Source organism: Siphateles boraxobius, unplaced genomic scaffold (genome assembly GCF_051911475.1).
Source record: "Siphateles boraxobius isolate OS27281-9 unplaced genomic scaffold, OSU_SipBor_1 8, whole genome shotgun sequence".
Lineage (NCBI taxonomy): Eukaryota > Metazoa > Chordata > Actinopteri > Cypriniformes > Leuciscidae > Siphateles > Siphateles boraxobius.
In genome coordinates this window covers 26459250-26531338 of record NW_027509208.1, presented here as the reverse complement: position 1 = coordinate 26531338, position 72089 = coordinate 26459250, and positions in this window count along the sequence as shown.

The window sequence follows — 72089 nt, the reverse complement described above, 5'->3', positions numbered from 1 at the left end:
AGAGCTTGCAGGAGACCACGACGTCCCTGTCGACCGAGACATTGGTTTTCACCTGCAGTCTTCGAGACACCAAGACAGACTCTATCTGCTCTGGATCACATCCTGCCCAGGGTGTCGACACTTCCTGGCTTTGGCTGTGGCACTACCAGCAGCTGGAACAAGCCATCATAACAGGATTCTCAGACTTAGAGTCTGAATGCAGACTGGGTGCTGTCCCAGACACCAAGCAGGGCAGACCTAAAAGTCCCTGTGCTGCTGCCACAGACTCAGACGAGCTACCTCGGAGCGTGCAACGAACCTGTGACGGAGGAAGACAACAGCTTCAAGAACCTTTTCCTCCGAAACCTAGTCACCATTTAGGCAGTACAGCCTGCCCCCACGCAGTGCCCACTCAACGACGGTGTGACCTGATGCAGAAGGCCTTTAACACACAAGGCCTCCTCAGAAAGGGTTCCTAAGACCCTATTGACTCTGAACTTCAAAACCCAGAAGACATATGGCATGACCACAATGCAAGACTCTGCTACAAAGTTCCTAGTCAGCATAGGACATAAAACTTAACATCTAAAAGTAGATGAAAATGTGTGCTCAAAAGGAAGCAAGAGTTTGCATTAGTAAAATTTAAATTTTGCTAATTTAAAGAACATCTTGAATGCATGTGTAAGCCTCACATGCCCACAGACTTTGCACTGCTTTTTGAAACAAACAGACATTTGCCACCTGGTGGTTTAATTGGCACTGCTGCACATTAGTTTCCATGACAATGACTTGTTACACGAAACACTAACTCCAAATAGGGCAATTCACCCTGACGCCAGATAGTAAGCAAACCACCCGAGCTGGGTAAACTAACATGACCTAGCGCCCCTTCTTAACCTAAAAGTGTGCATTTGATCATTCCCATCCAAATGGGATATGACAGGTGATACGTATTTTGATCACTAGTTGCTGGCTTGTTTAAATGCAGATAAAACGATAGTTGGAATTGACATCTCTACTGTAGGTGAAAGAGTCTTAGATTTTCAAATGGTATCAGTAATCTCAGCATTAAAGCATAAGTCTGTTTGACAAAGCCATCTCATCTCAGCGGCATGTAAACTGTACCGGTACCTATTATTCTGCTTGGGTTGTAGAAATCCAAATTGCAGTATTGCCTAATCTGTTTCTGACGAAGAAATCTCAGTACAGTGTTATATATATATATATATATATATATATATATATATATATATATATATATGTAGACTCGGGTGACCCCCCCCCCCCCCCTTTCTACAATGTTAAGGCCTTACAAATTATTGTTAGATTGATGAAATTCATCTAAATTTTTGCTGCATCTACAAGTAGAGCTACCTAGCAATCAAAACTGTGTTTCACTCATTGAAAGGTCAGTATTTATGCACGAGATGGACGTAGCTCTGCTTGGACAAGCGTTGACTTACAGCAAATCTATTTCCTTACCTTTTAAACAAGTAGAAGAAGTTGTTTAAAACTGTCACCATCCCATATACGGGACACCTAACTTTACTTTGCGATATAACTATTAAATCCTAATCTAATTATAACAAACTATATATCGTTGGAAAGGTCTAAGACTCCTAAATAGATATTTGACTGCTGTTTTTTGCTACAATTATGTAGGAAGAGTAACCAATGAATTTTTGACAAGAGCGCACCTCAAAAAAATTTGCATCATAACAGGAGTTATGACCTTTGTCACAAAAAATCGATGGATCGACTCTTAATCATAGCAACTTCTGTTTTTATGCTAAAAATTCATAATAAAACATATATTCTAGTATTTGTCCATAAAAATTTACAAAATTATATTATAAAAATAGAGAATTTCCATCTATATTCATAGTTCATGTATATTGTCTTGAATGAGACTAATATTTGTATATATATATTTATAATAATTAGTATAATTATAATGTTCATTTTGTAATATAATATTTGTTGGATTGTGTGGATTTGCTATTATATACTAGTTGCTATATTCTTCTGTATATTCTATACTCTTCTAGTCTTCTGACCAGCAACAGCCAACCTTCACACTGTTATGTCCAATAACAGCAAGCCAAGACAGTCTCAGTAGCCAAACAGAGCTGTCATAGCTATTACTGAGGCTCATTTGATTTGAAAGCAACAGGTTATCCAATAGAAACTTAGTTTAGGTCTAATTGCAAGCAAGTGCCAATCACAATCAACCTCCTGTTTGTAAATGCTGCTGAACGTTTATAAACGTGCAGAGCAGAAAGCAGGAGCACACAAACTGCACTCTCATTCTCCACTGCCACACTCACAAAATGGATCCACAGAGGCCTAAAAAGTGTTTTACACTGCTAGAAGTAGTTGAAGAGCTTTGTAAGTCGAGTGATGACGAGCAAAATCATCCTTCCAACAATGATGAGCCTATTCTTCATTCGAGTGATGATGAACCAGACGTGCTTTTGCCAGAGGAAATGTCCGATTCAACCCTAGAACGGTGAGTGATATCTTTTTCTCTATATTCTATTACACAATCTTTACTAATTTTACTGGGTTATGTATAAATGTGATGTAAACATATAATTGTATATATATGTATGTATATATATATATATATGTATATATATATATATATATATATATATATATATATATACATATATATATATATAATTGAATTATGCATGCATGTACCATGTTAGTTTTATGCTTTATTCGGTTTGCACAATAGTTGCATGTACCATATTAGTTTTTTTACTATATTCAGTTTGTACCATATTTTTGCAAATTCTTTGTAAGTTTTATACTATATTCAGTTTGTATATTGTTGCAATAGGTATTCAGATGATGATGGTGAGGACTCATCTGCATCAGCTACTACATCCACTTTCAGTGGGTTTAGTGAAGAAGGCAGAGGAAGAGGGCAAAGCAGAGGAAGAGGGCAAAGCAGAGGAAGAGGGCAACACAGAGGAAGAGGAAACAGAGGAAGAGGAGCTGTTTCTTTGGGTACCACAGAGGCAAGATGGCACAGCTCAGATGAACCCGACATCCTACGACCTGAGGTTGTGTTTCGACCAGTTCGAACTCCTGGCCCTCAGCTTCTGACTACAGAGTCTTATAGAGCTCTGGAACTGTTTTGGCAGTTCTTTTCTTCAACAGTGTGTCAAACGATCGTTCGCAACTCAAATGCTTAGGCAGCTGAGCACCAAGACACAACCAGGAAGCCATGGCAGGACATGTCCCTGAAGGATCTATACTCATACCTGTCCGTGGTCATCTACATGGGTCTGGTAAAAGTACCACAAATTTCAAATTACTGGAGTGGGTCCAGGCTTTACAAATTTGGCTTTCCTGCCACCGTCATGTCTGGCAGGAAATTTCAGGCCATTTCAGGAGTGAAACTGCTTCTCAGCAATCCTAAGATGGATGCTGAGAATGCAAAAATGAAGGGGACTCCGGCCTATGATCGCCTGGGTAAATTGAAGCAGGTATACCAGGAGATAAGAGATGCTTGCAAGACCTATTTTCACCCTCATCAACACATCGCAGTAGATGAGAGGATGGTGGCATCCAAAGCAAGGATTGGGCTGAAACAGTACCAAAAAGAGAAGGCAACGGAGTGGGGGTACAAACTTTTCGTTTTAGCTGATTCAGCCCATGGATACACGTGGGATTTTTTTATTTATGAAGGCAAATCCCCTGAAGGCCAAAATAGACAAAGTAAGGGGCTTGGTGAGGATTTGGTCATGGAGCTTGCAGACTGGATGCCTCCATGTGAGACTGCTCCTCCTGCTCCTCCAGCATCTCACTTGACAGGAGAACCCTCAGGCCATGTCTGCCACAGGCCAATGTACATCACTAATAAAAGTGATGACCCCAGGAGAAGATGCCAAGTGTGCCATAGTAAAACGCTTGTGTTCTGTCAGGGATGTGCATCATACTTGTGTTTCCAAGCAACACAGGATTGCTTCAATTACTGGCATGATGCAAATAGATTGTAGTTTTCAGAAGTTGTGAAAATTTGAATAAAGTTGTAAATAGTTTGTAAATAGTTAAAAAATTGGAAATAGTTTGATATTTATTTTTCCAGTATTTTTATTTCATTATTCTTTTCTTGTATTATTTACTAAGTCTTATTCAAGTTTCAGTTGCAATTTGTATAGTAAAGTGAAAATATCTGTGAAAAGTTTGGATAAAAGTTTTTAAAAAATCTCTCTCTCTCTCTCTCTCTCTCTCTCTCTCTCTCTCTCTCTCTCTCTCTCTCTCTCTCTCTCTCTATGTTTGTGCTGTGGTGTCAGATGTCAGTTCAAGCAACTAAGTGACCTTTGGGAATCACCAATGAACAGGGGTGTCACGTAGTGGCCATTTGTGGTGTGCCAACTAAAAGTCTTGCAGAAACCTCATTTTTTAAAATATCAAGCTGAAAATTTAAACACAACTCACTTAGACTTGCAGCTTTTGCTTTTTAGCATTTTTAGGCTAAAACATATATTTATTAATATTTATATATTTAATAGAATAAAAATAATATTACAGCAAATTTTCATAACAATAAACTCAAACTTTAATAACTTTTAGAAACATTAATATTTTTTAATTATTCCACTTCAACAATAATCTTCAATGTCTTCTTTCAAAAAAGACCAACCTTATGTCTGTACTCCAAAGCATTCATGAATTACAGCTGTTTAAAGGGTTAGTTCAATTCGGTCAGTACCTAAAAAGTACCAAACTCGGTACCCTGCCCTACTGGACAGTAACACCATTTTAAAACGGATTTTAACTCGCATGTGGCGCATTAATCCCTGGCTATACGCACTACCGGCTCATCCGGGAACTTAAAGGGTTAGTTCACCCAAAAATTAAAATTCTGTCAGTATTTACTCACCCTCATGTTGTTCCAACCTCGTAAGACCTTTGTTCATCTTCGGAACACAAATTAAGATATTTTTGATTAAATCTGAGAGCTGGATCACTCCTTCATAGGCTTCTTCAGGGATTGAAACTTGCCAGCCCCGAAAAGTTATTAAAGATATCGTTAAAATAGTCCAAGTGACTACAGTGGCTCAATCTTAAGTTTATCAAACGACGAGAATATTTTTGTGCGCAAAAAACCCCAAAATAACGACTTTATTTCAACTATTCATTTCCTTCTCTGTGGGCCTCGAGTCAGTTAACTTAGTGTGATAACGTGACACGTATGGTCACTATTGTCCGACGCTGGTTATGTGTGTGATGCGTGTGACGTACAACAGAAGCTTACTAGATTATACTAGTTAGGCCTACAGAGAAGGAAATGAATAGTTGAAATAAAGTCGTTATTTTAGTTTTTTTTGCGCACAAAAAGTATTCTCGTCGCTTGATAAACTTAACATTGAGCCACTGTAGTCACTTAGACTATTTTAACGATATCTTTAATAACTTTTCGGGGCTGGCAAGTTTCAATCCCTGAAGAAGCCTATGGAGGAGTGATCCAGCTCTCAGATTTCATCAAAAATATCTTAATTCGTGTTCCGAAGATGAACGAAGGTCTTACGGGGTTGGAACAACATTTTGGGTGAACTATCCCTTTAAGTTTGTATAGTGCATTTTCATGTCTATGCCCAAATATGGGGGTGACAGTTAAGGGGTTAAAAGAACAGTAAAGAGAAGAGTTACATGAGTAAAATTTGCAAATGCCAAACAACATTTGCATTTTACTGAATATAACATATAAGTTTTGGAAAGACTTAAAGTATAGGCGCCACATTTTAACTCGTTTAAACATGCATAACTCGTTTTAAAAGGTGCAGACATTCTTCATGGACTGTTGAATTGCTCTGACATGCAGTGGTTCCCACGACAACGACTTGTCACAGGAAGTGCTAACTCGTGACGTCACATTGTAAACAAACCAGCCTAGGTGGCTAAGCTAACCTAACCTAGCGTCTATTCAGCTTAGGCTAAACTAAATTAACCTAGCGTCCGTTCAGCTTAGGCTAAGCTAAATAATACCTTCTACAGTTAGCGGTTAGCATAGTTTACTTGAAGCCTTTAACTACGGCCTCTGTACATGCAGTGCAAAGTGATCTGAAATACTTTTCCTTTACCCCATTTAGGGTTTCTAATTTTTCACTTTCTATATCCTTAGTAGTAGTTATTAGCCTACACCACCTGTCAAAATGATTGATTGACAGGTGGGCGTGGTTATCCTTTGATCTTCCCCCGCCCCTTCCGGTTCCTCCCATTCATGCCCCGCCCCTTTCCAGTTCCTCCCCTTCCTGTTACCTTTGACCTAGTTCCGCCCCTTCCTGTTACCTTTGACCTATTTTCCGTCCCTTATGGTTACACTTTCTGTCAAAATGATGGATGGTTACCTTTGACCTAGTTCCGCCCCTTGCAGTTACACTTTCTGCCAAAATGATGGATGTGTGACAGTTAGTTTGATCGTTTGAAGTTCATTTGATCAAGAAAAGGGAGGTATTGGCCTTTGATGTTAACATAAGCTTTGATGTTACAGTTACAAATTGATGTGACAGTTAGTTTGAGATGTATTGGCTTTGATGGTGATGGTTAGTTTGATTGTTTGAAGTTGGTGTTTTGGTCACCGCCCCTGCATTCCTGAGCAGCAGCATGTATAAATGGGTCAGCCGTGTTCTACAAAAACTAAAAAGAGAAACGTGACCTACACAAGCATGGACAGTTTATCCTCCCCCAAAACCCCAGAGGCGGGGTTGAGCAGCAAGATTTTGGAAAGTCTGCCTATGGCTCCGAGAAAGCCTTTCAGCCACATCCGTTTGACCAATTTTCTCCATGAAATTTCGGAATGGACCGAAGGTGAATTCATGATGACTAGTAACTGTGTATTTGCGTACAAATTTCACAAACCATCACGAGTTGTTATGCTCCACACCGTTGACGGTCCAGGAGAGTTCAAGCCTGGGGAAGACCCGTGTGTTGTATTTCCTGAAAAAGACTGGTCTCTATTTTACAAATTTGTCTGGAAGGATCTGAATGACGTCGGCGAAGAGCCTTTGTACACTGCAGAGTGGGATGGAGTAACTCCGAATGTCTGCTAACGTGTGGTAGGTGACCATACTAATAAGGAGCCTAATGATTCTGTTTACATATTCTGCTGTAAAGACAAGACAAAGCTCAGCAGGACTCGGTCTGGAGTTATCCTGCCTAACGAGCATCACAATCTGTATGAAATGCAATTTTTGTTCAAGTGGTGCGATCTGGATATAATGAGTAATGTTTTTTCAACCATCAATAAAATGTTCAAATGGGCCGACATGCATGAGGGGTACAACAAAATCAAAGTGCAGCTGTTCCAACCTGAGAGATGCCTGCGCAGCAGTTCATTTACCAAGCCGTCCGCTCCCATTCGCTACAGCCATGCGGAAGCACGTCTTTCAGACCCTCCCATGCTTCGTTTTTTAAACCATGGTCCACGCCCACCTCTACTACAGTGCTCATAAATTCCGGCGATCGGGTCCTCCGAACCATCATTTATAAACCATGGCTGAAGAAGGCGCTTCAGAACCGGCGCATATGTGCAGCTGCGGCATCTCTTTCGGCAGCATTCTCGACCCACCCGACGACAACGCAACCCCTCATATTCTGACCGACGACTGCGGACCATAGGTCCACCACCACCACAAAGACTGGGCCCCGGCCAAAACTACCAGACGTCGCATAGCTTTAGCACCGTGCTTTGAAAACGATTGGGCTTCGGGTGACATCATCATCAAGCCTGAACCATCGGAGCTCGAAAACGACTGGCCTCCGACTAAAACTACCAAACACCGCTTAGACTGGGATTCGTACATCGAGTGCGACTGCGGTTGCAGCAAACCTTCATCACCACCCCCACAACCATCCAGCGAAAACCTTGAAACTCGCAACCCAACTTACCTCATCAATCCCCGCAAAGACTTGGAATCACGTGACACACCTAAAATTATTCGCATCGTGTCTCTTGCTAAATCCGGTTTCGACGCTACAGACGGATGTTTCAGCGACATTGGATTCAAAATCATAAAAGCCGCGACCGTGGTTTTGCTGCAGCATCTCATCGCCGACAAGCTGAAGGCCGACTGCGAGGGCTGTGAGATTGAACATCCCAGCCAGCTGCAACATTCCTGTCTGTTTGACCCTCCCAACTACTACTTCGACACACAATTTGACGAACTTTCAGGCAAGCTGTTTAAACCCTATTTTCATTCCATCATCAGTGTCCTCTTGAACCGCTGTGGGTTAAAATCTCAACCCCACCATATTCAAGGAACAGTCGGGAGTATTCTGCACGAATTAAAAGACGAACCATTCATCACCGCTAAGCTAGAAGAAATCAGGGAGAGACTTCTGGACAAGCCCTGCAAGGAAATCATCAACGACGTCGTTGATCTCTGGCAAGGTGACCAGGCCAAGTCCAACATGGGTGGAGCCTGTAGCCTAAAGTGCTGTATGGAATTCATGTTTAAAGACCATTAAGGAATCCAGATGACCGATCTAATGAGCAAGATTATTATGGACGCATCCCACCCCGATACTCCGTGTTATGACACTGTGCGTGAGGCAGATCTCAAGAAACATATGGTTCATATCAGAGGACTGTCTAATTCATGGGATGATTTGACGGACAAATGTGTTAACGGTAATGATCCGCCCTGTGATATGATAAAACAGGTTCTAGATATGATGTGTGAATCACAACGCCCGCTTTGGGTAACCGATGTGTTGTGTACTTGTACATATGTGGCTGATGTGTGTACCGAGCTGGTCAAGAATTCAAAAGAATATGACTCTGATGATGATGATGACGTGGTCAAAATTGTCGACGTGATTAAAAACGTCGACAAAATTGTTGTAATGTATGTTGATTACATCCTAGATCGTAACATGATGGCCTGCCGTGACTTTCTCTTTTGGTTGGATTCAGCATAAAAATATGTAACCTCATTATATCCATTCATTACTATGTAGTCATTTTACTTAGTTTTTTGTACTAAGATCATTATTTTCAATTTACTTAGATTTTTTTCTGTTCTATTAATACCGTTATATTCAATGTACTTAGCGTCTGATTTATTATATGCATGCTTACTATCTTCTATTATAACCATTTTACTTAGTGTCTGATTTATAATATGCATGTTTACTATCTTCTATTATAACCATTTGACTTATCCTACAACATTTTTTTTAATAAAAGATTGATTAAAACCGCTTGTACGTGTCATTCATTTGCAACTGTTGAAACAGTAGCATGTCGGAGCTCATGAAAAAGGCTTATTATACACCCTCCAACCCCGGCTCTTTAGGGGGTAAAAAACGATTAAAAGATGCCGTCTTTAAGATACCGGGGTCCGTCTAAGCGATAAACAGGTTTCAGAATGGCTGGCTGGCGACGACGCTTACACATTACACAAAACAGCACCTATAAAATACAAACGAAATAGAGTGGTGGTGTACGGGGTCGATACGCAGTTCCAGGCCGATCTAGTCGACATGACACAATTTTCTGATCAGAATGACGGTAATAAATTTCTCTTAACTTGTATAGATGTTTTCTCGAAGTATGCCTGGTCTCGCGTGCTGAAGAATAAGAGCGGAGCCGAGGTTACAAGAGCGTTCGAGTCTATACTCGAAGAGGGGCGTGTGCCGCAGAAATTACAGACGGATCAGGGGAAGGAATTTTTTAACAAACAATTTCAAGATGTCATGAAAAAGCACGACATTAATCATTTCGCAACCGCTACCGATTTGAAAGCCAGCGTCGTGGAGCGATTTAATAGAACCTTAAAAAGTCGCATGTGGAGACTTTTAACGGCCACAAATTCCCGACGATACATAGATGTTTTACAGGACATTATGCAGGGGTACAACACCAGTTATCACCGAAGTATCAAAATGAGACCCCTCGACGTCAGCAAAGACAATGAGGGTCAAGTGTTTCAAAACTTGTACGGCGATGTAAAGAAGACCGAGAAACCCGTATTTAATTTAAAAGTCGGAGACGTCGTCAGGATTTCTAAAGTGAGAGGTCCGTTCACCAAAGGTTACGAGCAGAACTACACGGAAGAATTTTTCACCGTATCCTCGCGTATTCCACGCCAACCTCCCGTCTACAGACTCACGGATTATGACGGTGAAGTCATCGACGGAGTTTTTTATGAAAAAGAGCTGCAGAAAATAAATGTGAGTAAAAACAAATCTTTTAAGGTGGAAAAGATTTTAGGTCAGAAAAAACAAGGGAAATCTACGCTTGTTTTAGTGAAATGGCTAGGATGGCCTTCAAAATTTAACAGTTATATAGATAAAAAAAACTCAGGTGGACTTGCAATCCCCTTAAAACACGGCTACGTTAACGGATGAGATCATACGAGCGGAGGACCGTCATGGACGACTACGGGTTCTACATCACATTACCATGCAACGCATTGTCTGCGGTTTATCCTCAAAATCGCATATCCAGCTATACAACCAGGCTAACAAAAGCTATAAACTTGGAAGGACAATGGGAGGTGGGGCTCGCCGAAATCGAATATCCTAGAAGCTGGTATAGCTTTAATGACGAAGATGGTCATTTCATCCTCCATACGGCCCCGGAACCCCCGGATAGCAATCCCTCCAAACAGGCACATATTCGTTTTTCTATAATTGCGAAATTATACATAAGCGGTGGGTACTACGCAAACATTCGCGCGATTCTCCGTGCTATATATCAACTTCTCGCACCAACGGCCGTATTGCATCACGACGAATTAAAAAACAAAGTGTTTCTGATCGCGAAACCTAACGTTTCACTCAGCTTCAAAGGGAGACTCGCCACTATTTTAGGAATGACACTAAAACCTCTCGGAGGTTTAAACTATCATAAAGAACCTGATTTTTCCACGAACGTCATCACGTACGCTCCTCATCAATCCGTCATCAACGCTGGGTTCTACACATTGTACGTTTACACAGACATTATCAAATTTCAAGTAGTCGGCGATTCTCACGCGCCCCTTTTGAGATGCGTACATATATCGGGAAAAGGCAACGACACGGTCATTGCTAGATACGACACCCCCCACTACGCATCGATTAGCAAGGATCACATCACCGACATCACCATAGAGTTGAAGGACGATCAAAACCACAAAGTACCATTTTCTTACGGGAAAATCATCGTAAAACTACACTTTAAACAAAAAAATGGTTTATTATAGACCCGGAGACACCGCGGACTATGTCAGCTACTATCAAAATCAGGCTATGCCGGGGGTTTACCAGGCTATGCCGGGGGAGGGGTAATGTACGGTGCGGGGTTAGGGGGTCTTTTCAGAGGTCTGTTCAGGATGGCACTAGCTCTGTTAAAAAGAGGATTTAGCATCGCAAAACCCCACCTAAAGTCAGCCACTAAAAATATAGTATCCGACGTTGTCTAAAACGTATTGACGCGTTCGCATAATGATAATGCTAAAGCTCAAGACGGATCCGGTCTGATGGTCATGGCCCGTAAGTGAATGACTAAACCACCCGGTGTGAGGAGGCGGGGTCAATGGGTAGCGAAGAAGAAGAAGAAAACAACGAGCGCATCAAACAAGCGCTCACTCGTACGTAGAAAGCGTAAGAAGTCTGTTAGTCGAAACGCGTCGGTCAAGAGAACCGTGAAAACCATATTCTAACACGGCGTTACTGCATCAGATGTCGGGAGAATGCATCAAGTCCGAGTTGGACTTATTTACGGTCCCGCTGACGCAGACCATGATTGAGAAAAGCAGTTATTTAGAAATAACCCCATTATCAGCCATTTCCGACTCAGCTCCGATTGAGTTTTTTATCGCCGGCAACGGTGATGATTACATGGATCTCAATAACACGATGCTCTATCTACGGGCGAAAATCACGAGGCCGAATGGTGAAGAAATCGCGGATCCTGCTAAGGTCGGCTGATTAATTATCCGGCGGCAACAATGTTTTCTCAAGTTGATGTGACGCTGGGCGATCGCCTAATATCTCAAAGTTCGAGTACTTACCCGTATCGCTGCATTCTGGAAAGTCTGATCAACTACGGTAAAGATACGCTGGAATCTACTTTCGCCGCCGGGCTGTTTCATAAAGACACGGCCGGTTACATGGATGTACACGACCCTGCTGGTCGTAACACGGGCTTGACAAAGAGATCGGGTTACACCGCCGAAAGCAAGGAGGTGGAGCTACTTGCCCTCATACACAGCGATATATTCTTCCAGGGGAAACTGATGATCAATGGAATTGACATCAAGATACGCTTTATTCGAGCAAAAGATGAATTCTGTCTGATGAGGTTGACAACGTGGCTTACAAATTACATATAACGGCGGCCCCCTATTTGTCAAGAAAGTTTCTGTATCACCGTCGGTGAGACTGGCTCACGCCCAGGCGCTTCTCTCGACAACGGCCAAGTACCCCGTCGATAGGGTCTGTCTAAAATCCTTCTCCATACCCGCCGGCTCTCGTGTTTCGAATCAAGAAAATCTTTTTTTAGGAAGGCTGCCAAAGTCTATTGTTATAGCTATGGTCGACAACGACGCATTCACCGGCTCCTACACTAAAAACCCATTTGCATTCAAACATTACAATCTGGAATTTCTAGCCGTCTACGTAGATGGGCAACAATACCCCTCGAAGCCTCTACAACCTAATTTCGAAGACGGTTTGGCAGTACGCAAATTTTATCAGCTGGATATGACGACAGGGAGACACCTTAAAGACCAGCCGCTCTGTATTGGCGGGAATGATTTCCTGAACGGATACACACTTTATGCATTTAACCTCACCCCGGATGAAGAGTGCGGTCAGCACGTATCCCTCATCAAGTCCGGGAATATCAGAGTCGAGGCGCGTTTCAGACAGCCATTGCCAAATGCCATTAATTTGATAATTTACTCCGTTTTCGACAGCATCCTTGAAGTGTCTAACCGCAGACAGGTACTGATCGACTACTATTGAGAGATGAACACCCTACAACTTACCGCCATCATGGATAAAATCACTTGCAGGACTCATTTTCTCGGCGTTCTACAGAGCGATCAACTACCCAAAAAACCCTTGAGGATCTTACCGTCGATGGGTATCATTAACACTGACCCCGCCAGGCTCCCAGGCCAGCATTGGATCGCCATTTATCTACCCCCAAGAGGGGGCGGCTTGTTTTTTCGACAGCTTCGGCAATCCACCCGACAGCCCACGCTTCCCGATCAGCATTAATAACTTTCTATCTGCCAACGACGTTGATGTATTATATTCCGACAGACGCGTCCAGGATTATTCATCGGATACCTACGGACAGCACTGTCTGTTTTTTCTATATCATTTAGCCAGAGGTTACGACTACAACCATGTGATGAAACTATACACCAATGATTATATCAAAAATGATAAACCGTAAATTTTAAAATTAAAACCGTATGTTTGTAATGATAAAATGTTATCCTGCGTTCACTGTGTGCAGACATGTTTGACCTATAAATAAAAAAAGCTGAAAACCATTTATATTTTTTTTCGTCTTTTATTTTATCATAAGATACAATTTGTTAAAATTCCAGCCATTCTCTTCGATTAATAGCCGGTGACTTAAACACCGCGTCTTCGGGACGTGAATATCTTTGTGCTTTTTTAGTAGGTCTAACACGAGGTGTGTCGGGTTTGCTCTTTAGAGAGTTAATCGTGCGTCTGACCTGCTGATTCGACACTGTAGAAAAAGGGATGTTTAATTCGGCAAAAGCCTGAAGAAACTCCATCCATCCTAGAGGTCTCCGGTCATCGCGAATCTTTTGCGAGGCCGTCACATTTTTTAACAAATCAAGCATGTGTGAGCCCTGTATGGGCTTACCCCTAAACACAAACTCGCCCGATTCGTTCCAGGCGCAGAGTCCTTTAGCTTTAGACATCTTGTCTAATATGTATTTGGTGTTTTTCACACTTCTCGAAGGCACATTCTTCAGAATTTCATCCACCACTTTCACCCCACCACCGCCAAAATCAATGTCTTCAATGACGGGAGCAGCAGCAGATGGTTGTTCATCTTTAGGCTCAGTATTGGGTAAAGAAAGCGTTAAAACACTGTTCTCACGATCCCCTTGTCTAACGATGGTCAAAAACCTGGTCAGGGTATTTGAGTAAAGCTTGGCTTTTTCGTACGGATTCAAATCGACGCGGTGTAAAATGTTTCTTATGGCATCATCCAAATCGTTTTCCACAATTTGTTGAATGCTCTCACGAACATTTTCACTCTTGATCTTATCCAGTTGATGGTGCCGGACTAAATACATCTTCTCGGCGTACTCCATCCTAACGGTTGGCTATCAAGTTCGACAGAAATGGCAGAGCTATATTTAGGAGGGGTAGAAGAAACCCACCCTTCTGGTTGAAGACTCGTTTCTTGGCCGCTAGACCAATTTTTTTATTAGCCACAAATTTGATTTCCGTTTTTCTCCTTTTCAGTTTTTGGTACTTTTGTCGAGTGACCGGGATCGTACCGTAGAGGATGTTAAGCGCCACTTCACACAACGCTAAAATGAATTCGTCGGACGCCGATTGTAAAATAAGACGTCGTTGTTTAGGAGATGCTTTATGTAGCGGTTTCAACACCGGCAGATGTTTACAAAGTCTGGCGGACATGACGATTTATCACGTTCTTCTTTTTTTCTGAATATAAACCACTTGACGGTCGGAAAGCAATCCTGTTCTGAGACGGTACTGTTCCGGAGTTTTAGCTTTATAGTCTATCATTAGGTAGCCGAAAGGTTGGTTGACCGCATCCTGATAATACTCCATAAAGTATTTTGTGTTCCCCGGGTACATTTGACGTGCTAGCAGCGCTACTTGATTGACGTCCCGAGGATTTTTAAACAGAATCATGTAATTGGCGTTTAAGCTGATGGTTCGGCTGGACTTGCACTGCACAAATACATTTTGCAGTCGCCGAGAAGGCGCTGACGTTTCTGTGATCGACGTGTTGCGTAAAAACGCGCTGGAGTTCCAGGCTGGTGCTAGCTTGCTGCATCAAATCATCCACGATGAGAAGATTTGCTTTATGAACGGGTAGTAAATCATCATCATTCAGACTCTCGGGTATTCCTTGTACAAATTTAATGTTATAAAATTTCAGTACATCATCGAACAAAGGTTGCCAGCAATCATACAACCATACAATGTTTTCAATTTTCTTTGAAATTATATTCAAACCTCTCTCCAACAAAAGTTTTACAAAATAAGACTTTCCAGAATTGGACGGTCCGCTTATAACACAACTAAATGGATGTTGAAGTCTGAAATCAAAATCGGAAACATCCAGCAATCCTCTGTGCATCATCTGATCAGTAGCCATAAGGAACTCTGGTGAAATCGGGCAAAAGCTTGCGTTTATTATACACCACCTTAAACTTTTTAACGACTGATTTTGTTGTGCAATGTGAGAGTCTTTTTATTCCTCACTATGTTTTCAGCATGAGTCAGGATGTATTTGGTACTGTCGTGCGACAGCACATACCCGTCAACCAGACCAATCAGTGATTCCAGACAGATGGCTCGGGAATTTTTGGCATTCAACGTGACCCCCTTAGCTTTCATGCACACTTTACCTTTGGGCGTCCGATACCCGTAAGACTTGGGGGCGCTAGAGCAAAATTCTGTAATGAAATCGCCGTCGTCTAGCTCGCTCGTCAGCTCTCCCAAATGATCCCCTAGAGCCGGCTCCCAGTCTCCGTCCCTAGACACGAAGACGACTGAATCTGTATCGGAGTACAAAAGTCAGTCGCCGAGTCTGTCCATCAATTCGTACAATTCCAGTCTGGCATTCGCCGTTGTAAACGCCCCTATAAACACGTTAACATCACGCGTCTTACAAACATCGTCTTTGGCCGACTTATCTTGAATGACAGCTACGTCGTCTGAGATGAATGTGAAATAGGACAGCGTGTCGGTATTGCCAAAAACAATTCTGGTTCTCTTAACGAGAACCTTCCCCAAAGCGAATTCAGAATTAGCTTCGTGATCGCCCTCTGGGCGGCGTTGTACTTGATATTTTCAGGGTCGAGTTGAATCCCCTCTTTTTCAAAATATTCGCGAATGTAAGTCTCTTTCTCGGCGTCCGTGACGACGTTCGATGGGTATCCGGACGCTTGTTGTTTCAAACGCAAAAACGTTTTCACGTAACCGGCAAACAACGTGTCTGACCGTTGTGGAAAATGCCAAACCTCGTCTATCTTGACCACCACATAACCCTTCTCGACGGCTTTTAAAAGCTCGATGCTAACCCAGCTCCCCGAGAGTGATCTTTCCTGATCCGTGTGATGGCAGCTCGTGGTCCGGTTTTCCTCATGAGCGCAGGTTCTACATAACGGGAACATGAGTTTCCCTCCGCATCTGTAAGGGAGAACCGGGTGCAGTAATTTGCGGGGAGGGAGCACAGTCGCTTTGATAAGTCCGTAATAATTTTCAATGGGTTCAAAATCTTTGAAAATGATTTGTGGATGTTCAATCGGATAGGTTTTCGTAGCCTGGCAAAAGGGGTAGAGACTAGTGAAATCGAGGTACTTTATTTTCTCACCATCGGTCACCTTGTGATAGAGTTTATAAGCGTTAGTGCGCCCACCGAAGAGAGCGTCTCGGGGTTTCAGTCTCTCTGGGGCAGAGTATTTGCTCATAAATTCTATCACAGAGGAGTCGGTCTTTTTCATGTTGCACCATTCGCATTCCCAAAGAAACCTCGATTTGCAAACCGTACGCGTTCTGCAGAATTTCGACTTTATCGTCAAACTGTCTCCTGAGAACCCCATAATGTACTCCTGATAAGGGGTGTGTCTGATGGGGTTCAAAGCGACAGCAGTGTCCATGGTGGATACAACCAGCGTATTCTAAACCGTATCTAACCCCGCCCTGTTCGTAGTAACCGTCTAAAAAGTACTTGCCGAAGGATACTTCGCCGTGGTTTACAGCGTGGTGTACGTCAACGTTTCGTGTCTTTTTGACAAACTCGAGCCATTCAATTGAACCACTCGAATAGGTCGTGCTCTGTTGCACGTACGCTTTGTTATGCGTGAGAGCCAGCGTATTTTTCTGGAGATATTGTGTTTTGACTCCCATAGCGCAACTTGCTATGGTCACGAAGGAAAAAGGGTCTAATTTTGCGCATTCGATGAACGACTTCCGATATTTCATACATCCTTCACGTAATAAGACCACATCGTTAACGCCGTACTCGTACAGTTCTTTCTTGAAGTTAAACCACTTACCCTCAACTGTGGTGTACCACGCATCGAACTTTTGCTGATCTTTGTCCGACATGTTGTCTTAGTTGTAAAACTTTTTGTCCGGGTACGGTCCGAAATACTTCTCATTTTCGACCGTGTTGAACAGATGGGGGAAGTAGCCTTTTTCAGTCGTCGTTAAGTCTAATGCCGCAGGCATTTTCGAAAGAGCGAAAGGAAAAAATGAATAGCTATCGATATATCGTTGATCAAACGATTCGTCATACATGTACATTAATTTGCACCCTTGCATGATGAGATTGAGCGACAATCCGGCCTGGCAGAAATACTCCAGGATTAGAAAAGAGTCAAATCTGGAGGCGTAATGAGCTATGAAGCAGTAGCCTTCATATCGAAGTTGTCTGAAGCGCTTGATTAGCTTAGCAATACAGCGTGTCCCACGAGCGACAAATTTCACCCCTTGGAACGTGATCGCGCAAACAAAATTTGCCACGTGCTTACCGTTCTCATAACACGTTTCAAAATCGTAGAAGATGTATTTCTCGCAAAATTCCTTATGTGCTACGGGCTGAATGAAGCATTGGTGCGACCCGCCATCCGACAGTCTCGGTCCGATGGTCTCTGCGACGTCTGAATATTTCATCGGCCACATTTTGAATAAAGCGATCCTGTGTGTCAAGTCGACTATGTGTCTCGAGCTGAGAGGCCCGAAGCTCACTGCGCAATGCGTCTAATCTGCTACACGTTTCGTTTGGTCTCTCACTGTGCAGTGCATTCAATTTGGTGATTATAGCATCTTGTACATCGCGTAGTTCGATGTATTGGTTATTTCTATCAACCTTTGTGTCACGAAACTCTTCCACTAATGTCTCTATTGCATTAATGAGCCTAGGGGTCAGAGAACTATCGTTGAGTGGTTCATCAGTCGGGTGATGCGCAGCTGGCTCTTCTTCCGGCGGTGAAAGAAAAGGATACGGCGATTGACCAGCGTTTGTGGTTGTCACCTCAGCGTGCTCGCTTGTCCAAGAACTCTGATCCCAAGCAATGCGTTGAGGTGTATTCCAACCAGTCACGGTGTCAGGGCTTCTACCGGACCCAGCTGTGTAGAAATATAACTCGAAAATCTTAATGGTATGACTCAATTTGAGTTTAAATACAAAATAATGTAGATAGTCTTACCATAAAGAAATACACTGTCAAGACTCGGCTCAGCACTGTTCGGTGGAGTCGGACAAAAAGTTTTCCTGTCAGGCCTGCTTTCAGGACTGATCGCCGGGACAAAATGGGTTGTTTTTCTCTCAGGACTGATCGGTGAGGTAGAACGATCCGTTTTTCTAGTCTTCTTTCTCAAAGACTCTCCGCTTGGTCCGGGGCGCTGGTCTAAAGCTGAGTCGGTAAGGGCTATTTGATCCTCAGCACGGGCCGGAGTGGGGTCAGTCGCCTCTGCTACTTCAACACTGGTGAGGTCTTCATTCTCTTCTTGAGTGTGATCCGTCAGGGGAAAGCCGGGTTCCTTAATAAAATATATGAAATCTAAAATAAATAAATAAATTAGATTTCTCATTGGCGTTAGAAAAAAATTTACATCGACGATGGGTCTTGTTTTTACCATCCGATGCGTTGTCTGCATCAATCACCGGAGTAGCTGCTGCGAATTTAAAAAGAAAACAGAGAATTACATTTTTATTTATTTAAAATATTATTAAAATGTTTTTAATAATTTATAAAAGAATAGAAAAAGATCAGGCCTCACATGTATCGGTGTCATCGAAAGCGCCGCTCTCGGAATTCGGACCTGGGGGAAAAAATCCTGTTATGAATGGAAACACTTGTAAGTCGTTTTATATGCTTGTTTGATGACACGCCTACAGACAGATGCTTTAAAAAAAATAAAATAATAATAATAATAATAAAAAAATTAAAAAAAGATTTAAAAAAAAAAATTTATATACAAAATAAAATATATAATAATCATTATTTTTTCAGCATGTTATATCACCCCCGGAACACAAGGAGGCAAAATTTCAGCATAACATAATATTATATCACACTGGTACACTAGGGGGCATAATTTCCCCAAAACAGGATGTTATACCACAACGGTGCACTAGAAGGCGTAATTTCGCCATAACAGGATGTTATATCACAACAGTGCACTAGAGGGCGTAATTTCGCCATAACAGGATGTTATATCACAACGGTGCACTAGAGGGGGGAATTTCGCCATAACAGGATGTTATATCAGAACGGTGCACTAGAGGGGGGTATTTCGCCATAACAGAATGTAGTTTTAACACCGGGTAACCAGGTGGCGCCGGAGAGTTGCTTAGTTCCCGTATCAATAACATGGTGTTTAAGACAGTGACTAAAACAAGCTTTTTAGGTCTAAAAATAACATGGCAATATTTCAAAAGTAGATCGATCTGCCTTGTGAAACAGGTACGGATCAAAACTAGTTTTGATACATGATGTCAGACATATTTAAGAGAAGTTAGCAACGTAGCACGCGCTGCTAAGCTAAACCATGCATTTCTAACAGGAGTGGTGCTTAGGCCTAATAACCGGGAGCGCAGCGCTGTCTTAGTAAATAGATAACAAAACAACGCGATGGTAAAACGCAGATTTAATGCAAACAGGAATGATTCATAGCAAAAACAGAATCACAGCATAGCTGCTAGCTAAGCAAAACACCGGACACTTCCTGTTAGAAAAGCCTTTTCATAATAAAAGTCACTCAATGGTGAAAAAAACCATAGCATTATAATTTTTGAAGTTTTCTGAAAAAACATATACAGGCCAAACAGAATTGATATCGATCATAAAAGAGTATGATAAGAAAAGACAGTGGATGCTACGTGGTTAGAATGACTGTCACAGATGATGTTTTAAATAAAACATATTGCAGTAGAACATTTATATTAATGATGTTTTAAATCTTTCAGATGAAACAATGTAGAAATCACAAATGGTGTTTTAAATAAAACACATTACAGATAGAACTATCCTAACAAAACATTTATATCAGTCTGTTCTACATCTAAATTTTCCAGATAAAACAATGCAATATCATAATGAATGAGTGTTTAAAACTAATAAACAGTTTTTAAAAATTAAAAATAATTAAATAAAGGCAATAGAACATTGCATGATTAAAACCACATAGGAATGAGAACCACCACCTTAAAAATCATATTATTATAACGGATAAAACCCCATACTCCAATGAAAGTTTAAAACAGTATAACGTTTTTTAAAAATCATAGTTTTATGATAAAAAATACCAACATCAACAGATAAACATTAAACAGATAGCATAATGGAGATTTGAGTTACAGTAGATAAACTTCAATAGCGCAATGCATCCATGTTTAAAACAATAATGTATAAACAATCATATTAAACTAATACCAATATTGCATAGTGCAGATGATGGAACAAAATCATATTATTACAACAGATAAAATATTGAGAAAATAAATACAGTTTTGCATTTTGATGACAAGTAGAGATGATTGAGCTGAGTCAGGAAAATATGTTTCTGATGATTTTTGGCCTGAGGACATCTGTATTTATATTTGGATATGGAGAAAAACAGTGTTCGGTGGCCAATAGATGGCGCCATTGCACCGCGTACGTGAGCGTCTTATCTGGCGACCCAGTCCCTGACCTAATTAACAGTCTCATACAAACAAAGCCTGTATTTCATGTCGAACGGACGCATCCCTAACTGGGTTACGGGCCAAAAAGATTATAATTGGAGATACATTTCTGAGAGATCCGGTTATAGCGTGTGATTTTTCTAGAGTTATGTAAAACATGTAAGATTAATTGATTTAATCTAAACAGACAGATAAGTGCACGCGGCGCATCCTTTACTGCTTTGACACACACACACACACACATATAGACGCTCGCTCAGCGTCAGTGCAAGACAGAGCAAGGTCATCCACACAATGGATTGTTTGCAATATTTTTGTGGTGCCATTTTATTCAAACTTTTTGTGTGAGATTTTATTTTATATTCTTTTAAAGAACAGATAAACTTTCACCATTTTATTTAAACTGAAATGCTTGGTTCAGTGAATAGTTCTACATTTTATTCAAACTTTTTGTGAGGTTTTATTTTATATTCTTTTACAGAACATATAAACTTCCAGCATTTTATTTAAACTGAAATGCTTGGTTCAGTGAATAGTTCTACATTTTATTCAAACTTTTTGTGTGAGGTTTTATTTTATATTCTTTTACAGAACATATAAACTTCCAGCATTTTTTCTTATCACTTTCACAGCTGCCATTGATAAAGCTCAGGGATGCGGTGACCAAAACACCAACTTCAAACAATCAAACTAACTGTCACCATCAAAGCCAATACATCTCAAACTAACTCTCATATCACTTTGTAACTGTGACATCAAAGCTTATGTTAACATCAAAGGCCAATACCTCCCTTTTCTTGATCAAATGAACTTCAAACGATCAAACTAACTGTCACACATCCATCATTTTGACAGAAAGTGTAACCGCAAGGGGCGGAACTAGGTCAAAGGTAACCATCCATCATTTTGACAGAAAGTTAAGGGGAAGGGGCGGAAACTAGGTCAAAGGTAACAGGAAGGGGCGGATCTAGGTCAAAGGTAACAGGAAGGGGAGGAGCCGGAAGGGGCGGGGCAGGAAGGGGATGAACCGGAAGGGGCGGGGGAAGATCAAATGATAGCCACGCCCACATGTCAATCAATCATATTGACAGGTGGTGTAGGCTAATAACTACTCTTAGTTTCAATTCTACTCAGCTGAATTTCACTTTCACTAGTTTAGGCATAGTCCTTGCTGAGCGCTGTCAGATAAACTTGCAGTTGCATGTCAATTAAACATAACTAATTACATGTAAACTGTGTAGCTTGAGAAGAATTCTTATAGTAATGAGAATTTTCATCAGCATGTTGACTAAACTTTTGGAGGGACACACATACGGTGTGGTCTTGAACATGCAGCAGCTGTGACCCACCATGGAGTGTTGGTCCAAGCAAATCTAAAAGGTTAGTCACTAGTGCTATTGATTATTCCCAATTTCAGATCATTCCTGCTGTTTTGATCACTTATTTAAGCCCTTTCTACTTTATTTTACTTTGATATTAATAGCAGTCAGCTATTCACTTTTCTATTCTTTCATCTATATGATTTATTTACATTTCCCCTCTTGTTCTAATGTGGTTCCATTTCCCATAGGGCCCAGGAGGAACCAGAGACACTTTTATTTGTGATTTTGTTTGTTTTCATCAAATGCACTCATTCTTATGACCCTGCTACACAAGTAATCTCAACGATTACTAGGGCATAATATAGTCCTGAGGATTGATAATAAGCATAATCTGAATAGGAAAGCTGTCCTTTTTCCTTTTTCCTCCTATCCTTCACTTCGTCAAGCCCGTTGTAAACCATCAGTTAAGTCCGGAGAAATAATTTAACCATAAGAACCATCTTAAGTCATTTATTTCATCCCGCCTTATGCCCCTTCCAGAAAATATTTTTGGTACCACACAAGTCTTAGCCTCCTAACATCCACAGCTACGATGATAAGGATCCAAGACACACTTCACAAGCTAGCTACACACGAAATTCCTTCCTTTATGCTACATACCTAGCTATACCCATTAAACCTTAGCTCTGGACTCTTTAGGGTCAGGCATTAGTCTATCACCACAAGTGTGCCTAAATGTCGCAGATGCTCGGCTTAACCAGACCTTAACCAGACAGGAAAACGAAAGGACCAACAAGCCATCGCGAGGAACACTGTTCCACCCATGGCTGCTGACATCCCCAAGCACCAGAGACAAACGTAACTGCACCATGAGAGAAGAGGACCAACGACCCATGACCCAAGCCAGAGTTACAGCCACACCGGGCTGATCAAGATTATCATCTCCTTACCCCACCTTATAGATATGAAACAGAAGGTAAACAACCTCACATAACAGATCACAGCGTCCCGCAAGGAGCGGACATGTGCTCTACGCCTCGCAAACCAGCTAGAGACTGAGGCTCAAACCAGAATCAAAGCAGCTGGACTGAGCAAACCCAGGACCAGCACAGAACTGTCACCATGGTAACAACCCGGGTACCAGCCAAGCCCATGGGAGACGACATGGAAGACAGCACCCTCAACCTGCAAATACCACAGGATGACCAACGGTTGTCAACAACAACATCCTCCTCCACACTCTTCACACAGGTGTCAATCGGAGGCTCCACAAGGACAGCTGGACGCACCTGCCTCAGAGTTACAGGAGCTGCTGACACAAGCAAAATAACTCCCTGAATGGAATCACCCGAGGAGCCCTGTAAAGTACAAGCTTCCAACTCCTTGCCTACCCCAGCTTAGGCAAGCTCACCTCGGCACCGCCAAAGGACAGAGCAGTATTCCAATCCTTCAGACTTCACGTGACTGAGAGGCTAACAACCACCTTCTGACCTCCTGCCACCAGCACTAGGTTGGCCTGAAACCCTCTCTATGCTACATAGAGCCCTAAACACTTCCTGCAACCACAAACAAACACCTGCCCCAAAGGAACTTACTTCAGGATGACAGGTGACACACTGTCAAGGCACCTGCTGCCTCAACAACTGCAACACCTGCTGCAGAGACCTGGACTTGGCTACTGTCTACATCACCCACCGTGGAACAACCACCACTCCAGGAGACACAAACCGAAAGTGTGTCTGATCGTTTTACACCTTTGACGTCGCTCGTTGTTGTCTATAGCACAGACAAAAACGTTTGAAAGGGGGGAGTTGTAGCGTCTGGACCAATCACACACACAAATTATTCATTATATTTAATGAATAGTCCGGCAAACTCACTCTCCCAACAAAGATCTGTGTAACTTCCCCCGAAACTAACATCACAATGAAGCTAACACCACTGGCAGAACTCAGTGTCCGGTTACATTGATAAGAATTTTTATGACCCATTCCTGAGAGATGTGACTCTTCTAAGAAGGAGAAATAAACCCTGTTAATCCTATATATTCTAAACATATAACCACTTGAGAAAGGTATAAACATGTTTCTAATTTTCCCATCTCATGATGTTCCTTTTATGTTTTTTTTTCTTGCAAATTCTAATGGGTTAATGTTTCGGAATTTGCAACCTATGGTTAACCAAAATCATATGTGTGGCATATTTGGTCTCTATAACTTGGTACTTTGAAGATCGAAATTACTGTGTACATGATATGTCGATAAAAACAACATATTATTATTACAAGAATCTTTCATAGTTTCTTCATCGGCTAGCACCCCTCCAGCGTGCACCTACAAATGAGCACCCTTGAAACAAAGAGCCATAAACAAAATTCTCCCGCTTGGAACTTCCACCTTTCTTATTGGCTGAGCCAACCCTGAGAGGTGGCACCTTTCTCAGGCTTTATGAGAACATCTACACACAACATTTGCTCTCTTGACTTCTCAGTAAGTTCGGGGTGTTGTGCTGTTCTGCAGGGCCCCAGCAGGCCCCAAGGCCCCAGGCCTTGACTCACAACCAGCCGTGTCCTCATTCAGGAGAGAGAGGACTCTCTCAACCACAACAGAATCCAGGACAACCTCAGGAGTTTGGCACAATGTCTTCATTCAACGCAGAAGAAGTCCATCGCAACTCCTACCATTGGCTCTCTTAGTACTCTCTTCCTCTGGCCTTCACTGCTGCTACTTTGGGTTGATGTCTGCATGGACCCCAGCAGGCTGTAACGACAGCCTGCTAGGCCTTCACTCTCCCAACAGAGTCGAACTAACCACGAAAGTTCATCATACCTTCTGCATCCAACGGAGAAGAAAACGATCGCAACTTCAACATTTGACACTCAAAGAACCAACAAACATCAATTTTCAACAACTTCAAGAATTATGTTCTTTGCAAGGCCATGCAAGTATGTTTTTAAGAAGGTGCTTTGAAAAGGATAATATTGATAGTTCTTTTCATAGTTAAATGGATGCTTTCCATAGTTCCATTTCCTACCTCCGGTTTCATTCTGTCACTTTAACCAACTTCCTTTGAATGCATGAATGAATGTGTAATTGTTTGTATGTTATTTATGTTTTCGTGTTTTTGTCAATAAAACTTGTGCACAATATGTATTTGGTTCTAATTCTCTGTGTGCATACGAAGTTTACCTTACGATCTAGATTGTGACTACATGCTCTTAATAGTACTGTACAGTAAGAAAGACATTTCCCTTCCCCGGAAATGAATATTTCTTAGAATCAATAAACAATTAACGTTGAGTGTCCACGGGACAAACAAGTAAAATGAATTGTACTACATTAGGTTGGTCCCACTTTATATTAAGTGGCTTTAAATACTATGTACTTACATTTAAATTAATAATTTGATACAGTGGACTTATTATGTGCATACATGTTTTTACATTGTACTTATATTTTGAAAATACCTGCATGTAATTACAGCTGTAATTAATTTATGTAATTACATTTGTAATTACACAGTTGACCCTTCCCTGACACCTTAACCTACCCTTAAACCGACCCATACCACCACACCTGTCCCTAACTTTACCAGTATCACATCTCAATAGCAGCAAAAGTGTTTTACAATACAACCTGAACAAAATAAGTACATTGTACTTATTTTTTGATGTAAGTACATAGTACTTAAAGCCACTTAATATAAAGTGGGACCATTAAGGTAATTATATTAACTGATCCAAATATTCATAATCAATTATAACTAATTATTATTGATTATTAATATTTCATAAATTTGCTACATAAACTCATAGACTCCTGATGTTAAATCAGCCAGAAAGTTTCCATATTGACCTGCTGAACATATTTATGGCCAAAGAGTCTTCGATATTAAACTTTCTATACATTGTCATTGACTACTTCGGTTGTTACATAACTATGTTTGACCCATTGAAAATATTTCTGGCCAAAGGGTCCCCAAAAGTTAACACCATACATTCTCATAGACTATTTCTGATGTTAAATCAGCCAGAGAGTTTTCTATATTTGACTTGCTGAACATATTTCTGGCCAAAGAGTCCTCAAAATTGAACTTTCTATTTTCATTGAATCATTCTGATGTTAAATCAGTCGTAAAATAGTCCATATATAATCTATTGAACATATCTCTGTTATAAGGATCCTTAAAATATTTTGTACTATATAAACTCATAGTCTCCTTCTCCTGTTACCTCTTCCATACTGTAGACCATATTTAACCTACTGAACATATTTCTGGTCCTTCTCAATCTTAAACATATTGTACATATTGCCTGATTCTGATGTAAAATTAACCAGACAGTAATCTATATTTTACTTGCTGAACATATTTCTGCAAAGAATCCTCTTTATTGATTTTTCTTTACATATTCATTGACTCTTTCTGGTATTAAATCAGCCAGACAGCAGTCCATATTTGACCTGCTGTACATATTTCTGGCCCAAGAGTACTCGATTTTGAACTTTCTATACATAATGAATCCTTCTTAATGTTATGTCAGCCATACAATAGTCCATATTTAAACGACTGAACATATTTCTGGCCAAAGAGAACTCGATATTGAATTTTTCACAAAATCTCATTGACTTGATATTGAACATTCTATACATAATGACTCCTTTTGATGTTACCTCAGCCATACACTAGTCTATATTTAAACTACTGAACATATTTCTGGCCAAAGAGTCCTACAATTTTGAACTTTCTAATTTCATTCAATACTTCTGATGTTACATCAGTCATACAATATTCCATATCTGATCTATTGAACATATCTCTGACTAAAGGGTCCTAAAAAGTTTTTTTTTTACTAAACTCATAGACTCCTTCGAATGTTATCTCAGCCATACAGTAGTCCATTTTAAACCTACTGAACATATTTCTGGCCAAAGAGTACTCTATCTTGAATACTTCGTACATAGTCATTGTTCAAGCTCAAGTACTTTTTGACAAGAAATATATGCACCAGGTCAAATATGGACAACTGTCTTGCTGATTTAACATCGGAAGGAGTATATGAGTTTATTTTGTAAAAAAAAACTTTTACGGACCCTTTGGCCAATTCCTATAGATCATTACATGGACTTTTGTATAGCTAATGTTACATCAGAAGAATGTCTGTTGAAAGTTCAAGATTGAGGACTCTTTACCAAAAAATATATTCAAGAATGTACAGTAGGTCAAATATGAGTCAAATAAAGTCTATGTGAATACATTTTATGTTGCCTTTTGACAACCCTTTGGCCAGAAACATGATCAGTAGATAAATTACGGACTTGTCTATGGATGACGTAACATCAAATGAAGTCTTTGAGTTTGTAAATAAAAAAAATAAAAAAACATTTTGAGGACATTCTGGCCAGATATACTAAATGTTCAATTGGTCAGATGTGGACTACTGTATGGCTAAGGTAACATCAGAAGGAGTCATTATGGCAGCTCAGGATCAAGTATTTTTTGTCCAGAAATATATTCAGTAGGTATTATATGCGCTACTGTTTAGCTGTAACATCAGAAGGAGTCAATGAGTTTGTAGAGAAACTTCAAGATCAAGTACTCTTTGGCCAAATATTCATCAGGTCAAATATGGACTACTGACTGACTGACTTAACTTTAGAAAAAGTCTATGATAATATATAGTATGGTTCCATTTGACAACCCTTTGGCCAGAAATATGTTTAATAGATCAAATATGGATTTTTTTTTTATGTGACTGGTGAAACATCAGAAGTCAATGAGTATGCAGAGAATGTTTAAGATATTGTACTCTTTGACCAGAATTTGTTTAGTAGGTTAATTATGGACTACCATTCGACTGAGGTAACATCAGAAGGAGTTATAATGTAAAAAAATTTCAAGATCAAGTACTTATTGGAACAGAAATATATATGGTAGGTCAAATATGGACTACTCTCTGGCTGATTTAACATCAGAAAAAGTCTATGAGAATTTAAGGTATGTTGCCTTTTGACATCCTTTGGCCAGAAATATGTTCAGTAGGTCAATTTTGTACTTGTGTAGGGCTGATATAACATTAGAAGAAGTGAATGAGAATGTATAGAAAGTTCATGATCGAGGACTGTTTGGCCATATATATGTTCAGTAAGTCAATTATGGACTACTTTATGGCTGAGATAACATCACAAGGAGTTATTATGTAAAGAATGTTCAAGAACCAGTACTCTTGGGCCAGAAATATCTACAATATTCAACAGTAATGTACAGTAGGTCAAATATGGACACTATCTGGCTGATTTAACATCAGAAGTATGACATCAGAATGAGTTTATGAGAATGTATAGTTGCCTTTTGATAACCCTTTGGCCAGAAATATTTTCAATGGGTCAAATACAGGCTGGCTGACGAAACATGAGTAGTAGTCGATGGAAGTCTGTAGATAGTTCAATATCGAGTACTCTTTGGCCAGAAATATGTTAATTAGGACAAATATGGACTGCTATATGGCTGACGTAACATCAGAAGTATGCATTAATTATACATAGGCTGTGCAAGATTGATTACTCTTGGCCCATAAATATGTACAGTAGCTCAAATATTCACTGTTTTCTGGCTGATTTAACATCAGAAAAAGTCTATAATAGTCTAAATTATGTTGTCTGTTGACAACCCTTTGGCCAGAAATTCGTTCGGTAGGTCAATTATGGAATTGTCTATGGCTGACGTAACATCAGAAAAGGTTAATGAGAATGTTAATGAGTTCATGCTCGAGGACTTTTGGGCAAAAAAATGTGTTCAGTAGGTTAAATATGGACTTCTATTTGGCTGAGGTAACATCAGAAAGACTCTCTGAAACATCAGAATTAGTCAATGAGAATGTGTAGAAAGTTAAATATAGACTACTCTCCGGCAAGAAATATGTTCATTAGGTCAAATATGGACTACTGTATGGCTGACGAGACATCAGAAGGAGTCCATGAGTTTATATAGTAAAAAAAAGACATTTCGAGGACCCTTTGGCCAGAGATATGTTCAAAAGATCAGATATGGACTACTGTATGGCTGAGGTAATATCAGAAAGAGTATATGAGAATATAATAGTAATTTGCCTTTTGGCCAGAAATATTTTCAATTGCTCAAAGATAATCTGGCTGACATAACAACAGAAGTATTCAATGATAATGTCTAGAAAGTTTAAAATTGAGTACTCTTCAGCCAGAAATATGTTCATTATGTCATTTTGGACAACTATATGGCTGGCATAACATCAGGAGTCCATGAGTTTTTTATAGTAAGACATACAAATTTGAGGACCCTTTTTTCAGAAATCGTCTCGGTTACGTATGTAACCCTAGTTCCCTGATAGGGAACGAGACGCTGCGCCAAACGCTGTGGGAACGCCCCTGCGTTGTGCGTCATGAAGCACGTATGGAATCAGCCCAATGGAGAGATGGAACGTCATAGGCGGGTGACGTCATCGACCAGGAAACTATAAAGCACCCCATAAACACAAGCGCAACAGCTTCTGATAGGCCTGAAGGAAGCGCTAGCGGGAATGCCGGGAGTATGGTGGAATGACGCAGCGTCTCGTTCCCTATCAGGGAACTAGGGTTACATACGTAACCGAGACGTTCCCTTTCAAGGGAACTCGAGCTGCGTCAAACGCTGTGGGAACGCTAATACCCAAGTCGCCATAGGACCAAGTGACCGCCATGTGAGAACTAGCGCACAGAGGACGAGAGCACCTGTGCCCCAGGGGTAGAACTTAAGTCTAGGTCGTAGTACTTAATGAAAGTATGCGGTGAAGACCATCCAGCCGCATCACAAATGTCACTGAGGGAAAATCCTGACAGTAAGGCTTTAGAAGCCGCCATACTGCTGGTAGAGTGGGCTCGTACAGCCAAAGGTGAAGGCTGACCAGCCGACTCATAGGTAAGTGAGATAGCCTCGACCACCCACTTGCTCATTCTCTGTTTAGACGCGGGGCACCCCTTCTTGGGTGGCCCAAAGCACACAAATAGTTGTTCTGACTTCCTCCACAGGGCAGTTCTGTGGACGTAGGCGTCTAACGCCCTAACAGGGCAGAGTAAATTAAGATTCTCCTGGTCAGACGACAGAAATGGAGGCGGACAAAAGGCCTGCAGAACTGTAGGTCTAACAACATTAGTAGGGACCTTGGGAACGTAACCTGGTCTAGGATGCAGAAAAGCCTTAACCATGCCAGGCGAAAATTCCAGGCACGAGGGTGAAACCGACAGAGCCTGCAAATCTCCGATTCTCTTTAGTGAGGAGATAGCAAGAAGAAAGATAGTCTTAAACGTGAGAAACTTCTCAGGAACTTCTTTGATAGGTTCAAGAGGAGCTAGGGAAAGACCTTCTAATACAATGGCCAGATCCCAGGCCGGCACCCTCATACGAACTGCTGGCCTCAGCCTCAGTGTGCCACGAAGGAAACGAGTTATGAGTTAAACGAGTTAAAGGAGACGAGTGTCTCCCAAGAGAAACTCCACTGAAAGGGACGTGGTAAGCAGCCAGTGCCGCCACATACACCTTTAGTGTGGAGGGGGATAGCCCTGTGGAGAAGCGCTCCTGCAGGAATTCCAGCACTGCACTCCTGGGCAGTTAACTGGGTCCTGCAGGTGCTCTCCACACCAAGAAGTGAAGAGTTTTCACTTCAAGGCATAAAGCTTCCTCGCGGATGGATCTCTGGAGTGAAGAATGGTCTCAACAACCTCGGTTGAGAGACCAGAGTTCATGAGCTGGGCCCCCTCAGAGGCCAAGCCCACAATACTGGGCGGGGGTGAAATATCATGCTGCCCGCCTGAGAGAGTAGATCCCTCCTGACCGGGAGCTCCAAGGGAGAGCCGTCCAGGAGAGAAATCCGGTCCGCAAACCATACTCGGGCCGGCCAGAACGGGGCTACTAATAGTAGGCTGACCCCGTCCCGGCGAACCCTCTCCAGAACTCCAGGTAGCAGAGCAATCGGGGGAAAGGCGAACAGACGTGACCTCGGCCACGGCTGCACCATAGCGTCCAACCCCAGAGGTGCTGGATGGCTGATGGAAAACCACAGATGACAATGCGTTGTCTCCTTGGAAGCGAATAGGTCCACCTCTGCGCGACCGAAACTCAACCAAAGGAGCTCCACCACCTCGGGATGGAGTCTCCAATCCCCCGCCCTCGGCCCCTGTCTCGACTGGGAGTCTGCTACCACATTTAAATACCCAGGAAGATACATTGCTCTCAGAAATAGTAACCTCCCTTGGGACCACAGGAGGATCTGACAGGCCAACTTGTAAAGCCGGTGAAACCGCTGGCCCCCCTGATGATTTATATAAGTGACCACCGACCTGTTGTCTGACTGAACTAACACATGATGACCTCTCAGGTCTGCTAGGAAGTGTTTCAGAGCCTGGAACACCGCCAACATCTCTAGACAATTTATAAGCCGTGATAGATGATGGTCCTGCGACAGCCCTTGGGCTGGACGACCACTCGTGACCGCCCCCCACCCTGTGAGGGAAGCATCCGTCGTTAGCGTTACGTGACGACAAAGAGCCCCCAACACAGGCCCTTTGAATAGGAACCAAGTTTCTTTCCACATGACCAGAGCACGAAGGCAGCGCCGCGTGACTTTGACCGTGCGGAGCAGATTTCCCCTCGGGGAGAATCCCTTGGTCCTGAGCCACCACTGTAGCGATCTCATGTACAACAGGCCGCAAGGTATAACGTCGGACGCTGCTGCCATCAGACCCGACAGTCTCTAAAACTGTTTTACAGTAAGTAGCTGGCCTAGCTTTACTTGTTTCACAGCTGAGAGAATCGAAACGATGCGGGTCGGAGCGAGTCGCGCCTGCATCGAAACCGAAACCCAAACGACACACAGAAAAGTGGTCTTCTGAGGAGATAAAACACTTTTCTTTGCGTTCAGCCTCAACCCCAACTTCCTGATATGAACGAGAATGACATCTCAATGTCGAACCGCCATCTGCTCTGTCTGAGCTAAAATCAACCAATCGTAGATGTAATTGAGGACACGAACACCCTGAAGCCTCAGGGGCACTAGTGCTGTGTCCATGCATTTCGTGAAAGTGCGGGGAGATAAAGCTAGGCCAAACAGAAGAACCCTGTGCTGGTACACATCGCCCCCGAAGGCGAACCTCAGGAACTTCCTGTGTAGTGGAAGGATGGAAATGTGGAAGTACGCGTCCCTTAGATCTATCGTGACAGACCAGTCCTCGGATCTAATTTGTGACACGATCTGCTTGATAGTGAGCATATTGAATTTTGGCTTCTCTACCGAGCGATTCAATAGGCGCAGGTCTAAAATTGGACGCAAGCCCCCATCCTATTTTGGAACTATTAAATATCGTCTGTAATAGCCTGACTCCATACTGGGAGGAGGAACCCGTTCTATAGCCTCCTTTTGAAGGAGTGCTTTCACCTCTTGTTCCATAACCAGAGCCTGCTCGGGGCCCACCACTGTAGGCAGAACCCCTCTGAATCTTGGTGAACGACACCTGAATTGTATAGCATAATCCCTTTCTATTGTCTGCAGGACCCAATGAGATATTTTTGGAAGGCTTTTCCACTCTGCCAGAAATTCTACTAAGGGTACCAGTCTCTCGAGACTGGCCTCTGGTGTAACTTGAGCAGCAAACGCAGCGCCCTCTAACGGCACACCGGCAGGGAACAACTGGTCTAACCGCTCTGAAACCCTCCTCAGAGGGAGCGAGCGTCCCTCTGGAAATCGCTCGCTGGGACCGTCTGCGCCACGGCATGAAGGCGGGGTTGGCAGAACGGGCCCCTGAGGGCACCGAGGAAGAATGGGCACCGTAGAAAGAGGTGCACACCTTTCCGCCTCGGTGGGGACCACCCTCAGTGTCCTACGCGCCGTGGCGCCAGGACTTCTTCTTAGCCAAAGCCTTCTTAGCTAATATAACTGTCCTCAGATCAGTTCTATTACTGGGAAATTTCGGCTGAGAGTGCCGCGGCTGAGCCCACTGTCCAGCAGGGGGAGCACGAGACGCGACACTCTGCTTCAGCGCCCTATATGATGAGCTCGCAGACGGCCGGGGCTGCTCCCGCCCAGCAGCCCCAGGGACATGAATTTTTAAAGGGAGAAATTTCTTAAAAGCTGTTGTTTGCTTTTCCTTCTCCTGGAATTTATCGATGACAGAATTTACAGCAAAAGGAAAGCTTTTTCTTTTTCTTTTATATTTGTCTGATTTAACCACAGATGTCTTTCTGTGGCCACCAGAGCTGCCATAGATCGACCCACTAGCTTGGCCGACTCTCTGGTTGCGCGCAGGGATAAATCAGCAGTCTGACGCAGTTCGCAAACCACGTCAGCACTGACCTCCTCACTCTCACTCACGTCCCTCAGCAGGACAGCCTGGTATGCCTGCATAATAGACATAGTATGCAGACATGACGCAGCCTGACCCGCTGCTGAATACGCTTTACCCACAAAAACCGAAATATTTCTAAGAGATTCACGATTTCGACACCTCAGTGTGGAGATCGGGAAAAAACGGCAAAAGCACCGGCGTGGAGGTTGCACTCGTGACGGCAAAAATCTCTCATCTAATTTTGATTTAGAAACAGACTCCTGTCTAGTCACTGGCCATTCAATGCTGAGTTTTTCTACAGCTCTTGTTAAAACCTCCACTAGCACCATCACTTTCGGGAGTGTAAGGTGGCGAATCCTCCACATCTCCCTCATTTATAACTGGTGCCTCAGCCCGAGCGGAAGAAACCGCATCGCGTGCTTCCGAACACAGGACTGAGGCACTGGATCTCACAGGTGAAGGGAGAGATAAGGCAGAGCCCGTCTCTAACCCCGCTGAGAGATCCATATGCGATCCCCACGATACACGTCATCGCTCTGCCTCGGCAGGAGTGGGACCCGAACCGCGGGGAGCGCGCACCGAACCGCTCTCCTCGAAGAGCGCCCGGCGGGAGCGGAGCGTCCTTAATGGCAGACGCTCGCAATGCTCACAATCAGCTCCCTTGAGAGCTGACTGGGCATGCTGCACTCCCAAACAAACAACACAAAGAACGTGTGTATCCCCACTCGTAAAATAACGCGAGCAGGGAGGGACACACTTCCTAAACTGCTGTTCGTTCGCCATATCTCTCTTAATATATATATATATATATATATATATATATATATATATATATATATATATATAACTTGTTTGTGTGGTGCAGAGTATGTAAAGACAGACAATATTCACACAGGGACAGATTCACATATAGCGCGACTGGAGGCACAGAAAGCTGTTGCGCTTGTGTTTATGGGGTGCTTTATAGTTTCCTGGTCGATGACATCACCCGCCTATGACGTTCCATTTCTCCATTGGGCTGATTCCATACGTGCTTCATGACGCACAACGCAGGGGCGTTCCCACAGCGTTTGACGCAGCTCGAGTTCCCTTGAAAGCGAAATGGTAATTTGGTCAAATATGGACTACTCTCTCAGAATGAGTCTATGAAAATATATAGTAAATTGCCTTTAGGGAATTTGAAATATTTTCAATGGGCCAAAAATAGGCTGGTTTACGAAACATTAGATTTAGTCAATGAGAATGTGTAGAAAGTTAAATTATAGATTACTCTCTGGACAGCAATACAGGGTGTGTTCATTGGGTCAAATATTGACTACTGTATGGCTGACGGAACATTAGAAGGAGTCCCTGAGTTTATATAGTAAAAAAACAAACATTTTGAGGACACTTTTACCAGAAATATAGGCAGTGTTTGGGGTAACTTATTACAAGTAACTTGAGTTACGTAATCAGATTACTTTTTCAAGTAACTAGTAAAGTAACGCATTACTTTTTCAATTTACAACAAAATATCTGAGTTACTTTTTCAAATAAGTAACGCTAGTTACTTTTTCACATTTATTGACTGACAGCTCTCCTGTCCCCATGTTGAGAGAAATAAAGTGAGGTGTTGTGTGCATTTGCATTGAACATGCATTTACTCATCTCCCTTGCACAAAAACATTCAGTATTCCTCAAAATGAATAAAACAGTCAAATGCAATCTCAGAATTTTGTGCAAAAGTTTTATAATTAACTATGTTAAATTACACAAATATACTTTATGAATTTAATCTCACTTTATTAACCAATGTCGTTGCTGCTGACCTACAATGATCTAATTCAACCATACTAATAAGCAAAAATGACTTCAGATTAGGTTTAGAAATAAGAGTGTTGAACTTCCTTCTCCTGTATCCTATTGTTATTTAATCAAGAACAGCAGCAGCCGAAAGGTTTGTTTGAGCGGCGCCCTCTACTGTACAGTAGTAAATATGCATTTCCTTCAGCCTTAGGCTTATTCATTTAACTTTTGATGTGAAAGGGCCTTAACAATTGGCAAAAATAGATTGTTTTAGCTGTTATTAAAAAACAAACAAACAAGCCCATGCAGGTGAGAAAAAGTAACGCAAAAGTAATGTAACGCATTACTTTCCATAAAAAGTAACTAAGTAACGTGCTTAGTTACTTTTTTGGGGAGTAACGCAATATTGTAATGCATTACTTTTAAAAGTAACTTTCCCCAACACTGAATATAGGTCAAATATAGGTAAAAATATGGACTACTGTATGACTGACGTCACATCAGCAGGAGTCTATATGAGTTTATATAGCAGAAAATACATTTTGTGCACCCTTTGGCCAGAGATATGTTCAATAGATCAGATATGGACTACTGTATGGCTGAGGTAACATCAGAAGGAGTCAATAAGTATTTATAGAATGTTTAAGATCGAGTACTCCTTGGCAAGAAATATGTTCAGTAGGTTAAATATGCACTTCTATCTGACTAAGGTAACATCAGAAAGAGTCTATGAAAATATATAGTAAATAGCCTTTGGCCAGAAATATTTTCAATGGATATTTTCAAAATCAGAAGGATTCCATGAGTTTATATTGAAAAAAAACACATTTTTAGGACCCTTTGGCCAGAGATCTGATATGATATAGATCAGATATGGACTTTTGTATGGCTGATATAACTTCAGAAGTCAATCAGTATGTGTAGAAAGTTCAAGTTTGAGCACTCTTTAGCAAGAAATTATCAATAGGTTAAATATGGACTACCGAGATATGGCTGAGATAACATCATGAGTCATTATGTATAGAATGTTTAAGATCTTTAAGTACTTTTTGGACAGAAATATATTCAGTAGGTTAAATATGGACTACTGTCTTTGCTGATTTAACATCAGAAAGAGTCTTTGAGAATATATAGTAAGTTGCCTTTTGGTGACCCTTTTGCCAGAATTATTTTCAATGGGCTAAATATAGCCAATAATTCCGTATTGCATTGAATAGATTACATTTATGTTGTTTCATTCCAAAGTCTAACTTATTCCTCTGCGCAATGAAAACAACTAACCATTATCATTTGTGTATGAAGGAAAAGAATTGCGTTAGCTGTTGAAAGGACAACCCAAAGCATATTGGTTTTTGCATGCATAAAGCTCATTAATTTGTGTACTCACGAGAAAACATCACAGTGCTCTTGCATTGCAATAAAATCATATGAGCAATATGCACTTTGTTGCATTGCAATGCATTGAAGAATAACATCCTATAAGCAATATGCACTTTGTTGCATATTGCATTCAATACATTCAAGAATAACATCAAACTCAACTCCTCAACTCATTCCGTACTGCATCAATCTGATAACGCAATGCATTGTATACACGATCAGGCGTTGTGAATAGAAGAATAACATCATATAAGCAAATATGCACTTTGTTGCATTGCAATGCATTCAAGAATAACATCATATAAGCAATAAGCACTTTGTTGCAGTGCAATGCATTCAAGAATAACATCAAACTCAACTCATAGAAGAATAACATCATATAAGCAATATGCACTTTGTTGCATTGCAATGCATTGAAGAATAACATCATATAAGCAATATGCACTTTGTTGCATTTCAATGTATTCAAGAATAACATCAAACTCAACTCATTCCGTAGTGCATCATTGAAGATATGTGCAATGCACAACTAAATACAGGCCTGTTCCTCTCTCGATCATCAACGTCGTCGCTCCTCCTTTATGCTTCCGAGAGATGCGAGACCGGTGTGCTACACAGGTGTTGCTCATTAGCAATCACACCACCGGCCTCGCGCCGTTCTCTCACGTCCCTCGGCCGTCCTTCGCCACAGTTGCATTGCAATGCATTGAAGAATAACATCGAACCCAACTCATTCCGTAGTGCATCATTGAAGATATGTGCAATGCAATCTGCTTAACAATGCATTGCACATACGGTCAGGCGTTGTGCATAGAAGAATAACATCATATAAGCAATATGCACTTTGTTGCATTGCAATGCATTCAAGAATAACATCAAACTCAACTCATTCCGTAGTACATCATTGAAGATATTGTGCAATACAATCTGATAACGCAATGCATTGCACATTTGATCAGGCGTTGTGCATAGAAGAATAACATCATATAAGCAATATGTACTTTGTTGCATTGCAATACATTCAAGAATAACATCATATAAGCGATATGCACTTTGTTGCATTGCAATGCTTTCAAGAATAACATCAAACTCAACTCATTCCGTAGTGCATCATTGAAGATATTGTGCAATACAATCTGCTAACGTCTCAGGTTACGACTGTAACCTATGTTCCCTGAGAACAGGGAACGAGACAATACGTCATCGACGCTATGTGGAACGCCCCAGGCGTGACAGGTGTCTGAAAACACTATCAAATCACGTCAATCACATTGACCGGCGACAGCCCGTGAATCATTAGAATAAATGATTAACGTGCGACCTGGAAGTATATAAGGGCGCCTTGCAAACATGACAAATCACCTTATCGTCTGAAGGGACTGTACGGTAGGCAAGCCCCGAGGCATGGCAGGGAGACGTATTGTCTCGTTCCCTGTTCTCAGGGAACATAGGTTACAGTCGCAACCTGAGACGTTCCCTTTCGAAGGGAACTCATCAATACATCATCGACGCTATGGGGAATGAAATACCCACTCCGCCATGCTGAGGGGAGTGCATGCCCAAGGGCAGTCACAACTGTCAGAACCAGCAACTTTAAATGAAACGCTAGAACCACTCACCCTCAGGTCACACTGGGCTGTCAGTGACAGCATTCGCTACGGTCATAGCCAAAGCTACAGCCTCACAGAAAAACTTTCATAAACATAGTTAAATGAAAGGTCTACCTGGGCCGCTCCGGGCCTGGAACCATAGCTCCCAATTAGAACGGGTCCCTTCTAGGGAATGGATAGGGAAAGGAACCCCAGCCAGTCACTATTCAGGGGAACGTACTCACCCCGAAATGCCACCAGGACGGCCTGACCTGGCGTCAGTACATAGACACTTAGTCTAGCCAAATCCTGTCTGTCTGAAGACAGAGTCTCTAGACAAATGCCTTAAGTAAGGCATCCAACCCGAGGGACTGCGAAGCTGGCAGTGAACCACTCGGCCCAAATCTCAGAGACGGGATATCCCGGAGAGTATGATTCAGATTATTGCTTTCCAATCCTTGCTAGCGAGGGGAGTTTTCTCTACTCGATCCACGGATCAACCCAGTGTCTCTGTTTCAAAACACTGAGGAGGCCTGTGAAGGCCTAAGGGCTGATCTAACTGGGAGGCCTCACGAGAGGCCTACGACCGTCTGACCAGACTCAGGAGGCCGCATGCTCATAGAGACCCTCGGTGAGGGGAGCACAAGGTCCGCCTGGTAGGCAAACCAGGCTGTAGGCAGGAAAGGTTCCGGGAGGGAACCAGTAGCAGAGAATGAGTACTTTAGCGAGCCAGGGCGCAAGCTCACCTTAAGCAGCTGCCTACTAAGGCTAGCTGAGACTGATAGCAAGAGGCCATTAGCTTCATAAAACCCAGCACCATTAGGGAACCATTCACAGGGAGGCCTGGTGAAGCCTACTACCTGATCACCACAATCTGTGGGAATTCACCTTCAAGGAGGCCTGGTGAGGCCTACTACCTGACAGTTCCCATTCAGGGAGACCCAGTAGGGCCTAAACCCTGATCACCACAGCATGTGGGAAACTCACCCTCAGGGAGGCCTGGTGAGGCCTACTACCTGACCGTTCTCATTCAAGGAGGCCTGGAGGAGCCTTCTACCTGATAATCACAGCATGTGGGAACCAACCTTCAGGGAGGCCTGGTGAGGCCTACTACCTGACAGCCACAATATTTAGGGGCTCACATCCAGGGAGGCCTAGAGAGGCCTACTACCTGATAGCCAACGTAAGTGGAAATTCACCTTCAGGGCAGACGGGTGAGGCCCACAACCTGATAACCACAGTATGTGGAGAACTCACCTTCAGGGAGGCCTGGTGAGGCCTACTACCTGGTAACCACAGTATGTGGGGAGTTCACCTTCAGGGAGGCCTGGTGAGGCATACTACCTGGTAACCACAGTATGTGGAGACATTCAGGGAGGCCTGAGTGGCCTACTACCTAATAACCACTGGTAGCTATGAGCCCTGAGTCCGGGTGATAGTACAAGGTGGCCTGCTAAGGCCAGCCAGCTGGGGACTCGCCTATCAGGGAGGCCTGGCCAGGCCTACTAGCTGATAGCAAGTCATATTCTGCTAACATACACTGTTGGGAACCATACTACACAAGTATAATTTACTATTGGGCTTCCAGTAGCACTATAGGTATGTCCCACAATGTTGGGACTCACTTCCGAGGAGGCCTGTTATGGCCTACTACCCATCAGTGAGTCAACTGCCCGAACCACCAAGGCCAACCACGTAAAGTGAGCTGGCCTACCGCGCCCTCTTGGGGACTGCCCAATCAAGGAGGCCTGCTGAGGCCTACCACTCAATGGCGCAGCCTTCGTTGGCAGATAAGCTGTTCACACAGCGCCTAAAGCATCCTGGTGCCAAATCACATAGCCCATGGCAGTGTACTTTGCAGAAAGCTAGCACCCTTAAAGCAAGGGGAGTACAACATACGCCACTCTGCCTCAATGGAGGCCCCAGTTAGTCAGGGGCCTACCATCTATGCATGGGCGTCAGCTCAGGGCAATGCTCTAGCTATAGGGGAGCGTACTTCGACCAAAAAAGTGAAGGCTTACTTCGTACTCAACCCGAGCCATAGTGGTGAGAGGTGGGATACACAGAACTGGGAGTGAAGTGCTCAGACCTACCCTGTATCACAGGGGAATAAGGTTACCAGGGTGCAGGCCTGCCAGCGGCTCTAGGGGTGACAGAAATGTATCTGTGCCTAACCTAGGGGAGTGGGGCTTGAAAGAAAGCCAACCACCTGCAAACCCAGCACTCGAGCCGTAGCTCAGCGAGGTAAGTGAAGCCTATACTGGTGGCCTAATCCGTAGGTCAGTACTGCACGGCAGGGTCGGGCAGGAGACCCTGCTCAATAAAGACATAAATATCGCGGAGGCCTGTTTGAGGCCTACCATGTCCTTATAACCCATCCTCTGCACCACGCTGCATTACTCTAGTCGCCCCAGAATGCAGAGAAGGGCTCGGGCCTTGGCCTAACGACTCCCACGGGAGGAGGCTGTTATCCAGGGATGCTAGAAACCTACATTCACAAAGCGAAGAGTCAGAGGAAGAAATGCTAAACTAATCAGAACGCCTCAATATCCCAGGTACAGCCTAGGCCAGCTACAGAGGGTGGCCTGGTGAGGGCCAACTTGCAAGCATAGATCTGTCTGAGGGCTCGGAGGAGCCACAGCCACTAAAGAATATAGTCTGTATTATTCCATACAAAGGGCTGCAAAATCGCTCAGCCTACTGAAAACCCAAATAGAGCTCAAGGGGCGAAACACTCAGAGAAGTCAAAACGGTCCTGTGGGCCGGACATAAGATCTATCTGAAGCACTAGCGTCAGTCAACACTCTAAGTAAAAACTTCTAAAAGAGAGAGACCAACTACTCTACACTGAGGTGGCTTAGCAGCCCGAAGGCTAACACAGGTACCGTTCTGGCCACCTAACAGGGGACTTCAGGGCCCTAATAATCCAATAAAGTTCTCTTACCTTAATACTTTGACATGACCCCATAACTCTATCCAGGGAACGCGGTCTGTAAACAGAAACATTTTATTTTTTAATCACAAAAAATACTCTTCAAAAGACCAGTCAGCTCACCTGCGGCGTGCGAAGTAAAGACCCGCCAGATAGTTCTTTTAAGAACCTGGGATCCGCCACTTCACAAGCCTGAAAGGGGCGTTTCCACAAACCAAGCCTAGGTGGGCCGTCAGAACATAGTTCTCATAATAGGCCCATCCCCAGGCCTAATGTAATGAACGCCTGGGGGTCAGGAGAGAAGGGAGGGCAGATTTCATGACCCTCCGGGGAGGTTATCCATCACCGACGCTGTGTGCCTTTGCGCTGGATAACCTCCCTCAGATCTCTCCTGTTGCGGGAGTCACTCCTTCTCTGCAACCTGCTCCTTGAGAGAGGGGGCGCTCGAGAGGCGACACTGGCTCATTGGCCCTGCCTACGGTCCTCAGACCGTGAAGGGCCAGGCCCTCCCGCTTGCCGGGGCATGGACGCGGATCTCAGCGGTATACAGGTTTTGAATGCTGCTGAGCGAGCCTTCGCCTCCCTGAACTTCCCCGCCTCTACGGAGGTGCCGAAGAGTTGGGAAGGCGAAACCGGCGAATCGAGGAGACAGGCTTTTTCTTTCTCCCCAATGTCGGCTAGATTTAACTACAGATGCCTCTCCGTGGCCACCATCGCCGCCATCGACCGTCCGATCGCGGCAGCGGTTTGCTTGGTAGCCCGGAGAGCCAGATCTGTGGTGCGGCGCAGCTCAGCCACGGCCTCAGGGGACATCCCTGCCCCCTGGTCGAGATCCCCCAGCAGGTCGGCCTGGTACGCCTGTAACACTGCCATGGTGTGCAGTGCAGCACCGGCCTGACCTGCTGCCGTGTATGCTCTGCCATTCAAACGAGCCGTTGTTTTCAGCGGTTTGGATAGCAGGGTGGGAGCTCTCAGTGTCGCTGCCCGCCCAGACACGAGATAATTTGCGAACATCTCGTCAATGGGTGGCATTGACTCGTACCCATGCTCTCCGATCCCCTCAACATCAGCGAGACTGGCCCGCTGCTGTCGGTGGACACAGGCAGAGTATGGGTTCTTCCATGCCCTCTCGATCTCCATATGAAGATCAGGAAGGAATGGAAGGCTCACCTGAGCTGGGGTGTATGGCCGGGGAGAAACCGATCGTCGAGCCTACCGTGAGTGGTCTCTCCTCTAGCGCGCTGCCAAGGCAGTTGCAGCCTGTCGGCAGCGTGCTCCATCACATCCACCAGCTCTGCATACACAGGGCAGGATGGCTGAGGAGGTCCAGGATCTACCTGATCATAAACCTCCTCGGCCATCTCCTGTGCGTCCTGAAGAGCATCAACTGCAGGTACAGTCAGAATCAGAATCAGAATCAGAAAGAGCTTTATTGCCAAGTGTGCTTGCACACACAAGGAATTTGTTTTGGTACTTAGGCTTCCAGTGGACAAATACAACAAGAAACATAATACTAGAAATTATAAGAACAAAAAATAAAAATATAAATATATGAGAGTAAAAGTATCACAGTTGGGTTTAGTCAGAATGGACATTTTCAGATTTACAGATTATGAACATATTTACAGTGTTTTGAATATTATAAATAAATAAATATACATACAAGTATCACCTGAGTTGTAGGATATTGCACTAAACAGTAGGAGTATTGCACTTAAAGGCATATGCCTTGGGAGGAGTGTTAACTGTTCAGGAGGGAAATGGCCTGTGGGAAGAAACATTTCCTGTTCCTAGATGTTCTTGTGGCCAGTGATCTGAGTCGCCGTCTTGACGGTAACAGTTCAAACAGGTGGTGTCCAGGGAGAGTGGAGTCTGTGATGATTTTACCTGCTCTCTTCCTCAATCTGGAAGAGTACAGGTCCTGGAGGTTTGGCAGGGGGGCACCAATAATCCTCTCCGCAGTCCGGACTGTCCGTTGTAGTCTCCTGATGTCTGATTTCGTAGCTGAACCAAACCAGACAGTGATGGAAGTGCATAAAACAGACTCTATGACGGTTGAGTAGAACTGAATCAGCAGCTCCTGTGGCAAGATGAACTTCCTCAGCTGGCGAAGGAAGTCGGTGAGTAATCTCCCCCATCAACCTGCAGTTCGCCCTCGTCAGCCATCGAATCATCTGAGAGGTTTACAGCCCTCTCGAGGCGATTGACGAGCTCCATCTGGGAGCCCCATGATGTAAGTCGCCGCTCGGCCTCGGCACGATGGGACGCTAAACCCCCTTCACTCGAGAAGAGGGCCAGACGAGAGCTGAGCGTTTTAAGAGAAAAACGCTCGCAGTTCGCACAGAGGGCTCCCTCGAGAACCTCCCGTGCGTGCTCTTCTCCCAAGCAAAAAACGCACAGCTAGTGTGTGTCGGCCGGTGTCAGAGACCTCGGACACGGGTCGGCACACTTACGAAAACAATCTGCCTTAGCTGTGCGTTTCATCTTTCTCTTACCCTTCCGTATACTTTGAAAAGCATTTCAAACAAACAGTCCCTGAAGACAATGAGATGATTTGTCATGTTTGCAAGGCGCCCTTATATACTTCCAGATCGCTAGTTAATCATTTACTTTAATGATTCACGGGCTGTCGCCGGTCAATGTGATTGACGTGATTTGATAGTGATTTCAGACACCTGTCACGCCTGAGGCATTCCCCATAGCGTCGATGACGTATTGTTGAGTTCCCTTCGAAAGGGAACGCAATGCATTGCACATACGATCAGGCGTTGTGCATAGAAGAATAACATCATATAAGCAATATGCACTTTGTTGCATTGCAATGCATTCAAGAATGACATCAAACTCAACTCATTCCGTAGAGCATCATTGAAGATATTGTGAAATACAATCTGCTAACGCAATGCATTGCACATACGATCAGGAGTTGTTCATAGAAGAATAAACTCATAGAAGCAATATGCACTTTGTTGCATTGCAATGCATTCAAGAATAACATCAAACTCAACTCATTCCGTTGTGCATCATTGAAGATATGTGCAATCCAATCTGCTAAAGCAATGCATTGCACATACGATCAGGCGTTGTTTATAGAATAACATCATATAAGCAATATGCACTTTGTTGCATTGCAATGCATTGAAGAATAACATCATATAAGCAATATGCACTTTGTTGCATTGCAATGCATTCAAGAATAAAATCAAACTCAACACATTCCGTAGTGCATCATAGAAGGAGTCTTTATAGAAAGTTCAAGATCAAGTACTCTTGGACCAGAAATATGTTCAGTAGTTCAAAACAAGGGACCTGTATGTGGCTGATTTAACATCAGAAATAGTGTATAAAGATATATCGTTTTTAAACCTTTTGAGGACCATCTGAAAAGAAAAAAGTTCAAAAGGTCCCATATGGGGTCGTCTGGCGGACTTAACATCAGAAAGAGTCTACAAGTTTATATTGTTTAAAACCTTTTGAGGTACCTTTGACCAAAAATAAGTTAAATAGGTCAGGTATGGACTTCTATATGGCTTATGAAGCATCAGAAGGAGTCTATATAGAAAGTTGAAAATCAAGTACTCTTGGACCAGAAATATGTTCAGTAGTTCAAAAGGGACCTATGTGTGGCTGATTTAATATCAGAAAGAGTCTATAAGAATTATAGTTTTTAAACCTATTGAGGACCCTTTGACCAGAAAAAAAGTCAAACTCTCTGGCGTACTTAACATCATAAAGAGTCTTTAAGGTTATAAAGCTATACTTTGAGGACCATTTTAACAGAAAAAAGATCAATATGTCAGATATGGGCTTCCATATGGCCTCTGAAGCATGAGAAGGATCATTAGTCAAATCAAGTCGTCAAGTCACCTTTATTTATTTTGAGCTTTTAACAATATGGAGTGTTTCAAAGCAGCTTTACAGTGATAAAAGGAAATTAAAGTAACAGAGATTGTTTTGGCTTTACAGCAGCTCTAGAATAAAGTTATTGTCCAGCTAAAGGTAGTTTTGATTGATTCACTTCCGTCGCAACGATCATTTGTTATCAACTTAGGGGCCGCTAACACGACACCGTTCTAAAAGAATCTTTTTTAATGCCATCCGGCCGCTCATTTGCATAAAACAGTGCCTGGTGGCTCTAAGAATTTTTTACACAAAAAAATTCAGGATATAAGTCAATCTGTAAGAAAAGTTAGTATTGTTAGTATTGTTGTTTCTTTATCCAGAAATATGTTCAGTAGGTCAAAAAGGGACCTCTATATGGCTGATTTAACTTTAGAAGGAGTTATGTTTATATTGTTTTTAAATCTTTGAAGAATAACATTCTTCAAAAAGAATAAAATAACACATTCGAATTGAAATCCCATAGGTACTATATCTAATTTATAGATTGCAATGCAATCTGCTGTTGAATTGCCCAGAATAATGCTAATAAAATAATACAAATAAAAGTTCCAGATGGACGAACATTAAATGCAAAAACCAGTGTGAATAACAATATCTTAAAATAAACCAGAGAGTGGCAAACTTTGAAGTAGGTTCAAGTTTTAATTAGTTGTACAACTTGAAGTGTATAGCTTGTTCTCATACACAGATATGGCCTATTTATGTATGAAATTCATGCATTTATTTTAACTGATGCAGACAGGGAAAGAGAGTTGACAAGTCTTATTATCCACTCTAGTAGACAGCGTTAAAAGTATAACGGCCTGCATTGCTCAGATAACGCAAATCAATGGGATTTTTTGGGACAGTAAATCTGACCAGTTAGAAAAGATATAAGCGAGTCTGACCAGTATGAAGGTCAGAGCCAAATTTGGACAAGCATTAAAGTTCTAGGCAGAGTCAATTTCTAAAAAAAAATACTAATAAATAATAATAATGTTTAATATATGCTGGCTTTCTCAAGCCAACATAATAAAAAAGACTCAGAGAAACACTGACAAATTCAGTATGTAATAAAATTTTATTAGTTTTATAATAAAACTAATAACATTTTTAAGGTAGCCTAAATCGTGCTCTTAACCCGACGTGATTTTAATTAATCCCAAACCCTGCTAATTTAGTCAGTATTGATGTACGTTCACTGATTCTAGCTCTCTCTCTTATATCTCTTTTTTTCATGTGAAATGAGTAGGCTACACATGCTTACATTCATAGAGATAAACTTTATTTCTATTAAATTTTCAAAATTATTTATACATGTCACACAAGCCTACCTGCCTTTCTGATGATGTTGTCAAGTCCGTGAGACAAGTAGTCAATATCGGACCCTTTGAACTTTTGTTCTGCTCAAAGGGTCCCCAAAAGGCTGAAAAGCTACATATCCTTACAGACTCTTTCTGATGTTAAAAGTCAAGTCCGCCAGACAATAGTCCATATCGGACCCTTTGAAGTTTTTTTAAGGTTAAAGGGTCCCCAAAAGGCTGAAAAGCTACATATCCTTATAGACTCTTTCTGATGTTAAAAGTCAAGTCCGCCAGACAGTAGTCCATATCGGACCCTTGGAACTTTTTTCAGGTCAAAGGGTCCCCAAAAGGAAATGGTCCTCACTGCAGAACATGAAATCCACGGGGAGGAGTTGGATCTGGATCCGACTCCTCCCCGTGGATTTCATGTTCTGCAGTCCTCCCACCTTACATATACCTAAACATACCCATCTCCGCCCCCTGATCCCTAAACCCACCCCTATACCCTAAACCCACCCCTAATCCTACCCATCTCCACCCCTTGGATCTTGATCCGAGTCCTCCCCGTGGATCTCATGTACTGCATTGAGGTGCTACTACCCGAAAGCCTGAAAAGCTACATATCCTTATAGACACTTTCTGATGTAAAAAAGTCAAAGTCAAGTCCACCAGATAGCAGTCATATCTGACCCTTTGAACTTTTTTTCAGGTCAAAGGGTGCCCAAAAGGTTTAAAAGCTACATTTCCTTATAGACACTTACTGATGTTAAAAGTCAAGTCCGCCAGAGAGTAGTCCATATCGGGCCCTTTGAACTTTTTTTCTGGTCAAAGGGTGCCCAAAAGGCTGAAAAGCTACATATCCTTATAGACTCTTTCTGATGTTAAAAGTCAAAGTCAAGTCCGCCAGACAATAATCCATATCGGACCCTTTGAACTTTTTTCAGGTCAAAGGGTCCCCAAAAGCCTGAAAAGCGAAATATCCTTATAGACACTTTCTGATGTTAAAAGTCAAAGTCAAGTCCGCTAGACAGTAGTCCATATCGGACCCTTTGAACTTTTTTTCTGGTCAAAGGGTGCCCAAAAGGTTTAAAAGCTACATATCCTTATAGACTCTTTCTGATGTTAAAAGTCAAAGTCGGGTTGGCCAGACAGTAGTCCATATCGGACCCTTTGAACTTCTTTTTATGTCAAAGGATCTCCAAAAGGCTGAAAAGCTACATATCCTTATAGACTCTTTCTGATGGTGAAAGTCAAGTCTGCCAGACAGTAGTCCATATTGGACCCTTTGAACTTTTTTCTTGTCAAGGGGTGCCCAAAAGTTTGAAAAGCTACATATCCTTATAGACTCTTTCTGATATTAAAAGTCAAAGTCGGGTTCGCCAGACAGTAGTCCATATCGGACCCTTTGAACTTTTTTCAGGTCAAAGGGTCCCCAAAAGCCTGAAAAGCTACATATCCTTAAAGAAACTTTCTGATGTTAAAAGTCAAAGTAAAGTCCGCTAGACAGTAGTCAATATCGGACCCTTTGAACTTCTATTCAGGTCAAAGGGTCCCTAAAAGGCTCAAAAGCTACATATCCTTATAGACTCTTTCTGGTGTTAAAAGTCAAGTCCGCCAGACAGTAGTCCATCTCGGACCCTGTGAACTTTTTCTGTTCAAAGGGTGCCCAAAAGGTTTAAAAGCTACATATCCTTATAGACTCTTTCTGATGTTAAAAGTCAAAGTCGGGTTGGCCAGACAGTAGTCCATATCGGACCCTTTGAACTTTTTTCAGGTCAAAGAATCTCCAAAAGGCTGAAAAGCTACATATCCTTATAGACACTTTCTGATGGTAAAGTAAAGTCTGCCAGACAGTAGTCCATATTGGACCCTTTGAACTTTTTTCTTGTCAAGGGGTGCCCAAAAGTTTGAAAAGCTACATATCCTTATAAACTCATTCTTATGTTAAAAGTCAAAGTCAAGTCCGCCCCTCCGCCATATGGACTGCTGTCTGGCAGACTTGACATGACTTTTTAACATCAGAAAGAGTCTTTGAGGACATCATGTAGCTTTTAGACCTTCTGGGGACTCTCTGAGGAGAAAAAAAGTTCAAAAGGTCCCAAATGGACTACTGTCTGGCGGACTTGACTTTTTAACATCAGAAAGAGTCAATAAGGACATCATGTAGCTTTTAGACCTTCTGGGGACCCTCTGAGCAGAAAAAAGTTCAAAAGGTCCCATATGGACTACTGTCTGGCGGACTTGACTTGAATTTTTATCATCAGAAAGAGTCTTTGAGCACATTCATGTAGCTTTTAGACCTTCTGGGGACCCTCTGAGGAGAAAAAAAGTTCAAAAGGTCTCATATGGACTGCCGTCTGGCGGACTTGACTTGACTTTTTAACATAAGAGAGAGTCTTTAAGGACATCATGTAGCTATTAGACCTTCTGGGGACCCTCTGAGGAGAAAAAAAGTTCAAAAGGTCCCTTGTGGACTACTGTCTGGTGGACTTGACGACTTTTTAACATCAAAAAGAGTCTATGAGGACATCATGTAGATTTTAGACTCTCTGGGGACCCTCTGAGGAGAAAGAAAGTTCAAAAGGTCCCATATGAACTAGTGTCTGGCGTACTTGAATTGACTTTTTAACATCAGAAAGAGTCTATAAGGACATCATGTAGCTATTTGACCTTCTGGGGACCCTCTGAGCAGAAAATAAGTACAAAATGTCCCATATGGACTACTGTCTGGAGGACATGAATTGACTTTTTAACATCAGAAAGAGTCTATAAGGACATCATGTAGCTATTTGACCTTCTGGGGACCCTCTGAGCAGAAAATAAGTACAAATGGTCCCATATGGACTACTGTCTGGAGGACTTGAATTGACTTTTTAACATCTGAAAGAGTCAATAAGGACATCATGTAGCTTTAGACCTTCTGGGGACCCTCTGAGCAGAAAAAAAGTTCAAAGCTCCCTATGGACTAGTGTCTAGATGTCTATGAGAACATCATGTAGTTTTTAGACCTTCTGGGGACACTCTGAGGAGAAAAAAAGTTCAAAAGGTCCCATATGGACTGCTGTCTGGCGGACTTGACTTGACTTTTTAACATAAGAGAGAGTCTTTAAGGACATCATGTAGCTATTAGATCTTCTGGGTTCAAAGCTCTGAGGTGAAATTTTTTTTAAAAGGTCCCATGTGGACTACTGTCTGGTGGACTTGACGACTTTTTAACATCAGAAAGAGTCTATGAGGACATCATGTAGCTTTTAGACCTTAAGGGGACCCTCTGAGGAGAAAAAAAGTTCAAAAGGTCCCATATGGACTACTGTCTTGCGGACTTGACTTGACTTTTTAACATCAGAAAGAGTCTTGTAGCTATTAGACCTTCTGGTTACCCTCTGAGGAGAAAACAAGTTCAAAAGGTCCCCTATGGACTACAGTGTGGCGGACTTAACCTGACTTTTTAACATCAGAAAGAGTCAATATGGACATCATGTAGCTTTTAGACCTGCTGGGGACCCTCTGAGGAGAAAAAAAGTTCAAAAGGTCCCCTATGGACTACAGTGTGGCGGACTTGACTTGACTTTTTAACATAAGAGAGAGTCTTTAAGGACATCATGTAGCTATTAGACCTTCTGGGGACCCTCTGAGGAGAAAAAAAGTTCAAAAGGTCCCATGTGGACTACTGTCTGGTGGACTTGACGACTTTTTAACATCAACAAGAGTCTATGAGGACATCATGTAGCTTTTAGACCTTCTGTGGACCCTCTGAGCAGAAAAAAAGTTCAAAAGGTCCCATATGGCGGACTTGACTTGACTTTTTAACATCAGAAAGAGTTTTTAGGACATCATGTAGCTTTTAGACCTTAAGGGGACCCTCTGAGCAGAAAAAAAGTTCAAAAGCTCCCATATGGACTAGTGTCTGGCGGACTTGACTTGAATTTTTATCATCAGAAAGAGTCTATGAGGACATCGTGTAGTTTTTAGACCTTCTGGGGACCGTCTGAGGAGAAAAAAAGTTCAAAAGGTCCCATATGGACTACTGTCTGGCGGACTTGACTTGACTTTTTGAAATAAGAGAGTCTTTAAGGACATCATGTAGCTATTAGACCTTCTGGGGACCCTCTGAGGAGAAGAAAAGTTCAAAAGGTCCCATGTGGACTACTGATTGGTGGACTTGACGACTTTTTAACATCAACAAGAGTCTATGAGGACATCATGTAGCTTTTAGACCTTCTGTGGACCCTCTGAGCAGAAAAAAAGTTCAAAAGGTCCCATATGGCGGACTTGACTTGACTTTTTAACATCAGAAAGAGTTTTTAGGACATCATGTAGCTTTTAGACCTTAAGGGGACCCTCTGAGCAGAAAAAAAGTTCAAAAGCTCCCATATGGACTAGTGTCTGGCGGACTTGACTTGAATTTTTATCATCAGAAAGAGTCTATGAGGACATCATGTAGTTTTTAGACCTTCTGGGGACCGTCTGAGGAGAAAAAAAGTTAAAAAGGTCCCAAATGGACTGCTGTCTGGCGGACTTGACTTGACTTTTTAACATAAGAGAGAGTCTTTAAGGACATCTTGTAGCTATTAGACCTTCTGGGGGCCCTCTGAGGAGAAAAAAAGTTAAAAAGGTCCCATATGGACTACTGTCTGGTGGACTTGACGACTTTTTAACATCAGAGAGAGTCTATGAGGACATCATGTAGCTTTTAAACCTTCTGTGGACCCTCTGAGCAGAAAAAAAGTTCAAAAGGTCCCATATGGACTGCTGTCTGGCGGACTTGACTTGAATTTTTATCATCAGAAAGAGTCTATGAGGACATCATGTAGCTTTTAGACCTTCTGGGGACCCTCTAATGAGAAAGAAAGTTCAAAAGGTCCCATATGAACTTGTGTCTGGCGGACTTGACTTGACTTCTAAACATCAGAAAGAGTCCTTAAGGTCATCATGTAGCTTTTAGACCTTCTGGGGACCCTGTGAGTAGAAAAAAAGTTCAATAGGTCCCATATGGACCACTGTCTGGCGGACTTGTCTTGACTTTTTAACATCAGAAAGTATGTTTGAGGACATCATGTAGCTTTTAGACCTTCTGGGGACCCTGTGAGCAGAAAAAAAAGTTCAAAAGGTCCCATATGGACTGCTGTCTGGCGGACTTGATGACTTTTTAACATCAGAAAGAGTCTTTGAGGACATCATGTAGCTTTTAGACCTTCTGCGGACCCTCTGAGGAGAAAAAAAGTGCAAAAGGTCCCGTATGGATTACAGTCTGGCGGACTTAACTTGACTTTTTAACATCAGAAAGAGTCAATAAGGACATCATGTAGCTCTTAGACCTTCTGGGGACCCTCTGAGCAGAAAAAAAGTTCAAAAGGTCTCATATGGACTACTGTTTGGCGATTTTGACTTGACTTTTTAACATTAGAACGAGTCTTTGAGGACATCATGTAGCTCTCAGACCTTCTGGGGACCCTCTGAGGCGAAAAAAGTTCAAAAGCTCCCATATGGACTACTGTCTGGCAGACTTGACTTTTTAACATCAGAAAGAGTCTATGAGGACAACATGTAGCTTTTAGACCTTCTAGGGACCCTTTGAGGAGAAAAAAGTTCAAAAGGTCTCATATGGACTACTGTTTGGCGGTTTTGACTTGACTTTTTAACATTAGAACGAGTCTTTGAGGACATCATGTAGCTTTTAGACCTTCTGTGGACCCTCTTAGCAGAAAAAAGTTCAAAAGGTCTCATATGGACTACTGTTTGGCGGACTTGACTTGACTTTTTAACATTAGAACAAGTCTTTGAGGACATCATGTAGCTTTTAGACCTTCTGTGGACCCTCTTAGCAGAAAAAAGTTCAAAAGGTCCCATATTTACTACTGTCTGGCGGACTTGACTTTTTAACATCAGAAAGAGTCTTTAACCTGTTAATAACCAACGCCCCCGGTACCGGTTACCTTGATCGACTTAAAATAGGTGTCATTTGAAAGCTTAGAGTCTGAAATTTACAATGAATGTAGCCAATTTTATAACTTCCTAAGTAGTGATGAGTTATTTGCTGATAAATAGAAAAAAAAATGTTTTCATAATTTATGAAGTAGTACATACTACAATATGTCAAATACATCATACAGCTCAGGTAGTCATGTGCCATATGTCATTTGAAAGGTCTCAATGAGTAGAATAGAACAAGCATAATTGTTTCGGGCTTTTTACTAAACTTGAGTGAGGTTTTGTACAAGAAGCCCCTCAAGAGACCATATGTAAATCATATAAGGATGCATAATTTAAGGCACATTTCCCTTCGTAACTTCATTAAACATACTCCGATTGTGGGAAATGACACATTATTATTTACAGCAGATTCTTACGATTAAAATGAGTCCAAACTTAACATAATCCATCACTCAGAAATAAAGATATTCCTCATGGATTTCTACCACAAAGAAAATCCACAGACGCACGTAGCCAAGCAAGGTAGCTTAGACTTGGCCTTTTCACTCGTATCTTCATGAAAGATACATCGATCATGAAAAATGACATATCGTTATTTACAGCAGGGGCTCACGATTAAAAAGAGCCCAAACTCAATATATTCCATAAATCAGATCTAAAGATATTCCTCATGGCGTTCCAACACAAAAAATACCACAGACGTACCTTGCCAAGTATATACTGGTGAAGCACTCGCGTTGGTTTTTCGCTTATAACTTCATGAAACATGCACAGATCGTAGGATATTGCACAACATTATTTTCAGCAGACTCTCACGATCAAAAAGAGCCCAAACACAGCATAATCCATCACTCAGATCTTAAGATATTCCTAATGGAGTTGTAAAACACGCACCCCCACAGGCGCACATAGAGTCTTGTATATAGATGGAGCACGAATGCCGCGATTTCACTCATAACTCAATGAAGCATGCATACATCGTGTAAAATGGCACATCATTATTTACAGCAGATTGTTAAAATTAAAAAGAGCCCAAACTCACCATAATCCATCACTCAGATCTAATGATATTCCTTATGGACTTCTAACACATGACGTTGCACTATGCGCACCAATGAAGTAGCAGTAGCAGTGATGCTATGTTGTTTTGATGTGACGTTTCAGCTCATAACTCCGTGAAACATGCATGGATTGTGAAAAATCGAACATCTTTATTGACAGCAGATTCTCACGATTACAAAGAGCCCAAACACAACATGATCCATTTCGTTGATCACGAGATATACCTCACGAAGTGATGCATGCTTGGCTAAAAAACATGTCTCTCATCTTTCCGGGATGCAATGTGTTTTCCAATGTTTCCGGAGCCATCCGTGCTTTTTTCAAACGTGGGATAACACAAAATATGTATCATCTTAAAGCTTAGAATCTCATCTTTTTATAGCATCTAACAACTTCGATCAACTCTGAACGAGTGCTGAGTAGTCCCTCTAAATCTGAGGGCACCGCCCGCGGAGGCCACCTGGCTGCGAAAATATTAATTATCATATTTTTCAAAAATATTGCCTTGATTAACACAAAATAGGTGTCATTTGAAAGCTTAGAGTCTGAACTTAATAGTGAATGTAGCCAATTTGAACATCTCCTAAGTATTGCTTAGTTATTTGCTAATAAATAGAATTTATTTTTTTCATAATCTATAAAATACTTTTTTTACTATGTACTGCAATGTGCCAAAAACACAATACAGCTCATGAAAGATTCACAGATCGTTGAAAATGGCACATCATTTTTTACAGCATACTATTACAATTAAAATGAGCCCAAAATGAACATAATCTATTGCGTTTATGACAAGATATTCTCCATGGAGGAACAATTTTAAAAATGCCCATTAGGGGGCGTCAATGACTGAACAAAAAGCCTGTCTTGGTTCCAAATGCTGTAACTTTTGATTCCTTTATCCAATCACCACACAATTTTATCCAGATGCAGCTCACGTGTAGAGGGAATTCACCAAAAAAGAATTTTCCACCTACCTTATTTCCTTCCTGAGTTATTATATGTCAAATAAGAAAGATATGCAAAATCATAATAAAAATTATATTTATTTTTGTCTTTTATCAGCAGTTTCTCGGCAGGAAAATGTCCAAATGTAATGTAATTTATATTTTCAAAAAATTTGAAAAGTGTCCTATCAAACGATACCTACCTTTTGACTCTCCTTGCTATAGTTTTGGAGTTATGAGTCTTTAGTTTTGTGTGTCACTCAGAAAACAACAATTTTTTATTGCCTTTCAAATGTGTGAGGACTAAACAAAAAGGCTACGTTTGTTCAGAATGCTGTAACTTTTGAGTACTTTATGCAATCACCACAAAATTTTATCCAGATGCAGGTCACCTGTAGAGGGACTTCACCAAAAAAGAATTTTTGAGCTACCATATTTCCTTCCAGAGTTATTCCATGTCAAACAAGAAATATGCAAAATCATAATAAAAATTATATATATTTTTTTGTCTTTTATCAGCAGTTTCTCAGCAGGTGAATGTCCAAATGTAATGTAATTTATATTTTCAAAAAATTTGAAAAGTGTTCTATCAAACAATACCTCCCTTTTGACTCTCCTTGTTACAGTTTTGGAGTTATGAGCCTGTACTTTTATGCGTGTCTCTCAGACAAAACAACTCAAAAATGGCTTCAGTGCTTAACAGGTTAAGGACATCATGTAGCGTTTAGACCTGCTGGGGACTCTCTGAGCAGAAAAAAAGTTCAAAAGACTCACATTTGGACTACTGTCTGGCTCACTTGACGACTTTTCAACATCAGAAAGAGTCTATGAGGACATCATGTAGCTTTTAGACCTTCTGGGGACCCTCTGAGCAGAAAAAAAGTTCAAAAGGTCCCATATGGACTACTGTCTAGCGGACTTGATTTGACTTTTAAACATCAGAAAGAGTCTTTGAGGACATCATGTAGCTTTTAGACCTTCTGGGGACCCTCTGAGCAGAAAAAAAGTTCAAAAGGTCCCATATGGACCACTGTCTGGCGGACTTGACTTGACTTTTTAACATTAGAACGAGTCTTTGAGGACATCATTTAGCTTTTAGACCTGCTGGGGACCCTCTGAGCAGAAAAATGTTGAAAAGCCTCCCATATGGACTACTGTCTGGCTGACTTGACGACTTTTTAACATCAGAAAGAGTCTATGAGGACATCATGTAGCTTTTAGACCTTCTGGGGACCCTCTGAGCAGAAAAAAAGTGCCAAAGCTCCCATTTGGACTTTGAGTCTGGCAGACTTGACTTTTTAACATCAGAAAGAGTCTAAGAGGACATTCTGTAGCTTTAGACCTTCTGGGGACCCTCTGAGCAGAAAAAATGTTCAAAAGGTCCCAAATGGACTACTGTCTGGCGGACTTGACTTGACTTTTTAACATCAGAAAGAGTCTTTGAGGACATCATGTAGCTTTCAGACCTTCTGGGGACCCTCTGAGCAGAAAAAAGTTCTTGACTTTTTAACATCAGAAAGAGTCTTTAAGGTCATCATGTAGCTTTTAGACCTTCTGGGGACCCTCTGAGCAGAAAAAAGTTCAAAAGGTCCCATATGGACTACTGTCTGGCGGACTTGACTTGACTTTTTAACATCAGAAAGTATTTTTGAGGACATCATTTAGCTTTTAGACCTTCTGGGGACCCTCTGAGCAGAAAAAAAGTTCAAAAGGTCCCATACTGTCTGGATGACTTGACTTGTCTTTTTAACATCAGAAAGAGTCTTTGAGGACATCCTGTAGCCTTTAGACCTTCTGCAGACCCTCTGTGGAGAAAAAAAGTTCAAAAGGTCCCATATGGACTACAGTCTGGCGGACTTGACTTGACTTTTTAACATCAGAAAGTATTTTTGAGGACATCATGTAGCTTTTAGACCTTCTGGGGACCCTATGAGCAGAAAAAAAAGTTCAAAAGGTCCCATATGGACTGCTGTCTGGCGGACTTGACTTGACTTTTTGACTTCAGAAAGAGTCTTTAAAGACACCATGTATCTTTTAGACCTTCTTGGGAAACTCTTCAAAAGTTCAAAGCTCCCGACTGTACTAATGTCTCGCGGATTTGACGACTTTTTAACATTAGAACGAGTCTTTGAGGACATCATGTAGCTTTTAGACCTTCTGGGGACCCTCTGAGGAGAAAAAAGGTTCAAAAGGTCCCATATGGACTACTGTCTGGAGGACTTGACTTTTTAAAATCAGAAAGAGTCAATAAGGACATCATGTAGCTTTTAGACCTTCTGGAGATCCTCTGAGCAAAAAAAAATTCAAAAGGTCTCATATGAACCACTGTCTGGTGGACTTGACTTGACTTTTTGACTTCAGAAAGAGTCTTTAAGGGCATCATGTAGCTTTTAGACCTTCTGGGGACCCTCTGAGCAGAAAAAAAGTTCAAATGGTCCCATATGGACTACAGTCTGGCCGATTTAACTTGACTTTTTAACATCAGAAAGAGTCCTTGAGGACATCATGTAGCTTTTAGACCTTTTGGGGATCCTCTGAGCAGAAAAAATGTTTAAAAGGTCCCATATGGACTACTGTTTGGCGGACTTGACTGGACTTTAATTTCAGAAATTTTTCATGAGGACATCATGTAGCTTTTAGACCCTCTGGGGACCCTCTGAGCAAAAAAAAAAGTACAAAAGGCCCCATATGGACTACTGTCTGGCGGACTTGACTTGACTTTTTAACATCAGAAAGAGTCCTTGAGGACATCATGTAGCTTTTAGACCTTCTGGTGACCCTTTGAGGAGAAATAAAGTTCAAAAGGTTCCATATGGAGTACAGTCTGGCGAACTTGACTTGCCTTTTTAACATCAGAAAGCGTCAATCAGGACATCATGTAGCTTTTAGACCCTCTGAGCAGAAAAAAAATTCAAAAGGTCTCATATGGACTACTGTCTGGCGGACTTGACTTGACTTTTTGACTTCAGAAAGAGTCTTTAAGGGCATCATGTAGCTTTTAGACCTTCTGGGGACCCTCTGAGCAGAAAAAAAGTTCAAAAGGTCCCATACGTATTACTGTCTGGCGGACTTGACATGACTTTTTAACATTAGAACGAGTCTTTGAGGACATCATGTAGCTTTTAGACCTTCTGGGGACCCTCTGAGGAGAAAAAAAGTTCAAAAGCTCCCATATGTACTAATGTCTCGCGGATTTGACGAATTTTTAACATTAGAACGAGTCTTTGAGGACATCATGTAGCTTTTAGAACTTCTGGGGACCCTCTGAGCATAAAAAAAGTTCAAAAGCTCCCATATGGACTATTGTCTGGCGGACTTGACTTGACTTTTTAACATAAGAAAGAGTCTGTGAGGACATCATGTAGCTTTTAGACCTTCTGGGGACCCTCTGAGGAGAAAAAAAGTTCAAATGCTCCCATATGGACTTCTGTCTGGCGGACTTGACTTGACTTTTTAATATCAGAAAGAGTCAATGAGAACATAATGTAGCTTTTCATGTTGCTGTCTGGCGGACTTGACTTTTTAAGATCAGAATGTGTCTACAAGGACATCATCGTGTAGCTTTTAGACCTTGTGGGGACCCTCTGAGCAGAAAAAATGTTCAAAAGGTCCCATATGGACTACTGTCTGACGGTCTTAACATCATCATGTTACACGTATAAATAGTTTTGAAAATTTAATAGAAATAAAGTTTATATTTATGAATGTGTGCATGTGTAGCCCACTCATTTCACATGAAAAGGAATATACAGAAATGAGAGAAGCTAGAATCAGTGAATGTACATACTGATACTGACTCATAGTGACTGAATTAGCAGGACAAGAGCAATAATTAAAATCATATCGGTTCAAGAGTAGGACATGCTACCTTAAAAATAATTTTTCATTTTATCATAAAAAAAACCGGAATGAGTTTTAGTTCTTGAAACTTGAATGCATTGCAATGCAACAGAGTGCATATTACTTTTAAATGTTATTCTTTCATGCAAAACTCTTGTGCAATGCAACAGCACGCTGTTGCAATGGAATGAAACACATTAGTTCTTGAATGCATTGCAATGCAACAAATTGCATATTACTTTTAAATGTTATACTTTCATGCAAAACGCTTGTGGCAATGCAACAGCAAGCTGTTGCAATGGAATGAAACGCATTAGTTCTTGAATGCATTTTCAATGCAACAGAGTGCATATTACTTTTAAATGTTATTCTTTCATGCAAAACGCTTGTGCAATGCAACAACACGCTGTTGCAATGGAAAGAAACGCATTAGTTCTTGAATGCATTTGCAATGCAACAGAGTGCATATTACTTTTAAATGTTATTCTTTCATGCAAAACGCTTGTGCAATGCAACAACACGCTGTTGCAATGGAAAGAAACGCATTAGTTCTTGAATGCATTTGCAATGCAACAGAGTGCATATTACTTTTAAATGTTATTCTTTCATGCAAAACGCTTGTGCAATGCAACAGCAAGCTGTTGCAATGGAATGAAACGCATTAGTTCTTAAATGCATTGCAATGCAACAGAGTGCATATTACTTTTAAATGTTATTCTTCCATGCAAAACGCTTGTGCTTTGCAGTATCACGCTTCTGCAATGGAATGAAACGCATTAGTTCTTGAATGCATTTGCAATGCAACAGAGTGCATATTACTTTTAAATGTTATTCTTTCATGCAAAAAGCTTGTGCAATGCAACAGCACGCATTTGCAATGGAAAGAAACGCATTAGTTCTTGAATGCATTTTAATGCAACAGAGTGCATATTACTTTTAAATGTTATTCTTTCATGCAAAACGCTTGTGAAATGAAACATCACGCTGTTGCAATGGAATGAAATGCATTAGTTTTTGAATGCATTGCAAAGCAACAAAATGCATATTACTTTTAAATGTTATTCTGTCATGCAAAACGCTTGTGCAATGCAACAGCACGCTGCTGCAATGGAATGAAACGCATTAGTTCTTGAATGCGTTTTAAAGCAACAGAGTGCATATTACTTTAAAATGTTATTCTCCCATGCAAAACGCTTGTGCAATGCAACAGCACGCTGTTGCAATGGAATGAAACACATTAGTTCTTGAATGCATTTGCAATGCAACAAAGTGCATATTACTTTTAAATGTTATTCTTCCAGTCATAACGCTTGTGCAATGCAACAGCACGGTGTTGCAATGGAATGAAACGCATTAGTTCTTGAATGCATTGCAATGCAACAGAGTGCATATTACTTTTAAATGTTATTCTTTCATGCAAAACGCTTGTGCAATGCAACAGCACGCTGTTGCAATGGAATGTAACGCATTAGTTCTTGAATGCATTTTCAATGCAACAGAGTGCATATTACTTTAAAATGTTATTCTTTCATGCAAAACGCTTGTGCAATGGAATAGAATGAAACGCATTAGTTCTTGAATGCATTTGCAATTCAACAGAGTGCATATTACTTTTAAATGTTATTCTTTCATGCAAAACGCTTGTGCAATGCAACAGCACGCTGCTGCAATGGAATGAAACGCATTAGTTCTTGAATGCATTTTAATGCAACAGAGTGCATATTACTTTTAAATGTTATTCTTTCATGCAAAACGCTTGTGAAATGAAACATCACGCTGTTGCAATGGAATGAAATGCATTAGTTTTTGAATGCATTGCAAAGCAACAAAATGCATATTACTTTTAAATGTTATTCTGTCATGCAAAACGCTTGTGCAATGCAACAGCACGCTGCTGCAATGGAATGAAACGCATTAGTTCTTGAATGCGTTTTAAAGCAACAGAGTGCATATTACTTTAAAATGTTATTCTCCCATGCAAAACGCTTGTGCAATGCAACAGCACGCTGTTGCAATGGAATGAAACACATTAGTTCTTGAATGCATTTGCAATGCAACAAAGTGCATATTACTTTTAAATGTTATTCTTCCAGTCAAAACGCTTGTGCAATGCAACAGCACGGTGTTGCAATGGAATGAAACGCATTAGTTCTTGAATGCATTGCAATGCAACAGAGTGCATATTACTTTTAAATGTTATTCTTTCATGCAAAACGCTTGTGCAATGCAACAGCACGCTGTTGCAATGGAATGTAACGCATTAGTTCTTGAATGCATTTTCAATGCAACAGAGTGCATATTACTTTAAAATGTTATTCTTTCATGCAAAACGCTTGTGCAATGGAATAGAATGAAACGCATTAGTTCTTGAATGCATTTGCAATTCAACAGAGTGCATATTACTTTTAAATGTTATTCTTTCATGCAAAACGCTTGTGCAATGCAACAGCACGCTGCTGCAATGGAATGAAACGCATTAGTTCTTGATTGCATTTTAATGCAACAGAGTGCATATTACTTTAAAATGTTATTCTTCCATGCAAAATGCTTGTGCAATGCAACAGCACGCTGTTGCAATGGAATGAAACACATAAGTTCTTGAATGCATTGCAATGCAACAAAGTGCATATTACTTTTAAATGTTATTCTTCCAGGCAAAACGCTTGTGCAATGCAACAGCAAGCTGTTGCAATGGAATGAAACGCATTAGTTCTTAAATGCATTGCAATGCAACAGAGTGCATATTAATTTTAAATGTTATTCTTCCATGCAAAACGCTTGTGCAATGCAGTATCACGCTTCTGCAATGGAATGAAACGCATTAGTTCTTGAATGCATTTGCAATGCAACAGAGTGCATATTACTTTTAAATGTTATTCTTTCATGCAAAACGCTTGTGCAATGCAACAGCACGTTGTTGCAATGGAATGAAACGCATTAGTTCTTGATGGCATTTGCAATGCAACAGAGTAGATATTACTTTTAAATGTTATTCTTTCTTGCAAAAAGTTTGTGCAATGCAACAGCACGAATTTGCAATGGAATGAAACGCATTACTTCTTGAATGCATTTTAATGCACAGAGTGCATATTACTTTTAAATGTTATTCTTTCATGCAAAACGCTTGTGAAATGAAACATCACGCTGTTGCAATGGAATGAAATGCATCAGTTTTTGAATGCATTTGCAAAGCAACAGAGTGCATATTACTTTTAAATGTTATTCTTTCATGCAAAACGCTTGTGCAATGCAACAACACGCTGTTGCAATGGAAAGAAACGCATTAGTTCTTGAATGCATTTGCAATGCAACAGAGTGGATATTACTTTTAAATGTTATTCTTTCATGCAAAACGCTTGTGCAATGCAACAGCACGCTGCTGCAATGGAATGAAACGCATTAGTTCTTGAATGCATTTTAATGCAACAGAGTGCATATTACTTTAAAATGTTATTCTTCCATGCAAAACGCTTGTGCAATGCAACAGCACGCTGTTGCAATGGAATGAAACACATAAGTTCTTGAATGCATTGCAATGCAACAAAGTGCATATTACTTTTAAATGTTATTCTTCCATGCAAAACGCTTGTGCAATGCAGTATCACGCTTCTGCAATGGAATGAAACGCATTAGTTCTTGAATGCTTTTTCAATGCAACAGAGTGCATATTACTTTTAAATGTTATTGCAAAACGCTTGTGCAATGCAACAGCACGCTGTTGCAATGGAATGAAACGCATTAGTTCTTGAATGCATTTGCAATGCAACAGAGTGGATATTACTTTTAAATGTTATTCTTTCATGCAAAAAGCTTGCGCAATGCAACAGCACGCATTTGCAATGGAATGAAACGCATTAGTTCTTGAATGCATTTTAATGCAACAGAGTGCATATTACTTTAAAATGTTATTCTTTCATGCAAAACGCTTGTGAAATGAAACATCACGCTGTTGCAATGGAATGAAATGCATTAGTTTTTGAATGCATTGCAATGCAACAAAGTGCTTATTACTTTTAAATGTTATTCTTCCAGGCAAAACGCTTGTGCAATGCAACAGTAAGCTGTTGCAATGGAATGTAACAAATTAGTTCTTGAATGCATTTTCAAAGCAACAGAGTGCATATTACTTTTAAATGTTATTCTTTCATGCAAAACGCTTGTGCAATGGAATAGAATGAAACGCATTAGTTCTTGAATGCATTTGCAATGCAACAAAGTGCATATTACTTTCAAATGTTATTCTTTCATGTAAAACGCTTTTGCAGTGCAACAGCACGCTGCATTGCACATCTCTTCGTTGAACAATGGAAAAGTTAGTTATTGCATGCTTTGGAAAGCGACAGTTTTCTCGTGAGTACACAAATTAATGAGCTGTATGCAATGCGAAAAACAATATGCTGTGAGTTGTCTTTTCAACAGCTGATGCAATGATTTTCCTTCATACACAAATGATTATGGTTAGTTTGTTCATTGCACAAAGGAATAAGTTAGACCTTTTATGCAATGGAAAGAAAAAAAGAAAAATGTTATTAAAACTGCTTTTGCTTCAGCTAGTTCTTGAATGCATTGCAACGCAATAAAGTGCATATTGCTTACAGGTTATTCTTCGATGCTTTTCGTTGGTATTCTTCGTTACGCTTGATCGTATGTGCAATGTAATGCAACAGCAGATTGCATTGCAGATCTCTTAATGCACTCCTGAATGAGTTAGTTATTGAATGCATTGCAATGCAAAAAAAGTGCATATCGCTTATATGTTATACTTATATGTCATATGTGCAATGCAACAGCAGTTTTTTAAGCGTTAGTTTATCATTGCACAAAGGAATAAGTTAGTCCATTTATGCAATGGAATGAAACAACAAAACGTTTTTAAAACAGCAGATAGCGTTGCCCATCTCTTAAATGCACTACAAATTTAGTTAGTTCTTGAATGCATTGCAGAAAACGCATATTGCTTATGCACAACGCTTTATCTTATGTGCAATGAAATTCAATCTCTTCAATGCACTCCGGAATGAGTTAGTTATTGAATGCATTGCAATGCATAAAAAGTGCATATCGCTTGAATGTTATTCTATCGCTTTTTCATATGTGCGATGCAAAAGCAGTTTTTAAGCGTTAGTTTTTTTTCATTGCACAAAGAAATAAGTTAGTCCTTTTATTCAATGGAATGAAACAACAAAAACGTTATTAAAACAACAGATTGCATTGCCCATCTCAAAATGAGTTAGATCTTGAATGCATTGCAATTAAACAATGCCTTTTGACTTTTTAACATCAGAAAGAGTCTATGAGGAATTCATGTAGCTTTTAGACCTTCTGGGGACCCTCTGACCAGAAAAAAGTTCAAAAGGTCCCATATGGACTTACTGTCTGGCGGACTTGACGACTTGATTTGCTTATTAACATCAGAAAGAGTCTATGAGGACATCATGTAGCATTTAGACCTTCTGGGACCCTCTGAGCAGAAAAAAGTTCAAAAGGTCCCATATGGACTACTGTCTGGCGGACTTGACGACTTGATTTGCTTATTAACATCAGAAAGAGTCTATGAGGACATCATGTAGCATTTAGACCTTCTGGGACCCTCTGAGCAGAAAAAAAGTTCAAAAGGTCCCATATGGACTACTCTCTGGCAGACTTGACGACTTTTAACATCAAAAAGAATCTATGAGGACATCATGTAGCTTTTAGACGTTCTGTGAGAAAAAAAAAGTCCAAAAGGTCCCATATGGACTACTGTCTGGCAGACTTCAATTTTTAACATCAGAAAGAGTCTATGAGGACATCATGAAGCTTTTAGATCTTCTAGGGACCCTCTGAGCAGAAAAAAAGATCAAAAGCTCCCATTGGGACTACTGTCTGGCGGACTTGACGACCTTTTAACATCAGAAAGAGTCTATGAGGACATCATGTAGCTTTTAGACCTTCTGTGGACCCTCTGAGCAGGAAAAAAGATCAAAAGGATCAATATGGACTACTTTCTGGCAGACTTGACTTGACTTTTTAACATCAGAAAGAGTCTATGAGGACATCATGTAGCTTTTAGACCTTCTGGGGACCCTCTGAGCAGAAAAAAAAGTTTCCAATGCTCCCATATGGACTACAGTCTGGCGGACTTGACGACTTTTAATATCAGAAAGAGTCTATTGAGGACATCATGTAGCCTTTAGACCTTCTGGGGACCGTCTGAGCAGACAAAAAAGTTCAAAAGCTCCCATTTGGACTACTGTCTGGCGGACTTGATTTGACTTTTTAACATCTGAAAGTGTCTATGAGGACATCATGTAGCTTTTAGACCTTCTGTGGACCCTCTGAGCAGAAAAAAAGTTCAAAAGCTCCCATTTGGACTACTGTCTGGCGGACTTGATTTGACTCTTTAACATCAGAAAGAGTCTATGAGGACATCATGTAGCCTTTAGACCTTCTGGGGACCGTCGGAGCAGAAAAAAAGTTCAAAAGCTCCAATATGGACTACTGTCTGGCGGACTTGACTTGACTTTTTAACATCAGAAAGAGTCTATGAGGACATTATGTAGCTTTTTGACCTTCTGGGGACCCTCTGAGTAGAAAAAAAGTTCAAAAGCTCCCATATGGACTACTGTTGGCGGACTTGACTTGACTTCTTAACATCTGAAAGTGTCTATGAGGACATCATGTAGCTTTTAGACCTGCCGGGGACCCTCTGAGCAGAAAAATGTTGAAAAGCCTCCCATATGGACTACTGTCTGGCTGACTTGATGACTTTTTAACATCAGAAAGAGTCTATGAGGACATCATGTAGCTTTTAGACCTTCTGGGGACCCTCTGAGTAGAAAAAAAGTGCCAAAGCTCCCATTTGGACTTTGAGTCTGGCAGACTTGACTTTTTAACATCAGAAAAAGTCTAAGAGGACATTCTGTAGCTTTAGACCTTCTGGGCAGAAAAAATGTTCAAAAGGTCCCAAATGGACTACTATCTGGCGGACTTGACTTGACTTTTTAACATCAGAAAGAGTCTTTGAGGACATCATGTAGCTTTCAGACCTTCTGGGGACCCTCTGAGCAGAAAAAAGTTCTTGACTTTTTAACATCAGAAAGAGTCTTTAAGGTCATCATGTAGCTTTTAGACCTTCTGGGCAGAAAAAAGTTCAAAAGGTCCAATATGGACTACTGTCTGGCGGACTTGACTAGACTTTTTAACATCAGAAAGTATTTTTGAGGACATCATGTAGCTTTTAGACCTTCTGGGGACCCTCTGAGCAGAAAAAAAGTTCAAAAGGTCCCATACTGTCTGGCTGACTTGACTTGTCTTTTTAACATCAGAAAGAGTCTTTGAGGACATCCTGTAGCCTTTAGACCTTCTGCAGACCCTCTGTGGAGAAAAAAAGTTCAAAAGGTCCCATATGGACTACAGTCTGGCGGACTTGACTTGACTTTTTAACATCAGAAAGTATTTTTGAGGACATCATGTAGCTTTTAGACTTTCTGGGGACCCTATGAGCAGAAAAAAATGTTCAAAAGGTCCCATATGGACTGCTGTCTGGCGGACTTGACTTGACTTTTTGACTTCAGAAAGAGTCTTTAAAGACACCATGTATCTTTTAGACCTTCTTGGGAAACTCTTAGCAAAAAAAAAGTTCAAAGCTCCCGACTGTACTAATGTCTCGCGGATTTGACGACTTTTTAACATTAGAACGAGTCTTTGAGGACATCATGTAGCTTTTAGACCTTCTGGGGACCCTCTGAGGAGAAAAAAGGTTCAAAAGGTCCCATATGGACTACTGTCTGGAGGACTTGACTTTTTAAAATCAGAAAGAGTCAATAAGGACATCATGTAGCTTTTAGACCTTCTGGAGATCCTCTGAGCAAAAAAAAATTCAAAAGGTCTCATATGAACCACTGTCTGGTGGACTTGACTTGACTTTTTGACTTCAGAAAGAGTCTTTAAGGGCATCATGTAGCTTTTAGACCTTCTGGGGACCCTCTGAGCAGAAAAAAAGTTCAAATGGTCCCATATGGACTACAGTCTGGCCGATTTAACTTGACTTTTTAACATCAGAAAGAGTCCTTGAGGACATCATGTAGCTTTTAGACCTTTTGGGGATCCTCTGAGCAGAAAAAATGTTTAAAAGGTCCCATATGGACTACTGTTTGGCGGACTTGACTGGACTTTAATTTCAGAAATTTTTCATGAGGACATCATGTAGCTTTTAGACCCTCTGGGGACCCTCTGAGCAAAAAAAAAAGTTCAAAAGGCCCCATATGGACTACTGTCTGGCGGACTTGACTTGACTTTTTAACATCAGAAAGAGTCCTTGAGGACATCATGTAGCTTTTAGACCTTCTGGTGACCCTTTGAGTAGAAATAAAGTTCAAAAGGTTCCATATGGAGTACAGTCTGGCGAACTTGACTTGCCTTTTTAACATCAGAAAGCGTCAATCAGGACATCATGTAGCTTTTAGACCCTCTGAGCAGAAAAAAAATTCAAAAGGTCTCATATGGACTACTGTCTGGCGGACTTGACTTGACTTTTTGACTTCAGAAAGAGTCTTTAAGGGCATCATGTAGCTTTTAGACCTTCTGGGGACCCTCTGAGCAGAAAAAAAGTTCAAAAGGTCCCATACGTATTACTGTCTGGCGGACTTGACATGACTTTTTAACATTAGAACGAGTCTTTGAGGACATCATGTAGCTTTTAGACCTTCTGGGGACCCTCTGAGCAGAAAAAAAGTTCAAAAGCTCCCATATGGACTATTTAATATCAGAAAGAGTCAATGAGAACATAATGTAGCTTTTCATGTAGCTGTCTGGCGGACTTGACTTTTTAAGATCAGAATGTGTCTACAAGGACATCATCGTGTAGCTTTTAGACCTTGTGGGGACCCTCTGAGCAGAAAAAATGTTCAAAAGGTCCCATATGGACTACTGTCTGACGGTCTTAACATCATCATGTTACACGTATAAATAGTTTTGAAAATTTAATAGAAATAAAGTTTATATTTATGAATGTGTGCATGTGTAGCCCACTCATTTCACATGAAAAGGAATATACAGAAATGAGAGAAGCTAGAATCAGTGAATGTACATACTGATACTGACTCATAGTGACTGAATTAGCAGGACAAGAGCAATAATTAAAATCATATCGGTTCAAGAGTAGGACATGCTACCTTAAAAATAATTTTTCATTTTATCATAAAAAAAACCGGAATGAGTTTTAGTTCTTGAAACTTGAATGCATTGCAATGCAACAAAGTGCATATTACTTTTAAATGTTATTCTTTCATGCAAAACTCTTGTGCAATACAACAGCACGCTGTTGCAATGGAATGAAACACATTAGTTCTTGAATGCATTGCAATGCAACAAATTGCATATTACTTTTAAATGTTATACTTTCATGCAAAACGCTTGTGGCAATGCAACAGCAAGCTGTTGCAATGGAATGAAACGCATTAGTTCTTGAATGCATTTTCAATGCAACAGAGTGCATATTACTTTTAAATGTTATTCTTTCATGCAAAACGCTTGTGCAATGCAACAACACGCTGTTGCAATGGAAAGAAACGCATTAGTTCTTGAATGACATCATGTAGCCTTTAGACCTTCTGGGGACCGTCGGAGCAGAAAAAAAGTTCAAAAGCTCCAATATGGACTACTGTCTGGCTGACTTGACTTGACTTTTTAACATCAGAAAGAGTCTATGAGGACATTATGTAGCTTTTTGACCTTCTGGGGACCCTCTGAGTAGAAAAAAAGTTCAAAAGCTCCCATATGGACTACTGTTGGCGGACTTGACTTGACTTCTTAACATCTGAAAGTGTCTATGAGGACATCATGTAGCTTTTAGACCTGCCGGGGACCCTCTGAGCAGAAAAATGTTGAAAAGCCTCCCATATGGACTACTGTCTGGCTGACTTGATGACTTTTTAACATCAGAAAGAGTCTATGAGGACATCATGTAGCTTTTAGACCTTCTGGGGACCCTCTGAGTAGAAAAAAAGTGCCAAAGCTCCCATTTGGACTTTGAGTCTGGCAGACTTGACTTTTTAACATCAGAAAAAGTCTAAGAGGACATTCTGTAGCTTTAGACCTTCTGGGCAGAAAAAATGTTCAAAAGGTCCCAAATGGACTACTGTCTGGCGGACTTGACTTGACTTTTTAACATCAGAAAGAGTCTTTGAGGACATCATGTAGCTTTCAGACCTTCTGGGGACCCTCTGAGCAGAAAAAAGTTCTTGACTTTTTAACATCAGAAAGAGTCTTTAAGGTCATCATGTAGCTTTTAGACCTTCTGGGCAGAAAAAAGTTCAAAAGGTCCCATATGGACTACTGTCTGGCGGACTTGACTAGACTTTTTAACATCAGAAAGTATTTTTGAGGACATCATTTAGCTTTTAGACCTTCTGGGGACCCTCTGAGCAGAAAAAAAGTTCAAAAGGTCCCATACTGTCTGGCTGACTTGACTTGTCTTTTTAACATCAGAAAGAGTCTTTGAGGACATCCTGTAGCCTTTAGACCTTCTGCAGACCCTCTGTGGAGAAAAAAAGTTCAAAAGGTCCCATATGGACTACAGTCTGGCGGACTTGACTTGACTTTTTAACATCAGAAAGTATTTTTGAGGACATCATGTAGCTTTTAGACTTTCTGGGGACCCTATGAGCAGAAAAAAATGTTCAAAAGGCCCCATATGGACTGCTGTCTGGCGGACTTGACTTGACTTTTTGACTTCAGAAAGAGTCTTTAAAGACACCATGTATCTTTTAGACCTTCTTGGGAAACTCTTAGCAAAAATAAGTTCAAAGCTCCCGACTGTACTAATGTCTCGCGGATTTGACGACTTTTTAACATTAGAACGAGTCTTTGAGGACATCATGTAGCTTTTAGACCTTCTGGGGACCCTCTGAGGAGAAAAAAGGTTCAAAAGGTCCCATATGGACTACTGTCTGGAGGACTTGACTTTTTAAAATCAGAAAGAGTCAATAAGGACATCATGTAGCTTTTAGACCTTCTGGAGATCCTCTGAGCAAAAAAAAATTCAAAAGGTCTCATATGCACCACTGTCTGGTGGACTTGACTTGACTTTTTGACTTCAGAAAGAGTCTTAAAGGGCATCATGTAGCTTTTAGACCTTCTGGGGACCCTCTGAGCAGAAAAAAAGTTCAAATGGTCCCATATGGACTACAGTCTGGCCGATTTAACTTGACTTTTTAACATCAGAAAGAGTCCTTGAGGACATTATGTAGCTTTTAGAACTTTTGGGGATCCTCTGAGCAGAAAAAATGTTTAAAAGGTCCCATATGGACTACTGTTTGGCGGACTTGACTGGACTTTAATTTCAGAATTTTTTCATGAGGACATCATGTAGCTTTTAGACCCTCTGGGGACCCTCTGAGCAAAAAAAAAAGTTCAAAAGGCCCCATATGGACTACTGTCTGGCGGACTTGACTTGACTTTTTAACATCAGAAAGAGTCCTTGAGGACATCATGTAGCTTTTAGACCTTCTGGTGACCCTTTGAGTAGAAATAAAGTTCAAAAGGTTCCATATGGAGTACAGTCTGGCGAACTTGACTTGCCTTTTTAACATCAGAAAGCGTCAATCAGGACATCATGTAGCTTTTAGACCCTCTGAGCAGAAAAAAAATTCAAAAGGTCTCATATGGACTACTGTCTGGCGGACTTGACTTGACTTTTTGACTTCAGAAAGAGTCTTTAAGGGCATCATGTAGCTTTTAGACCTTCTGGGGACCCTCTGAGCAGAAAAAAAGTTCAAAAGGTCCCATACGTATTACTGTCTGGCGGACTTGACATGACTTTTTAACATTAGAACGAGTCTTTGAGGACATCATGTAGCTTTTAGACCTTCTGGGGACCCTCTGAGCAGAAAAAAAGTTCAAAAGCTCCCATATGGACTATTGTCTGGCGGACTTGACTTGACTTTTTAACATAAGAAAGAGTCTGTGAGGACATCATGTAGCTTTTAGACCTTCTGGGGACCCTCTGAGGAGAAAAAAAGTTCAAATGCTCCCATATGGACTTCTGTCTGGCGGACTTGACTTGACTTTTTAATATCAGAAAGAGTCAATGAGAACATAATGTAGCTTTTCATGTAGCTGTCTGGCGGACTTGACTTTTTAAGATCAGAATGTGTCTACAAGGACATCATCGTGTAGCTTTTAGACCTTGTGGGGACCCTCTGAGCAGAAAAAATGTTCAAAAGGTCCCATATGGACTACTGTCTGACGGTCTTAACATCATCATGTTACACGTATAAATAGTTTTGAAAATTTAATAGAAATAAAGTTTATATTTATGAATGTGTGCATGTGTAGCCCACTCATTTCACATGAAAAGGAATATACAGAAATGAGAGAAGCTAGAATCAGTGAATGTACATACTGATACTGACTCATAGTGACTGAATTAGCAGGACAAGAGCAATAATTAAAATCATATCGGTTCAAGAGTAGGACATGCTACCTTAAAAATAATTTTTCATTTTATCATAAAAAAAACAGGAATGAGTTTTAGTTCTTGAAACTTGAATGCATTGCAATGCAACAAAGTGCATATTACTTTTAAATGTTATTCTTTCATGCAAAACTCTTGTGCAATGCAACAGCACGCTGTTGCAATGGAATGAAACACATTAGTTCTTGAATGCATTGCAATGCAACAAATTGCATATTACTTTTAAATGTTATACTTTCATGCAAAACGCTTGTGGCAATGCAACAGCAAGCTGTTGCAATGGAATGAAACGCATTAGTTCTTGAATGCATTTTCAATGCAACAGAGTGCATATTACTTTTAAATGTTATTCTTTCATGCAAAACGCTTGTGCAATGCAACAACACGCTGTTGCAATGGAAAGAAACGCATTAGTTCTTGAATGCATTTGCAATGCAACAGTGTGCATATTACTTTTAAATGTTATTCTTTCATGCAAAACGCTTGTGCAATGCAACAGCAAGCTGTCGCAATGGAATGAAACGCATTAGTTATTAAATGCATTGCAATGCAACAGAGTGCATATTACTTTTAAATGTTATTCTTCCATGCAAAACGCTTGTGCTTTGCAGTATCACGCTTCTGCAATGGAATGAAACGCATTAGTTCTTGAATGCATTTGCAATGCAACAGAGTGCATATTACTTTTAAATGTTATTCTTTCATGCAAAAAGCTTGTGCAATGCAACAGCACGCATTTGCAATGGAAAGAAACGCATTAGTTCTTGAATGCATTTTAATGCAACAGAGTGCATATTACTTTTAAATGTTATTCTTTCATGCAAAACGCTTGTGAAATGAAACATCACGCTGTTGCAATGGAATGAAATGCATTAGTTTTTGAATGCATTGCAAAGCAACAAAATGCATATTACTTTTAAATGTTATTCTTCCAGGCAAAACGCTTGTGCAATGCAACAGCACGGTGTTGCAATGGAATGAAAAGCATTAGTTCTTGAATGCATTTGCAATGCAACAGAGTGCATATTACTTTTAAATGTTATTCTGTCATGCAAAACGCTTGTGCAATGCAACAGCACGCTGCTGCAATGGAATGAAACGCATTAGTTCTTGAATGCATTTTACAGCAACAGAGTGCATATTACTTTAAAATGTTATTCTCCCATGCAAAACGCTTGTGCAATGCAACAGCACTTTGTTGCAATGGAATGAAACACATTAGTTCTTGAATGCATTGCAATGCAACAAAGTGCATATTACTTTTAAATGTTATTCTTCCAGTCAAAACGCTTGTGCAATGCAACAGCACGGTGTTGCAATGGAATGAAACGCATTAGTTCTTGAATGCATTGCAATGCAACAGAGTGCATATTACTTTTAAATGTTATTCTTTCATGCAAAACGCTTGTGCAATGCAACAGCACGCTGTTGC